Source organism: Lynx canadensis, chromosome E1 (assembly GCF_007474595.2).
Source record: "Lynx canadensis isolate LIC74 chromosome E1, mLynCan4.pri.v2, whole genome shotgun sequence".
Lineage (NCBI taxonomy): Eukaryota > Metazoa > Chordata > Mammalia > Carnivora > Felidae > Lynx > Lynx canadensis.
The window spans coordinates 30,260,854-30,320,120 of NC_044316.2; the positions used below are offsets into that span (position 1 = coordinate 30,260,854).

Sequence of the window (59,267 nt, forward strand, 5' to 3'; positions counted from 1 at the left end):
GAATTCTGGCAGCTTGGCTATAACTCCTCCCACAAAAAAGGAAAGATCCACAGTTTCCAGAATTTGCTTAAATTTCTTGATTTCACCTGTGTAGGCATCAAACCTTGTTTTCATTCTCCTGACATCCTAGCCACTAACTGTCATGGCCTAGCCACTGGTTTTAACCTGGTGTTGCCCATTAGGCCAAACCATGGTTTCATAAGTTAAGTTTTTGACTCCAATTTCCCTCCTGACTATGGTTTCCTCCAGCAGACTTTTGGGGAATCATTTCTGCAGGAGGATCCATGTCTCTGGAATCCTGTTTCCAAATACTACATCCACAGGGAGCCCCTCTCCTGAGCAGATTATGGGTAAGCTGTCATAGGCCCTGTCATGTTTCAGGGACAACAGGGAGATCAAACTCACTCCTACAATCGAGGCAGTAGGGGTAATAAAAGCTTGTTAGAGTCACACTCAATGAAGGAATTTCTATAAACACAGACCATTCAGTGGGACTGCCTCCCTCACTCCTCCCCACCTCTCTACCCCTGAGTTGTGACAATGGTTGGGAAAACCAGGGCTCCGGATTTCACAGATGGGTGGATTCTTACTTATTCCCAGAGATCTTCCCTAAAGACTCTCATGTAATTTCTACTATTGGTTTGCATGCTCATTCCAGCACTTAATTACAATGACTTTGCTTTCTGTTTAGGGTAATGCCATCTATTTGCCAGCTGGAAGGTATATTTCTAGGTAATAACAGCTTCATTGTTTTTGTTTTTATGTTTCTAAACTCTGCACTAGGTGTATACAAGGAACACACACACATACACACACACACACACACACACACACACACAATAAGAACAGCAACAAAAGCAAAAACACTCTGAGGTGCTCTGATTTTGAAAAACAAATGAAGTCAGAAGCTGTAGGTTCTAGCTCTGGCTCCACCACCTACTAGCTAAGATATCTGGGTGTATTACACAATCTTCTAAACCTCCTCCCATAACTACAATAGAGATTATGAGACTAGTTTTGCTAACCCTAAAGAGAATCCCAGTGCCAACAGATAACAGATATAAAATCATACCTACAGGACCTTTTCAAATGAAGGAAAAATAAGACTGAACTCAATCTCAATTTATAAAAGTTTGTTTTTGTTTGTTTAAGGTAAAAGAAAAAGGGCTTTTATGGGAGGAGGTGGAAACATGAAAAGGCTAGCCACTGTTTTGAGTACTAAAAGAAAGAAGAATTCTAATGTTATTTTCTTCACATCAGAATTCTATTTTCTTATTTGGAGAAAGAGTGGGCAAAAAAGGTACAGTATTATGTTGTAGTTTTTCAACCCAAGCTTGGAGGAGACTAGTGATGTAGCAGTCGGAGTTGGCTGGGTTTCTGCTTGTTTTGCATCGCCTAGATGTTTCTTGGACACCACTGCCTCACCAGGTATCAAAGGGAAATATGTTGGAGCAGTTGCCTGATATTAGATTGGCTGAAGTCCATTACTTTTAGCTGACCTCTTGGAAACTATACATTAAATGTGCAAGGGGAAAACGTACATTCCTTTGTTCTGAGGAAGTGTGAGCTTTGGCTCCTTCTGAGACTGACCTACCAGGGTTCTTTGTTTTTCCCTTCTCTTCAGACATCAACCTTTAGGACATTTTATTCCCTGTTAGTGATAGTAGGGTTAAAGTCCAGTGCAATGCTGATGAACGCTTTGGACAGACATAAAGATTGCAATTTGCTGGCTCACATGAGAAATTTGGAATAATGTGCTGATATCCAAAGTCTGTGAGCCTTGGGTTCACATGACTCTTTTTGCCACTTGCACTCCTCATAATTAGGATAGTGCATAAGGAGTCAAGTGGCCAGTGCAGAAAAATGAACCACAATTTAGTGAGTGCTTGCTTCCTGCCAGACCTTTCTAGGCCTTTTAGGTTAAGGGATTTGATTTTTGCAACAACTTCTGAGCCACATATTGTTACCTCCTTTTTATGGATGAGTAAACTCATGTTAAATGGTTTACTTAAAACCACATGGCTAATAAGCGGTAGGGAGTGCTTCTCAGAGGAAGTGAGGTTAATCCAAGTTCCCTAAAGGTGAGATGCATCACCTAAGGAGTAGGAACAGCATTCTATGTATCAGATTTGGCAATACGTGGGTGAAAGAACTTGGACCAGGAGACAAAAGACTTAAATTCCTTAATGTGTTCTAGTATTTATTGGCTGTGTAACCTTGGACAAATCACAATCTAGGTTTTAGTTCTCTACCTCATAAGATTATTGGAAAGATTAAATGATGGAATACATGTAAAGAAACTATCACAAGACCTAGTATATAAGGAAATGCTAATGAACTGCAGTTACCATCATCATCATCAAAACCATTACTCTTACCAATACTATAATTATCACTATCACTAATATCTACTTTATTTACTCTTAGTATTTTAGAAGGATGTAAGAGAGTGCTTATTAAACTACCTTGGACCAAAAACAAATTAGAAGCAATTTTTTAAAAATTAATGTTTATTTATTTTTGAGAGAGAGACAACAGACAGAGTGCGAGTTGGAGAGGGGAAGAAAGAAAGGGGGACACAGAATCTGAAGCAGGCTCCAGGCCCCGAGCTATCAGCACAGAGCCTGACACAGGGCTCAAACCCATGAACCACGAGATCATGACCTGAGCCAAAGTCGGCCACTTAACTGACTGAGCCACCCAGGAGCCCCGGGAAGCAATTTTAAAGTGTTGGAATTTATTTTAAATCTGAAGAAATTGAAAAAATATAATTTGCAAATATAATAAAGTAAATGCAAGGTAATTGCTGTGCACTTCAAAATTGTCCTGATTCTAGTCTTAGCCAGAGTCTTAACTCCTGACAATACTGAAGATTTAAAATGAAAAGCAAAAACCTTTCACCCATCTCTCCAGGCCATGACGTTTGCATTTATAAAGGTCAGCTATATATTTATTGCTCAATCATTGGCTTCATGTGGAAGCTTTAACAAGGTCAGTCAAATCTCACAGGGTATGCCATCAAAAAGGAGGGGGCATCGGTCGATGATTTACTCTCTTATAAAGACAGGGTTTTCTTAAACCTAGGAATAGGGAGCAAAATAATAATGATCCAAGGATTCTTTTTGTGGCCAGAGGAGATGGTAGGGGGAGAAGAAAGTCCATCTTCAAAAAAAGTTGTACATTTGGTTCTTTTTTTTATTTATTTGATTTTCACTATTTTTTTTAATATGAAATTTATTACCAAATTGGTTTCCATACAACACCCAGTGCTCATCCCAACAGGTGTCCTCCTCAATGCCCATCACCCACTTTCCCTTCCCTCCCACCCCCCCATCAACCCTCAGTTTATTCTCAGTTTTTAAGTCTCTTATGGTTTGGCTCCCTCCCTCTCTAACTTTTTTTTCCCTTCCCTTCCCCCATTGTCTTCTGTTAAGTTTCTCAGGATACATAAGTCAGTCTTGCCAAGCCCCATGTGAGAAAGGAATAGAAGCTAAGACACCCACAATTCTGACAACTAGTTTCTGCCAGTAGAAATCTAGTTGTATTAGTTCTATAAACACTTCTGAGAGTGCAGGCCATTAGTGAACAATTAGCAGCTGCTGTTAAACTTGGTGGTTTCTAAGTAGCAGTCATGGTGGTGATGTTGACAATAAAAAGAAAACACCATAACACATCAGCATGATTTTATTGCCTTAGGATTACACTATCATTCAGAGCTCATTTTTGTAGACTCCATCATGGACTAATTCCTTCATCAAAGGAAAATTCTGGAAATCAAGAAGAGACTGCCACCATCAAAATCACTGTCCCCCTCATAGCTGTATTTCCTCATGTTCTGATACACTTTGTTTTCCTGTAGATGTATATAAATTTCATAGAGTTGATAAACAAATTGAAAGCCATTCGTCATCTCTTCTCTACCCTTCTCTACCAGATGGTATAGAGATAGTATAAATTGTGCCACCAGAGACATATTGCTAAGGGAAATGTGATGACGTCACTTCTGTGGTTAAAAATCTGTGGAAGTCTCTTCTTGCTCACAAAATAAAGCAACATCTCACTGGTTGAGTGTATAAGGCCTTTCACAATCCAACTCTAATGGAAAAGTTCATACTTATTTCCCATTATTGACACAAATACTCTAATCTCTCATGGCAACACATCTTCCCTATTCCTGCATTCTGAAGATCTCTCATGTTTCCTTTGTTCATGCCATTATTTCTTTCTAAAATTCCCTCCCCCATTTACTATCTACTTGTATAATTCCTACTTACTCTTATTCTTTCCTAAACTTCTCTGAGAAGAATTAGTTGCTCCTTCCTCAGGATCTCCAAAACACTTTTTTTAAAACCTTTAACAAAGCATATAGCATTTTTCATTAATATACTTTTAATTGTTTACCCATATGTCTGAGAGAATCATTCCAGGTAATAACTGTGTCCTCACTCAATGCATAAGGCTTAGCAGGTGCTTAATTAATATATGTTAAAAGAATAAATACAGTAGGAAACCTTCCTTTCTTTTCGGAACATTTGCTTATTTCCCTTTAGTCATTAATTCAACAAATACATTTTAAAAAACATCTACTATGTGTTAGTCATTGAGCAACATCCACGACAGAAATCTGCAATTTCTGCCAAAGCATCACATTGTATCTAAAGCAACAGGAACCAAGTGAGAACCACTTTAAGTAGCTTTTATGCAAACATTTTAATCTGTCATGCTCCCTTCCATGGGTGAAGGAACTGTAAACGAAGTATTTGGCTCTCTGAGAGTTATGGCACAATTCTTGGCTCACTTTGATAAATATTGATCTTGTATAAATTACTCAGGAGAGGCAGTCGATGGTTCTCTGAGCAACACACACAACCCCCACTCTCCTTTATACAAAGACATAAATCATTTATGAATAGAGCCCCACATGCTCTATGAATAAGTCCCTTGGATTCCAAGATGACTGATACTCAAGTATTTTTCTCATTTGAGTGCAGACCTAAATTTAAGCAAGCAGTCAGCCTACATGAAGTTACAATGCCCTTTTGTTCACTGTAAGGTGAGAGATGCATAATAGGCTTTCAAGGGTAAACATCGTATGTTTTAAAATAAACACCATTAAATGCAACTGCACATTTGTGCCTTTATAAAGCTGATTGTGACGGGATAGCTCTTTAGAAACATCTCATGTCTTGTTCATTCAATTTTAAGTTTCAGTCACTGGTGGAAAGCGGAGGGTTAGTGCACGTATGTGTGTGGAATTGTGGAGAATTCGTTTCTTTTGACTGCTGTTGAATCAAGCCTTTGGTTTCATCTGGAAAGTTGTGAATAGCACAATAAGGGGTCTGTGTGTGGTGAGGAGTCATGAAAGTAAAGAACCAAAGGGCAGCAAACATTGGTTTTCAGAGATTCTTGTGGTAAGATTAATAATGAGAGTGTTTAACCTCTAGGGACTTCATCACTGAAGGGACAGGAGGGAGGATAAAGAGACGTACTGACAAATAGCTTCTGGGCGCTGTGCAGGAGCTGGAATTTGTCATCAGAGCTCACACAAAGGGTCAAAATGCTGAAACATCTGGGGAACAACAAAGGAATGTGACTTACGTTTTTTGGCACCTTTATCTGTGTGACTTTCTCCACCTTGAATGTTTTTTGCCCTCCAATTACAGCTTTGGCACATTCTGTGCATTTTTTGTCAGTTTCTTTCACAATTAAAACTTTTTTTTAACATTTATTTATTTTTGAGAGACAGAGAGAGACAGAGCATGAGCAGGGGAGGGGCAGAGACAGAGGGAGACAACGGAACCCAAAGCAGGCTCCAGGCTCTGAGCTATCAGCACAGAGCCCGATGCATGGCTTGAACCCACAAACCATGAGATCATGACCTGAGCTGAAGTCAGACGCTTAACCGATGAGCCACCTAGATACCCCTCTTTCACAATTTAAATTGCATATAACCCATGACACAAGGGGTCCCATTTCTTAGGAACGGATAGACAGAAAATCTTTAACAAGGACTCAGAAGAATTACTGCAGTTTTTTACAAAGGAGAAAATGGAAAACCACCTACATAAATGCCCACAATAGGAGACTGGTTAAACACACTCTGAAACATTCCTATGAAAGGATGAAATGCAGCAGTTAACAATGCAGCCCGTAAATATAAATACAACACATACCAGGTTGTCCAAGTTGTACTGAAGTCTTAAAAAAAAAAAAAAAAAAAAAAAGGAGGATGCATAACAGTATTTACAGTATAATTCCTTTTAAACAAATAAAACCACCACAGTGTATATATACACAAATATGGTTTATGATATATCTTGGGAATGTAATTAGAATAAGGAAAGATGAGCTTTCATATCTTACATTAAACACATCTGTATTACCTGAATTCATTAAAATGCCTAAGGGTCATTGTTTGATTTTGGTAATTAAAAACAAATCTTGGGGCGCCTGGGTGGCGCAGTCGGTTAGGCGTCCGACTTCGGCCAGGTCACGATCTCGCGGTCCGTGAGTTCGAGCCCCGCGTCAGGCTCTGGGCTGATGGCTCGGAGCCTGGAGCCTGTTTCCGATTCTGTGTCTCCCTCTCTCTGTGGCCCTCCCCCGTTCATGCTCTGTCTCTCTCTGTCCCAAAAATAAAAAAATAAAAATAAAAATAAAAATAAAAACAAATCTTATTCTTCTTTCAGATCCAAATTCAAACATCATCTTATCTTAGGAGTGAATTGTCCCATTTCTGCAATGCAGCAGAATTGTGTACAATCTTATAACACTTGCTGCAACATTATGGAGAGAGCACTTAACCTGATATCAGAAGGCTAGAGTTCAGATCCAATTCTGCTACTTTCTAGTGGTAGTGTAACCCTGGGAAATGATGTAACTTCTCAGCCTAAATTTTCTTTTCTGCCAAATGAGAGAAACAATATTATGTCCACAGGATCCTTAGGAGTTGCACAATGAGGGGCATTAATACATTGTTCATTCATATTGTATTAATATACAGTGATAGACATCGTACGCTTATTTTGTGCATCTTATGTCAATTTCCGTAAGAAGAGGGACTACTATTAATTCACGTCATAGATATAGGATGAGAAACTACTGTGTGTCAAGCACTACTAAAACTCTTGGGATACAACAAGGAACAAGAAAGACGATATCTCCTCCTACACGAAATTTAGTTAAGTGAAGAAATCACACAAATAATCAATCACCAAGCAGTATTGTAAGTGTTACAATAGGAGAATCGAGAAATTCTTTCTGTAGGAAGTAATATTTTCAACTGAGCTGCAGAGGATGAATAAGCTTTAGCAGTCAGAGAGGGTGGACAGGATTTGAAGAGTGTGACTAGTAAAGAAAGTAGAGAATTGAGAATATTAAACATGTCCAGAATGCTGCCACTTAAAGGGTGAGGAGAGAGAAATACATATAAGATGTGGTCTCATGCCTCCCTAACAACATGCCTCCTTGTCTTCCCTGAGTGCTGCTCAATCTCCAGAATAATCAGTGGGGGGCTCACAATATCTTAGAATTTAGAATTTAAATATCTTCCAAGAAACTAACTCAGCAGCTGCTGGAGGATAAAGGATCTGAGCCTCAAAGAACTAGCATCATCTTAGTACTTATCCAGAGACCCAGCAGGCTCCTCCAGGAGACAGGAATCCATTCAACCTCCTTCGGAGTTAGGCCACAAGATCGAAGGAATATTCTAAACTAAGTAATCTGGGAGATGGAGGGGATGGAAGGTGAAAGAGATGGGGAGGTGTATGTTTATTTGGAGTGGGAGATATGTCAGGGACTGGTTAGATATATCGACTCAATCATACCCTTGGTGCAATTAAGGGCAAAGAGTCAGAGAGAGGGGATGTATAAACATCCAAATCCCAAGTGCCTAAAAATCAAGAAGCTTCTGACTTTGAGAAATCTGGCATTAAGACAATACTTGAAATAAAAAATGGTATACTGTATGTAACATAATACAAAAGCAAAGAATCCTAGCATTTCAGTGTTCAAACAGGCTTCTGAAGTAACACGGCTATCTCTCTTGTTCCATGGAAATAAACTGAGACCCAGGGATGATGAATTCTAGTGATTCATCATCCATGCAAGCACCCATGAGTGATCTCTAACAAGTGCCTACGTGGTACTCCCAGTCCTATGTGCTGGGAATTCAAAGACGGAAGAGTTGCTTTTCTCTGCTTACCATCTAGTAGTAAGTTCTTTAAGATATTTTGAGAAATGACATGATACAGTGGAAACATCAAGAGTAAAAGACACAGTATTGAACTTGTTCTCAAAGGAAGCATGGGGATTTTGCAGGTTCGAAGGGGGAAGATACTGCAGACAGAGCAATCAGGACACACAGACAATAGCATAAACATACTAAATCAAGACAGGAATTGACAACAAAGCATATACAACATAGCAGCAATTTCAGACCACCTGGTCAGGATATGAACAGCATTTCCTTAACATCAATCCCATACCTGAAAAGGAAACTTGAAGGTGATGGATGAATTCGTATCTTTTGATACCATATTTGCTAACCCAAAGCATCCAGTAATACATTAGGGATTTCAGTTTCTAGGAATTTTATTTTTTAAAGGGTAAAACAAGAAAAGCAGCATGCATGGGGATTAATTAATTCACATTTGTTAAGGAAGGAAATAATGGTATGTATAAAGCAGACGAGTGGAGGGAGTGGTAGAAGTGGGCAGGATGCATTTTAAATATGCTAAGTGAGCATGTACACAATTTGATTTAGTTTTCACAAGAACTTGGGGTATGAACATGATTACCCCCACTTTAGGGATGAGAAAAATCAAGGCTTAGAGACATTAAATGACTTATGGGGGCACAAAGCCACTAAGTGCTGGAGTCCTACCTACTCCGTCTCCAACGCAAGTGTTCTTTCTATTACGTGATAATTTCTCCCGAGAACCCTGGGGGAAGGAGGCTGCAGTATCCTGAATTACATAAAAAGGAAAACAATGTAAAGATATTTTAAAAAAGATATGTACACTCCCATGGCTGAGCACCATTAAAAAATATATAGTTTATGAAGCACAAATTTTCCTCCAACATTTTATTATGAAAATTTTTAAATATACAGAAAAGTTGAAAGGATTGTATAGTGAACACCCATCAACCCACGACCTAGATTCTACGGTTTTTGCTTTATCAAGATTGGTCTTTTTTTTTTTAAGGTAAAATTCAGACTATGTAAACACTAGCAATTATAAGTATAATAACAAGTCTACAAATGAGTATAAAAATGTAAATAGTCTACCATAAGTTCTGTAAGGTCAAGAGCCATGTTTGTTCATTTATCTCTGTATAACCAATGCCCAGCTTGGCTCTCGGCACAGAGTTGCCCCTTGATAAATCTTTACTGAGTGAATGAATAACATAATCTCAGCGAGTAAAAATGGGCTTCAGCTTCAAATGGGCTTCAGCTAAAGAAGCTAGTATAGTATGCTCTCTGATAAATGAATAATAGAGGAGAAAACGTTATAGAGATGGAAGGAGCCACAATTCATTGGGGATCAGTATATCAAAGGAGCATCAGTTTGGTGAAGGCAAGAATAAACTGAAGCTAGTTTTTCTGCATTTCCTGAAATTTCACTACAACAGGATGTAGAGGCTAAAACTAACATGATAAAACTCAAGAGAGGTGAGTAGGAAGTCTTTCGTTTAGGTGAAATGATCAATTATACAAGTAGAGGATGGGGCAACTGTTGCTTGACAGAGTTTACACATTTAAAATTTGCAAGGAAGGTGGAAAGGGATTTGATTATTCTGAGCCAACAGTATAAATATGTGGTTAAAAAACGATCTGCCACACAGCATGAACTGGTCAGGGGGTGGGGGAGCACGGATTACAAGAAGTAATAATCCCACTGTATTCTGAGTATCCCTCTCAACATTGGGAGTTATTAAATAAAATAATGTGTCTATAGGAATAGAGGAGGTGGTTTTTTTGGTGAGAAGGGTTCAGAAAATTCTTGTAGATTAGAATCATCAAAGGAACTGCGGATGTAACATGCAGCATTAATGTCCATTGTTAACACTGCTGTATGTTATGGAGGGGGGTTGTTGCAGGAGTGGATCCTGATAGTTCTCACCCCAAGGAGAAACTTTTTTTCTCTTCTATGTATTGTATCTATGCAGGATGATGGCTGTTGGCTGAACCTGTTGTAGTAATCATTTTGCAATCTATGTAAATCAAACCATCACACTGCACACCTTAAACTTGTATGGTGATGTATGCCTATTGTTTCTCAAAAAACTGGGAGAAAAAGGATTTGAGATGTCTAGACCAAGGAGGGAGAAAATGGTGATGCTCTTCAAGTATCTGAAGGAATGATAAAAAAGGAAGGAGAGATAATGGTTTCAGATGGCAGCTAAGCCATCTGAAAAATATATACTCATATATTTATGCATATAATATACACATAGTCATATATTTTTTAAATATGCAAGATATATACACATAAATACATGCATCAGAATTAAAACAAAAAGATTGAAACATAAGAACTATTACACTCATGACCCAGAAGTAAAGAGAAAATAGAGACAAAATTGCAGAGAAACGTGGAGATCAGAGCTCACAGGAAGAAAGCAGTTGTCAAGGATGAGGACAACAGTATGATCCACATTCAGAGATGGTCTCCCTCTGGTATTTCCATGAAAGGAGGAGGACAGCCAGGCTGATTAGCCACCATCTACCCCACCCCCACTCCCTACACACACATACCCCAGAAATGGAGGAATCTGCCTTGAGATAAGAAAGGTGAATGTGAGGGCTTAAGACAGACAGATAGGACAGCTCCTAGGTGTTGCTGCTTCAGGAGACCATCCCTGGGGACCATGGGCCCTACCACTTCCACTGGAAACTGGGTGGAGAGAGGGCCATAGCTATAGCTCACACACTGCCTCTCAAGCAAGCAGAAAGCTGAATTTGCAATATCAACCTCATAAAATGAATAAAAACCAAATATCCAAGAAAAGTTTAGAGCAGAAATAAATAAAACGTATACCCGAAGACACAGAGTTAATGAAGCAATTATAACAGGGCTTGGGAAAGACTAGATATGTTCTTTATTATTTCTGACAGCAAAGCTAAGGCCAGTAGATGAAAGTAGCATAAAGTCAGACTTCAGCGCAGTGTGAAATAAGAACTTTTCAAAAAATTGTGTTCATCCAACAATGAACTTCAATAGAGCACATACAGCTCTAGCCTTGACTCCAACCTATATGGCATTTTTATCAAATGCTTAGAGGCATAGAAAGATGCATTATCAAAACAGAGTAACTTAGCTTTAAAAAAAAAAAAAAGGTTAGCCAACAGACTAAAATTAACTGGCCCAGATCCCAGAGAACAGGAATAAATAACCTATAATCACTGGGCCTGGCATATAGTAGCCTACAATAAGCATTTGTCAAATAAACTTAAGCACTATCAGGGCAAATATACGTCCACCTTCTTCAGACATGAATAAGTGCTCATATTTAGATACAGTGGGTGTTGACTAAACTTTCATTCTAGTATAAAAGCCAGCTAATAAATAAATACATAATATAAGTAGTCATAACTTCCATGAATAAAAATACAGTAAGGGTAAGGGGATAGAGAATAACGTGTGATTAATTTTGTTTGGTTTGTTTTGTTTTGCAGGCGAGAGACTACTTTAAGGAAGGAGACATCTGAGCAGAGACCTACATAAAGTGAGGCAGTGTGTTAGTTACAAATTAACCCAGAACCTACTGGCTTAAAACAAAACCTTTACTATCTCAGTGTCTCAAAGTGCCTGCAGCGGGGCATGGTTTAGCTGGTTCCAGTGTCTCTGGCTCAGCATCTCCTACAAGGCTGCAACCAAGACGTCCTCTGGAAACGCAGTCACAGGAAAGCCCAACAGGGAAGGATCTGCCTCCAGTCTCACTCAGAAGGTTGTTGGCAGGATTCTGTTCCTCCCAGGCTGTTGGACTAAGTGTCTCAGTTCTGAGTGGCTGTTGGCCGAGAGCCCGTTTTCGGTTCTTTGTCATACCAGCATCTCTAAAGGGCAGCTCACAAATGGCAACTTGCTTCATCAGAACAAGTAGGCAAGAGCCAGAGAGAATAAGCAAGAATGAAGTCAGTCTTTTATAACCTAATCTCTATGGGTCACAGTATTATAACCTAATTCCTATGTGACATCCCATCACTGTTGCTACTCTTTAAAGAAAGTCTTCTATTCTATTCTATTCTATTCTATTCTATTCTATTCTATTCTATTCTATTCTTTAGAAGCAAGTCTTTAGGTCCAGGTCACATACAGTATGTGTGGTGGGGGCGGGGGGAGGGGGGAAGTGAGGATTACACAAGGGTGTGAATATCAGGAGGTAGGGATCATTGGCAGCCATATCAGAAAGCTTCCCCATTGGCAGAGCACTATATACAGATCTGGGGGAATAGTATTCTAGATGTTGGGAACAGCAATGCAAAGACCAAGGCAAGTTTGAGGTACAGAGAGAAGTTTGAGGTACAGACACATAAGAAAAGGAGGTGGAGTTTGAAAAGTAGGCAGGGGCCAGATCCTAGGTCACATGGAACTGTTCAGGTCTTCTTAGTTTGGTTTTGATTATGAGCTATGAAGAAAATTCCTTGGAGGGATTGAACAAAAGAAGTTAAACCAAACTTTCTTTTATGTAATTATAGTGATAGTAAATGGTACATTCTATTCATTTATTTCTTTGAGTTTATTCTTAATGACCTTTCTAGGGGGGAGCCAGCAATTCCATGCCAATTGTTCTCTATATTAAAAAATTATTTTATTTTATTCATTCCTACCACCCTGAATGTGACAAGCTAGTGATCTATAAGATGATTCAGAATCATAGATTTTTTTTTTAGCAACTGAGCTCCACTGTGTTGCATTTGGGAAAGAAGGGCTCGTTAATTTGTGGTTATTATTTATTATTATTCACTGCAATCAACAGAGCTTGTCCCACCCACATCAACCTCAAGCAAAAGTCAGAGAAAACAAGGAGCGGATGAGGAGCCATACAGTGAGCATGCTCCTGGCTGTGTCTGTGGAGCCACTGAGGAAGTTCACCCCGTAGCCCATGGATATTCAGGGAATGGAGGGTCTACTTCCTCTCAGAGAATAAACACACGTAAATTGCTGATTCCTTCTCCCTAGTTATCTGGGTCACTTAATCCCAGCACAGGTCTGCCAGCTGAGCTCTTCCCTGGCCAAGCTGCTCTGCTTTGAAATTCTTCCCTAGGCTACCTCGCCCAATGATGTCAGCCGGGGTGAGCGCCTGCCAGCCCTCCCCTCTCACAAGATGATGTGCAAGGGGAAATGCACACTGTCTGTGCTCAGGAAACATCTGGTTGATCCGCCAGTCCTCAAGCGGGTCTCTGGCCGTTTTATAAGTTAGTGGAACAGAATAGGATGGGAAGACATGAGCTTCAGTGATTACCCAACCTTGACAGCAAGTTACACACTGAAATGAGATGTGAGGAAGAGGCCTCCCTGGCAGGCCCTCTCCAGGGACCCAGCACCGTCGCCACACAGTCACATTTCCTAGCTTGTAATGGAAAACAAACACTGTTTACAAGAGCTTAAAGTAGCTCAAATGGGAACATGAGCCAAGCAGTAGAATGGAGGGTGAACTTCTACATGGAAGCTTTCAGCAGTCCAGTAATTATTCAGTACCAGGCCTGAAATACAGGCTCCTGATGAGAACCATTATTCACTTTCCCTTGGAAAATGAAACACCACACTCATGACCACTTAAAAACAGATCCAGCCCCTCGTAAGCTGTTTGACATAAAACAAAAGTTGCTGTATGTCCTTCACTGAGCTCTAAGTGCCGTTTTTGTCCTGCTTGGTATCCACTGGCTTCTTCTCAGTTTCTGAACCGCTAGAGAGAAACTGGGTAAAATAGATAGAAGAAAATGGATTTGGTGTGCTGCCCCCACCCAACCTCCATACCTGTCCCCGGGGGAATACAGGTTTTCTGAATGTTCAGGATTCTGGCCTGCAAATGAAAAGTTCCTTCTCTTCTTCTGCTTTGCCGCCTGCCTCTCTCCTCTCCCCCAGTTAAACCAATAATACCTTTCCAGTGTGTGGACTTCCAGATAGTTGGCAGAAGTCCTTCAAGGGTGTTGGATCAAAATGGGTAGCAAAGAAGAATTAAAAAAAAATTTTTTAAGTAATTAAACAAAAAAATTAAAAACACACACACACACACACAATAACTGAAAAATAAAACAATTCTAGCTTTAAAAAATTTCCAAAAATTCATGTGTTCTCAAAGTCCACTCTTTGGTAAGAAGTAAGTGGAGCACAGGATTAGCTGTAAATCTGGGGGGAGTCCATCTCTCTGGCATAGCAGTCAAACTGAGATCATAGGGCTTTAGGGTTGTTGCTACCCCATGGATTCACTCATTCCTTCAGCAGACAGTCAGATATTTTTTGTGTTCTATGTATTGAGAATATAGTTGGGAACAAGACCATGCTCTCTCGGAGTCTTTGTAGGTGAACAAGGATGAAATAATTTAATGTACTCAAAGTGCTAAGTCTCTGCTTGACATTTCATAAGTGGTCAATAAATGTTGGCTGTTATTAGCTATTACCCCCAATTGCCCATAGCTGTCTCTCACTCTCCAGCCTCTGCTATGCCTCAGGCTATTCTTTTAGTCTGTGAAGAAAATCCTCCCCAAATTTTGCCAAATTTCTGTCCAAATTCAAGACTTATCATAAAAAAGTACGTCACATGATTATGTAGGCTGAAACGTCCCAAAAAGATTTGGGAAACTAATTTTAAGTAAACATATAAAACATAATCATTGTAGGAAAGCTCATTTATAAACTTCTGTCTTACTTAAATCTACTTAATTTACTTATTCTTAACCATTACATTTAGATTATTTGTGAAAATTTCATGAGATATTAAACAGCTAATCATTTAAGTTATCTTTCTTGCTGAAAAATTCTGTAACAGAAGTTGATATGAATTTAACATGAGCTTATTTGACTTTTAGTAAACTGAGGTCGAATAAAAGTACTACATTTAATACTGATAACTCTAAAATTCCGGTTTTAATCAAACCAATAAATTTAAACTAGCTTTTATTTACTGAGGACTATCCTAGATCATGTGAACTTGCAAAATATTTGGGCTAGTTTCTATATTTCTCAGAGGATATTTATATAATACGTATTTGTCTTTAAGCCAATTAAATAGAACTCTTTTCAAATTAATTTTGGCAGGTTAAAAACAGAACTACCCTACAATCCAGCAATTCTACTACTAGGTATTTACCCAAAGGGATACATGCACCCCGATGTTTACAGCAGCATTATCTACAATAGCCAAATAGTGGAAACAGCCCAAGTGTCCACTGACTGATAAATAAACAAAGAAGATGTGATACACACACACACACACACACACACACACACTCACACACATACACACAATGGAATATTACTCACCCATTAAAAAAGAATGAAGTCTTGCCATTTGCAATGCCATGGATGAGGCCACAGAGTATTATGCTAAGTGAGGTTAGTCAGAGAAAGACATACATTATGATTTCACTCTTACGTGGAATTTAAGAAACAAAACAAATGAGCAGAAGGCAGAAAATGAGAGAGAGGCAAACAAGAAGCAGACTCAACTATAGAGAACAAACTGATGGTTACCAGAGGGGAGGTGGGTAGAAGGCTGGGTTAAACAGGTGATGGGGATTAAGGCATGCACTTGTATGCAGCACTACATGATATATGGAAGTGTTGAATCACTATATTGTACACCTGAAACTAATATTACACTGTATGTTAACTAACTGGAATTTAAATTAAAACTTAAAAAAAAAACAACCTAATTTTGGCAATACCAGTCAGAAGTACAAACCCCCTCCCCATGTACCTATAACATAAATACAAAACTGCACATAAATATACAAACAGCTCAAACAGATCTTACAGATTTCATTTTAAAATTGTAGCCATGAGACAGGTATGATAATGTAAAAGTTTATAAAAGGACACTAGTTTATAAAAGGGCAGTTGGATCGAAATTGTGTTTTTGGAAGATGGAATAAGTTCCCCCTGCTCAGATAGCTTTTTATTAATGTTTGTGGAAGAGACTTTTTAAGACTTTTCACAGAACTCGTTTTCAAAATAGCCTTTTTTTTTTCCTCCCCCGATAAGAAGTCCCTTGGTTCCTGGAAAAGACTACGTAAAATACATATATCTCAACAGGCACAGAAAAAAATGCAAGTTCCGTCAAAAATGACTCTTGTTCCCCAAGTCCAGAACTTTTACAAAATCTGCAAGCCTTTCTAATGATTAGAAGAGATTTGGGGACTGGAAAAATGGATAAGTGGACTCTGAACTGTTTCCAGAACCACATTTCTGGGCTTATATTCGATTTGTAAGATAAGCATAATTGCCTTTAATTTCTCAAAGAACTGAGCTGCAACCAGAATGATATGGAGACTGTCCCACCCATCCAACTACATTATCCTCAATTTGCTTCTTTACATCAGGGAGATCTTCAACTAAGATGGAAATCAGGAGATTCCTATGTTTAGATTCAGAGCCGTGTGTCTTTGGAATGCTTTAGTAAATCCTTAGACAAGGGTGCAAGATGTTTTTCTTCTTTCTGGGTCCATAGGATCATTTAGCTTAGGGGTAAGGCCTAAAACAAATTTCTTTTCAGGCTCTAAATATCAGCTTCCACTTTGGCCAACGACTGACCACAGAACTACTTTAAAAAGAAGAAAAGTGAGAAAAAAAAAATCCTTTTGCATACCTTGTCAAACTTCAGCCTTGGACAAGCAATAAATTTTCCCATAATGAAGGAACAACCCCATAGGGACCACAGGCACAGATACTACGCTCCAAGACCCACAGCCACCCCCAGAGATAACCTAAAGAAAGATCATTCTCCTAAGAATTGGCAACAGTGGGTAGGATCCCAGCCACAAATGGAGAGCATCCCACATTTCTGTACAGCTATATTATCAGGGTCCCCAACCTGTTGCCAAGCCATATTCTCAGGACCCAAAATGAGACAAACAAGGAGACAATAGCTGTCCCTGGAGGGAAGGGTTTGACAACCAATGAGTATACAAAAGCGCGTTCACCAGTCACAATGCAAAGACCTCACTCTTAACAAATGTTTTTTGCCTGCCAATCTGAATTTAGAAGGGTAGGGACAACATGAAACTTTACCTTTTTCTCTCAGCCAGGCCCCACAGACAGAGATGGAAACGGCAAAGCTAATTTTGGTTAAGAATTCTTACCTTTCACAGGCTTCTGCCAGTTTCCTCAGGATCCCATCCGCAGGCCCTGGAGTGTGTGGCGTGTCCCAGAGGGTCACACTCTGGCCACCTGAAACTTTAGAGGAGGGAAAACAGTTTTCCCCCTACCCCTATGGTGAGTGCTTGGCTCTAGGGCACCTCCTGAATGGATGAGCTTTATGTAGAAGTTCTCCACTGCGGCCACAGTAATTCAAGATTACCTTTGGTAAGGCTAACCTGCTTGCTCAGGCTTAAAACAACATTTCATCCACCTGAGGCCACACACTGGCCCTGCTCCACCCCCACCCGGTTCGGTTTCTAAGCCGGACCAAGTCCGCCTCCCCCGGTCCGCCCCCACCCGGCCCGGTTTCTAAGTGGGACCCGATCCGCCCTCACCCGGTTCAGTTTCTAAGCGGGACCAAGTCCGCCTCCGCCCCGTCTGCCCCCACCCGGTCAGGTTTCTAAGGAGGACCCGGCCCGGTTTCTAAGTGGGACCTGATTTGCCCCCACCCGGTCCGCTTTCTAAGCGGGACCGAATCCTCCTCCGCCCGGTCCGCCCCCACCCTGTCCCGTTTCTAAGCAGGACCCAGTTTCTAAGCGGGACCCAGTCCATGGGCACCCGGTCCGGTTTCGAAGCAGGCCCCTCTACACACACACCCCCCCCCCCCACCCGCGGCCCGGTTTCCAAGCAGGACCCAGTCCGCGCACACCCGGTCCCGTTTCTAAGTGGGACCCAGTTCAGCCCCAGAGCCTTCCGGTTTCTAAGACGGAAGTAGGCCCCTTCGACCTGGTCCGCGTGCTAAGCGTGGCCCAGTCTCCTCACAGCCAGCCACCCAGGTTTCTATGTTGGACCCAGCCGGCCCCTAGTCTGTTTTAGTTTCTAAGTCATACCCATGCCCACCCTGTGCCTCGTTCAGTTTCTAAATTGGGCCCAATCTGACTCAGCCGGTGTCCGGACTCAGTCCGGAGAGAGAAATGCTCGAGTCAAATCTGAAACACCTCCCTTGAGAGCTGCAGAGCTAGCTAGCATCCAACAGGGACGTACAGCCTCCAGAGGCAGCGGGAAAGCAGAAGCTCAGGGGGTTCAGCAGGTAGGTCCTGGTGGCTCCTTGCCCCTGGGGGCTCCTGGGGGTCTCCTTTTGTTTCCTCTTCTGACCAGAGCTGGTAAAAGATCGACTGAGGCATGGTAGAACTTTTAAGAGCTTATGTGAACAAAACTCGATTCAAATCGGGCAGCATCCAGTCTAACAGATTTTAAGGAGCTCCGAGGAGCTGTACAAAATAAAAGGAAGAAGGGAGTGAGAACGCGAGAATTATGCTAGACGACAGAGCAGCGTGGTTATTGCAAGGTCACTTTCCTTTAGGGGATGGCACGGGTTTGTCAGGCAGATTACCTAACTAGGATTGATCAGGTGATTCCTGATTGACGGGTCTAAGACTCCATTTGTGGGTGAGCCATAACTGTAATTAAGTTAAATCTTCATTGGGGGAGTGGGGCTTGGTGTAAGCCATTCGATTTTGGACCTGTTGTCTTAACCGCAGTTTGCCACGAAGTCCTAAAATACTACATGTTTTCCTTCCATGTGCTGGTGATCCCATTATCATTATCATAAACTGTGCACCTATTTCAGTCCTCTCCAGACTGCTGTGTCCCCAGTGGAAGAACCTGTTCCACCTTTATGAACTCCTCTGCCTAGCATCCAACCTGGCTTATCGTGTTAATGTCACTTAGTTGTTCCGTTTTTCTGCCTTATGAAGTGGAGTACATATAATGTGTATCCACACAGACACATACAAAAACATACAAGTAGATTAGCAATATAAATAATTTTTCTGAAGCCCTCCTGTCTTGTTAGCTCTAAACTCTGAGAACCTACACAAACAATGTTTCTGTCTTCTCACGAGGAAGAGGAGTGTAGAAAAAGAAACTTTGGAGAAAGCAGACCTGCTTACCTTTTTTATGCCTTTCTGTTTGCTCTCCCACCTCCGGATCCCGACAGTTCTGCTCGTGTGGGGTGTGTGATGCACCCATTGGAGGGTGTGGGGTACACCAGCATGGACCATGAGGTTCTCTGCCTCTCTTTTTCTGGTTAGACTTCAGAGGCTGATGCTCCACTTCAGAAACTAGATTTGGGTGTGAGCCACTGTGCCTTCTACCTGACAGTAGAGAGGATTCCATGTGACAAGGCTTAAAGCACCTCGGAGAGTACCCCATTGACAGTGTTGGACGGACCGTTCCATGTGGTGCAGAAGGAACCATGGAGGGGGGAGGGAATGAGCAGCTGTTAAGAATGATTAAACTTGGGGTGCCTGCGTGGCTCGGTCGGTTGAGCATCCAACTTTGGCTTAGGTCGTGATCTCCCAAATCATGAGTTTGAGCCCCACAACGGGCTTTCTGCTGTCAGCGAAGAGCCAGCTTCCGATTCTGTGTCTCCTTCTCTCTCTGTCCTTGCCCTGCTCACGCTCTCTCTCTCTCTCAAAAATAAGTAAACATTTAAAAAAAAGAATGATTAAACTCATCAGGTCACTGCTGATTTTAGGTCAGCCTAAAATACTTCAAAGTTTATTGGTGTTCTGGGTATAGAGTCCAAAATCCTTGCCATGGCTCTCACGATCACCCACGGTGTAACTGCCTGCTTCTTCAGCCACACGTGAGATGCCTCTCCTTCCTTCCCATTGCCCCAGCCATACTGGCCTTGGTATTTCCTCAGATATGATTGGCTCTCTTGCCAGAGCAGCTTTATGTAAATGGTTCTTTCCTCGCAGATCAGTTTTCTTCTCCAGCCTACAGGCAGCCCACTACAACATGTTCTTCTCTGACCCCTCAAACTCGGTTAGTGCCCCCAGTTTTACAACCTCTGGCACCCTTTACTTGCCCTTTCTCAAAACTCATCATCTTTCAACAGCTTGTCCACGGTGTCTTCTTCACTAGACCACGAGCTCCGTGAGGGTAGACACCAAGCCTGTCTCATCCATCCCAGGATCTGCCATGTCAGTCCCCTTGCCAGGTGGACACCAGACTCAAGAAATAGCTGTTCAGTGAATGCATGTCTCAAAGCTTTTAAGTTTTAAGGATAATTCTCCGAGCCAACTGCGTGATGATACTGGAAACATAAGAACTGAACGCGCTCTTCCTGCTCTGTGTCTCCCAAATCCAGCTGGGAAGCAGGAGGTTTGAAGGACAAACATTATAGATGGGGACTCTGGGTGAAGAACCTCAGCCAGGGAGCCAGGCCAGGACTGTCACTGTGAAATAGGAACATTTTCATGGGAGGTGACCCTTTGCTGGAACCCCTCAATTCCAAAGCGGTCGATAGCTTTGGATTGTTATGCAATGTGACTAATTCGCCTGTGAAAAAAATTTAGCTCCAACAGTAGTGCTATTTTTTGTTTTTCATTAAAATCCTGATATCCTGACTAATCAACTGGACTGTGTCCAGACTGTACCATTTCTGTAACATTAAAAAATAACCTGTAACCACACCAGCAAAGCCACCCCTTAACAAATAAAGGACCAATGGGAACCGAAGGAATCTAGAGCCCCCTCACCACACACACACAAAAAAAAATGACTAGGGAAATAATTTGGCCTGAATTGTTGTTTAATGTAATCGAATTAGACCTCCATATCCGAATAGGCTTGGCCTTCTGAGTGTGTGTCATTTGGTCCATCTCTCTAAATCACTCACTTGAGTGCCTACTGTCTAGCATCCTAGGGGCTGGTAATCAAAGTGAAGTAACTCTTTCTATCCAGAGATCTTATTGTCCATTTGGAGAGACAGAATGGAAAAGAGTAAGTGAACCAAAGTGCTAGAGGAATGACAATATATAACTTTCAAATTCCAAGCAATGCATCCAGCGCTCATAGAGAGGCATACCCTGAGGAATCGGGAGCAACCCCAAGAGCACCAGTCCTACATTTTCTGCACCTCTGGCATTTACTGTTGGCTCATGGGTTCTCAGTTTTTCACATGACCTCATGTTTCAATGCTGCATAGGACTGTCTTCTCCAAATTAGCACACATAAATGCCAAAGAGTCAAAACTCAACTAATTATCCCAAACTTTGTGACCGTTTTTTGGTACTACTTTACCTAGAAACTCCATATTCGTGTTCTCAGAGTTCTTAACAAATTATTAAACACTGTTTAAAGATGGTTTGCATGACACCATTTCATGTCGATTCTCTGCTCAAAGACTATAATCGTTGTGCCTGTGTTTCAGTGACTCTATACTTAAAATTTCAACTTGGCCCTCTGTTACAAGAGACTTTTAGATTTCACTTATCTAAAATTAAATTCCAGTTATATTACTGATAATGATTTTTTTAATGGTAAACTTATGAAGCATTCACTTATTTGTATAAGCCTATCCGTATGTCCAAAATGACTGGGGAACGGACAGGCATATGGTTGAGAGAGTCATAGGATGGTGTGGGATCTACTGGAAAGAAATGCTGTCTTTTTTTGGGTCAGCAAGAGCCTGAGAAGATGTAGGCCTACCCTTTGCTGTCAGCAGCAATCATGCCACCAGACAAAGCCCAACGTCAAAGATAACCTGAAGACAAATGTAGCCAAATTCTAATGTCAGTCTTATCAACCCTAACCTGAGTCCATCCTACACCTGGCCTTGCATGTAAGTGCACCTAAAATTCTTTTTTATGCTCAAGTTCATTACTCAGGTTGGATGTGTCTTGCAAACAAACGAGGCCCAACTGGTTCATTCTCACAAAAGGAGCAAGGTACGAAGAAAACTACAAACGGGACAAATTTATGTCACGTTGTATTTATTGGTATTCAATCTGTTTTCTTCCCAGAGAGAAAACATACAGTCTGAGGTATCCCATTTTAATAAATCCTTTACTTCTGGCTTTACATCCTAAATGTCTATGACCCCTAATCAGGGTTCAGTGCCATCACACACAGTGGTTAAAATTTTTCCCTGAGATCATTAAGGCTATGCCTTGAGCCACAGAATATCTTGCTCTACCAAAATTCAGGAGAAAACAGGAAACTGGACATCTTTTAGCAGTAGAACAGGCAGACATCTTAGGTAGAATTCCTGAGAAAAAAGTTGTAGAGTCATCCAATCCACTAATTAATATTTCCCTGGTTGTGAACTCTTATCCCTTCAGAATCTCCAAACATTCTAGAAGGGAAATTCATTTTATTGCATATAAAGACACTTTATCACAGCTGTGCGCACAGTATTTTGACTTTTGCAAACCACCAGAGAGCCATCATGATGCCTCAGTTTCTGATAAAATGCAGAGCTAGTGAGGTATGGTCAGCCTCTCTCCAGTGGCATGTGGGAAGGAGAATCCCAGACATAGATGATGAGAAAACATGGCTATCACATTAAGTGTGTAATCAGGCCTGCCATGTGTTTCAACATGGTTTGAAATCAAAACAGCTCAGGATCTTCTACAAGTACAAATGGTGGAAAGACTTACTGGATCATCACCTCAGACCCCAGCCAAATCAACACACCAAAGCATCAGGCAAATGGACATCAGCACGTGTCTCCCAGTCTGATGCACCAAGAGTCCAGTCTGAAGGGGATGGCATCCCAGCAGCCCCTCCTGGGTTGCAAGAAGTCACATTCTGGGAAGGAGCCAGCTTGCCAGGATTGGTTGCCCTTGCATTTGTTGTTCCTCCACCCACCCATCCCCCTAAAATGGCACAATGGAATGATTGTGTTCCCTATTGAGGACTTCCCTTTTTAAAAATAAACAAGCAAAAGTTTCCCTAATCTGACCCACATTCAAAAGTGGAAGAAGGCAGCCAGTCCCGGGGTGGGGAGAGTGGGAAAGGAAGCCAGGCATCAGGCAAACACACTTGGGGACGATGTGTGGGACAGTGTGCAGGCCTCCGAAGATAGAATAGTGAAAGAAAAGCTGAGCATCAGTGGGCTGTGGCACTTGCAGAGACATCGTTCCATGGACACACCATTCGTTCCCTTTCTTAGGTTTTCTTGAGGTAATTCTGACAGGCTTTTGCCATGTCCTTCAAGAAGTTAGGAACGCCATTCTGCAAAGCAAAGAACACTTGTCACTTCTGTGTCTTCACAGACATTACTCCTGATTCTTTGGGATGTGGCAAAGGTAAACAAAGATGCCTTGAGAATAATAAATATGACAGTAGGCCCCTGTCCAATTTCAACAGAATGTTGCTACAGATAATGACAGAAGACCCAAGGCACAGGCGAGACTAGACAGCAGGGGACACTGTTGTATGCCTTGGCTTTCACTAGTAAAAAGCTAAGATGTTTCTGAGACACCATTTTTTGGAGAGAAAAAAACATAGGAAATGGGATTGGGTTGGGTTGTGGGATTCTTCCACAGAAATCAGAGAAAGGACTTCTTTTACAGAATTAGAAAATGGTGAGGCTGTGGGGGCAAAGGGTTAGGCTATTTTATTATTTAGTAAGTGCCGAACTTCGTACAAGATTTTCCCCAGACACTGCTTTATTTACTACTACTCTACAGGGTCGGTAGTATCCATCTCCATTTTTAAAAGGGAAGAAATTGATGGCTTCCCTAGATTACACAGAAGCAGGACCAGGATTCAAAATCACATGTATTTGACTCAAAGCCTGTGCGCTTTTCACTCTCCAGGGAATGTGCTGAGCCCTCCCACCAGGAAGTAGGTCTCCAAAGCAGACTGAATGATTCTCATCAAGCCAGGCCCCTAGGCAGTCTGCAGTGATCCAGTACCACAGCAGTTCCCTCTCCTTACAGGGAAACAAAACACAACACAACATCAGTAACAAAACTGGGGGCTTCCACGCTTGGACACATCTGGTTGTCTCTGGAGCCAGGTTAGCCTTCCAGACTCCTCCATAAGCAGGGCAGGGTCTAAAGGCCCCATTTTCTCTATAATGAGCAGGCTATTGTCAGGAGGATCCAGACAGTGATCCCAGCAGGGTGTTGCCGGCAGGGAGGGTCTGACATTCCAGCTAAGGATTCTTTGTCTTTTGTCCCAGCCTCCACATCCTGGGTGTTGGCAACCTCAGTCCTAACTGTAGTCACTCAACCAAGCTGCTTCATAAAAGAGCCTCATTAGGCCTGAGATAGGATGTCTCTTCAGCCTGACAGCTCCTTGGACTAAGTCAACATTTGTCAAAGACACTTCCCCCTCCTGCCTCCTGGGATCTCACCTTGGCGACCCAGTTAATGAGCCAGGACGGAATCTGGCCACCCGGGTTATCGACGTAATACATGAAAACTAGAGGAGAAAGAAAAGACAATTCAGGAGGAGGAAAAATGTTACAAAGACAAAAACAAACCCTGCCAACCTTCCCCTTTTAGATTCAGAAAGAGGGGAGGGAGCACAGGATTCAGGAGGACTTCTCTTCCCTGTCTCCCAGAATATTTGTATGTAAACATTTTTAAGTCACAGTCACAGGCACATTTTGCTGCTACTCATTAAATGCCTGGCAATGTTCTATACACCTGGATATAGTATCTCATTTAATTACTTCTCTCTTTATTACCTTCATGGTACAATTGGGTCGGTAAGAACAAACCCGAGCTTATAAATGATAACATGGAGGCTCAGAAAAGTTAGGTGGCATGTCCAAGGTGACATCTGAAAAGCGTCAGAACTAAGCTTCAGATTTTGCCTCACATGCAAAGCCACACTTGTTCCAGTACTGTAGGCGGCTGCGTATGCCTACTCTGCTCACAGCTTTTCTGCACGTGGGCTGGAACTCCAGAGAGGCAAGTCCTGAGTCTCTGGGTTTCTGCTGGGCAGGAGCTGCGTCCTCAGAGACAGTGCTGCCAGCCTTCTTGCCCACCCTCAGGCCCAATGTATGTATCCCGAGGACCAATCTAAAGTGAGAGTTTCTAAACCTTCTGGCTCTAATTTCATCCGGACAGTGCAAGAGTCAGTAAAGAATGGGCTGAGTCAGATCTAAATGTCCCCCATGCACTCAAGTTTCTGGGGGAGAATGGAGTCTGTCTCCAGGTGTTGTCTTCTACACATGCCCATCCTCTGAACTCGGGGAATAAGCACCATGAATTTTACGTGCCTCACAATCAGCATGGCCTTGATACAGGTGGCCCTGGTCAGTGCACCAACATGTACCCCGGCCTTACCTTTGCTTCCCTTCTTGCCATCACTCTCGATTGCGAGGCTCTGCTTGTACCGATTTACCCGGATCACACCAGGCCTCTCGGCAAACTGCGGCACGGAAGTGCTCTGGGCCAGGACCACATGGATCTTCCGCCCTTCCACGTCCAGCTCTTGCCGCTGCCGGATGTAGATGTACTGTACTGCCAGTCAAGGCATGATATCAATGCCAGCCTTACAGATGGGCAGAAGGAAACCCCACAAGCCAGAGGCAAAGGGAGAGGACTCTGTTCCTCTCACCTGGCATTTGTTCCCTTATACTGTTACTTCACTTCCTTGCCCTGTCTCTCTACCTGCACTGTAAGATTGTGTCCCATACTGTCTGATGTTCTCATCTGACAGCATGCCTTACCTACCTGTGAATGAGTCCTTGATGCTTTTAATTATATAGAGAAACCCCTCCTCCTTTCTCTAAGAAGGCACTGTGAGGTATCAGAGGATTGATCACTCATCAGTGGTGTGATTCTGCATTAGTTACTCCCTGTTTCTGAGGCTAAGTTTCCCTCTGTAGGGAAAGGGGGTTACACTGCTCAGCAGGCATGCTTGGTGGGGGCACTGGAGAAACCAGGGCAGAACAGGCACCCCATAAACTTTGTCCTTCCCTCCTCCAAAGCTCTAGTTGCTGACTTCTATGCACAGAGGATGGCCAAGCAATGTTACTTACACCTGCTGGTCATAGGAAGAAACCTAAGCACCTGAATGTTTAGTAGGTAGATGTCCTCTCTGGGTCAACATTGATTCACCAAAAATAACAAAGCCATTTCATCTCAATAAACACTTGTAGAACACTCACTATGTCTATGGCACTATTCTAGAGAAGATAATTTAATCCTAAGAAGCAGTGAGAGTTACCATTTATTCAGACATTACTATGTGCTTTACATGTAGCACCAGTTTTGATCCTGAAATGGTCCCTGTGAGTTCGGTGTAAGTATCCCCATCCTACTGATGATAAAATTGAGGCTCAGAAAAGTAAAGAAACTTGCCAAAGACCCATACCTCAACTGGAACCTGAATGGAAGCCCAGATCTGGCCCCCAAACCTTGTTAGACTTTCATAGCTAGACAGGCCTCAATAGAATTTTAGGTTTTGCACTAGAAAGAATTCAAAGACTAAACAATTTAAAAAAAAAAATCACCCTAAGTATAACACAATTATACTTACTATAACAGCAACAACCATAGCCCCATGCCACCTCAGAGTCTCTGCGGCACCCACAGTGGTCCCAGCCCTCACTCAGACAGCCTGCAGGATGGGCTGTTGCCCCCGCTCTCTGTGGACTGACGAGTAAAGTTCTTAAATGTCTTGGGGGAGAAATGAATTTGCTTTGACTCTGGCTTTCCTCCCCCAGGCCTCTTTCCTCACAGCCAAGATTGTCCTACTCTCTCCCAAAACTTGCTCAGCTCATGTGACAGATATTGCCTGACACTCCATTGAGGAAAAATCAGCTGATCTATTAAGACTTGGCAAAGGTCTTCAAAGGGTTGGGAGGTTGCTGGACCTTCCATAGAGCCTATGAACAGAGAACCACCAGGTCACTGAGGTCCAGAGAAGCGAAGGGACTTTTCCAAAATCACACAACAAATCAGGGAATAAGCTCACATTCAGTCTGGGATCTCTGGCTCAAAATGAATGTTCTTTTCCACTGTGCTATTCTCTGTTCTCAAAAATTTAACCCTTAGTGGAGAGACATATGTGCATATGAAAAACTCACTGTGGGACTGTGGGGCCTGGAAAGCCAATTAAATAGAACTTCAAGTAGCCCCAAGTGTCCACTCCTAAGACCTACCCAGCAGTGTCACAGTGAGGTCAGAGAGATGGACTCATGCCCTGGTCAAGGTCACCATCTCTGGAAAGAGCTGCACCTGGGTCCAGAACCTGCCTCTGCCACCCACTAGTTGTGTAAACCACAGCAAAGTTCTGACTTCTCTTTGCATCAGTTCCCTTGACTACAACATGAGGATGATGGAACTCACTTTGCACAGTTGTTGGTAGGATCAGAGGTAACCACATAAAACCTAAGAAGTAATCCACGATCTGTTGAAATATGTACCATGTGTGTACCAACTACCTAGCAGTATGCGGGCAAGAAATAAACCCTTAAGGGGCGCCTGGGTGGCTCAGTCGGCTAAGCGTCCGACCTCAGCTCAGGTCACGATCTCGCAGTTTGTGGGTTCGAGCCCCGCGTCGGGCTCTGTGCTGACAGCTCAGAGCCTGGAGCCTGTTTCGGATTCTGTGTCTCCCTCTCTCTCTGACCCTCCCCCGTTCATGCTCTATCTCTCTCTGTCTCAAAAATAAACAAACGTTAAAAAAAAAAAAAAAAAGGCAATAAACCCCTAAGGATTTTATAATCTGGTTGGAGCCAAGGTAAACACTTAGACGCAAACACACACACACACACACAATTTCTATAAAACACACCCGCATGCTCCTTCTCTTTCTTGTGAATAATTATTTAAGAACATACAAACTTGTATAATGTCAGAGCTAGAAATTCGGTGGCTCTCCAAACTTTTTTTAATCCACAAAACCCTTTGCTGAAAGGATCTTCTATGGAAATTCAGTGTGTAAAACACTTGACTGCTGTGATTGAAGAGGACAGTGAAGGAGTGGAAACCTCACCCCTCAGTCATCCTGCCCCCACCCTGCCTGTCCTTGAAATTCCATCCCCCATAGGAGGCTTGTCCTGAGAGGGCCTCCTAGAACCTTGTAGTGTTAGCTAAAACTCCCCACATTCCATTCAACTGCTTTAATGATAAATGAGGAAACTGGGGAAAAAACATATCCCCAGTACCCAGAGCCAGCAGTCAAGGAGGGATCGCTGTGGGGTCACTCAAACTGGAGAGGAGATGGGGAGAGCTGGAAAAGTGAGGGTGTGTGTTGCAGTCCCCACTCTGTATGTATGCCTTTGTCACTTTACCTCCCTGGGTGCTCACTTCCACCTCTAGATTGAGGGAATTTGTAAACACTAGAAGAACTTCTCTCCAGGTCCCCATTTCTGGAGCCAACAAATTCAAGCCTTAGAAAACTTTTTAGGAAAGTCTGAGCTGCCCTCCAGTGACCACAATCATAGACGCTCCACATGGTCAGGCCCAGAAATCACACTCTGAGGTCTCCAAAAGCCACACAAGAAGCAACAGCTTCAGCAGATGTTTCTGCAAGAATCAAAGGACAACACTGTCCACATTGCCATGGGCATGACACCACTGGGCAATAGCCAAGGGGCACAGAAACACTTAGGAAGTCAAGTAGTGATGTGCCTTGAGAAAGGATACATCTCGGTTGGACATGGGAAAAGGGTACTTCACTTCCCAGTAGACCACGGTTTCTCCATTGCATTCCTTTTCATAGAGTTCTAAGGAGAACAAAAGAAGTTAATGTATCTGGAAGCTTTCTGGGCTTCATTTAACAAGAAGCCTAGGTATGATTATCTCTGAGGGTAATGATAAACCACTAACTCATAAGGCACAGAATTCTAGGAGAAATAAGATTCATTAATGCTAAAAGCTTGTTGCCCAAGAGCAGAGTCTGGTAGACATTAAAACACAGTAAAAATAAAATAACCAAACGTGTCCATTGTATAGCACAAGCAAGATTCTCAAATACAATGCAATGGAACAAAATCAGGCATCCAAAAATAAACGTTCAGGTTTTAAAATCAGGGCAACCAGCAGATGTCACTAGAGTACCAGTAGTTTTGTTTTTGATTTCTCTCTCTAGATTTCTTGACCTATTACAGCTAGCCCTGAACTGAGTCACCCAGTCTAGTGCCTTCAACTGGGAAATGAAGGTTCTAGCCAGGGCAGTGTCCTTCCTAAACAGCTAGGAAGTGGCATAGCTGTGGCTAACCCTAAGTGTCTTGCTTCTCTCCTCTGTTTCTTTACACACTACCATGACTGCAATGACCAGATTCCCTTAATATTTTATCGTTCTATAGTGTGCAAATAGCAGCTAACTTGGCTGGAGAGAGCAAAAGCATTCAATGGCATGTACACCCTCTGACCCCAAGCTGTGCAGTATGCCTTCATACTAAGCATTTATTTAAAGAAGGAGGCAAGCCAAGGCTGCTGAAGTAACCATGACAGACCCTTAAGGAGATGCTGATGGGGGAAAAGTATTCTTTAATTCAGCTTTGGTAGGAAAATCTATTAGAAGACCATGGATTAAAGAGCTTGCCCATTGGTGCCACAAGAGACTAAAGACAGCCCTTGAGAGGAAGGGAAGAAGTAGACATCTGTGACCTTTGCATACTCAGCATCACCTCCCCCTTCTTGAACCAGTGATCTCCATTCTCCTTCACCCTTCCCCTCCTTGACTATGCGGTTTAAGCAGGACTGACTCAGCATTAATTTCAGGGCTGGGAAAATGAGCAAGATGTGGCCACAGTGATTCATTCAGGGATGGTGCATCTGGCCAGGGTCTTACCTTGTGGTTTAGTAAAGGCCCCCAGGGAGCTCACAGAATATCTAGAAGGACCAGAGCTGGGCTTAGAACCTCAGGATTGTTCCAGAGAAGCCAAACTACTGCTGCTACCGGACTAGACACCATAGTGTGAATGGCTGATGCCAAGTACCAAACATCAGAGGCTCTGCAACTGTTTCTCCCAGTGTCAGACACCTTAGCCCTGACCATCACCAGAAAATTGATTTTGCATGCTGCAGTTCTCTCTCACATTGAAGCTGCATGTGTGTCTTACTGGCAACATCTATATTACATCCCTGAGGAGACTGGGACAGACAACATCTGGCTTCTCCCTTGAATGGACAAGTATCACAGTTCTTCCTAGATAGAAAGGGTACTGGAAAACACTAGGAGACCACAACCATGACAAACATCCACAGGAGGCCATGAGAGCAAATTCTGGGGCTCTGGCTGCTGTGAGCAGGAAAGTGGAATGCTCCTTCCTGTTCCTGTGGGGTTATTATTTATATGGTTAGACTATAAGCCTGGATCTTCTGGTGGCCATCTTTGCCATGACATAAGAATCTGCCTGAGAATTAGGTCAACTCAGAAGAAAACTGAGTCGAGATGGAGAAGTTATTTAAGCATTAGATGCAGCTGTCCTAGAAGTCAGATACCCCTGGACTTTTCAATACCATGAAACCAATAAACTCTTTTCCATTTCTTACACTGGCATTTGTTAACTTTTTGTTGCTTGCAACCAAAAGTCCTGACTATAGCAAAGGTCTTTCAGAGTTTACATGCACCTTGGCTAGTTCTGCAGTTCTCTTCCACTGTGACTGATTTGGCAGAGGCCACTCCCACCTTTAAGTGACAGGAGGAACCCCTATTTAATGCCTTTCACAGGTGGCATTCTCCTTCAGGGCATCACCCTTCCCCTCCTCCTTGACTTTCAGGGCAAAATCTAAGAACTGGAGCCTTGGAGCTCTGGACCTTCCTCCTGCCTTAGCTCTACATTCTGCTACCCCAATAACATAATAAAACCAAACTGCTCACAGTTTCTGAACATACCATGCTGTTTCATGCCTTCCTCCCTTAATTCATGCTGTTCCCTGGGCCTCAGATGGCCTCAAGCCCCCCATCCCCTCACCTTCTCACCCTCTCACCTATATGCATTCTTCTTGTTGATAAAACTTTGATTCAACTTCCAAAACAAAGCTTGGACACCACCTCCTCCAAGAAGCTGCCTATGACTACCTAGATATGTGAGATGATGTTGAACTTACAGTGAGAACAAAGGAGCCTCCAGAGCAAACTGGAGAGTAGCAGCTAAGGGAATGCAAGGAATCACAAAGGAATCACGTTTCAGCCCAACACTTAAGACTTTCATGCCAAAATTAAAAATAAAACATAACATAGTAGAAATTGAACCTGTTGCTTTCTACTAGCTGGAATAAGTAACAATAGATTCTACTTTCTAGATTTTTTTTTCTTAATAATAGATGTTATTCACCTTTAACATATTGGTCCCACTGTTTTCTGTAGTCTAAGTCCATGTAGACATCTGCGAGTAAAGCCGGAGGGCAGTCGTCCAGAACACCAAAGACTTTATACTCATAAAGTCCCGTCTGCTGTAAAAACAGAACAGGCAAAACAATCTATTGATTTCCAAATAGACAGCCGGATGACACAGCATATGAAAAGCAGATGTTCATACAACACCAATTATTGAGTACCTCCTCTGTGGTCTTGGTAACACAATAATGAAAAAGCAGATGAGGCCCCTGCTCTAGTGGATCATACATTTATTGTAGACATTGGTGGTGGTGGTGGCGGTGGCTATAAATGCTATCTAGGTAATTTGAATAGTATATAAGGAAAGTTATGTCATCAGTGGTGCCTGTTTTGGGGGCAAGGGGTGTCCTACGTAATCAAGTAATCAGGAAAGACCTCTATGTGGGATAACCTTTATCAGAACATCTTATTCTAAATATTAGAAGGAACCAGCCATGGGAAGATAAGGAAAACCCATTCCTGGTATAGGGAAGACCTTCACGTTTATGAACCTTCATGCTCAAAAAACAGGAAGTCATAAGATCCAGAGAACTGTGGATTGGGGAGGTGGTAGGAGCTGAGGTCAGAGAGACAGTGGTGTCCAGACTCCACAGGGCTTTGTAAACCAGGGTGATGGGATAAAGATTTTGTTCTAATTACTAAGGAAAACCAATGAGTGACTTTAAACAGAGGAACACTAAATAAAAAGATGATCCTTGATGCTTGGTAGCAAATAGATCATAAGGGAGCAAGGAGATGGTTTGAAGACCAGTGCAATGGTCCAGATAAGAGATGATGGTGATTTTAACAAGGAGGTGACAACAGTGATTGAGAGAAGTCAGTGATTTAGGGTTATATTTAGAAGTAATGTTAGCAAGAAGTCCTGACAGATTGCCTGTGGAGAAGAGTAAGTAAAGAATTACTTAGAATCTCTGCTTGAACAACTAGGTAAATGAGAGAACATTTGGGAAGAGGTGATATGTGAGCTATGGGGATATCAAGAATTCTACTTTTGAGTTTAAGATGCTTATTAAACATCCAAGTGGGAGTGTCATATAGGCAGCTAATGCTCAGGGGACAGGTTACTATTTTAGATATCCATGGGGCATAATGAAACCTAACACATTGTTTTTATCAATGCCAAGAAAGAATTTGTCAACAACTTCCTTTTTATGTAAAGAACTTGTGTATAAAACATCAGCTTCAAATCACATTAGTCCTCTTTTTAAAAAAAAAAAAAGAGAGAGAGACCATTTCTAGATTCCAAAGGATGAGAGTTCCCCCCCCCCCCCCCACCTCCGGCCTTTTTTTTTTCCTTCATGCGAGACCATATCCTCCTCTGTGAGGGTTGGCCATGTTATGCATTTCACTTTCCCTACAATGGCAACTAACAATTCCTGACCCTCCCCTTGCCTAAAGGCTTTACTGTTAAGATTAAACCAAAGGCTTTTAGATTAAGTTCCATGCAAAAGCAAACAAAACAAAAATGATGCTTTTAGAATGACATGTTCTTCCATGTGCTAAAGCAATGTTATTGGCTAATCGAACATGTGAAGTCAAGAGGTAAACATGGTGAAGCTTTCTAGAGATCTTGAGGCTACAAGGGCTTCCTGGCTCAGGGGGCATAACCCAGGGCAAAACATATCCTAGTTTAAGAATCTCATCTATCTGTTAAATTAACTGGTAAGAAATGGAAGATGCAATTGAAATGGAATTCATAAAGTTCTTCCAGCTCTAAAAGTATGTGACTTTATACCAAAGGTTTCCAACCAGCAAATGACAAACTAGCAGATCTAAACACCTCACATGCTGTGAGCACAGCACGCGAGGTATTTAGATCTGCTAGTTTGTATACCCCAAAAGACAAACATCAGGAGAAACACCTCCTTCTCCTTCCTGTGCCCTCCTCTCACACAGATGGGAAAATAGTGAGGGTTTATACATACTCATACATTTATTAATCATCTCTGGAAGAGAGACAGTTCCCTGTTCAGGAATGCTGGGGCCCCATTTTCTGTACATACTGAGCAAAAAGGATAATTATACATTGAGATAATGATCTCAGCTTACATGAGTTAACTTTGGTTATCTGGATAAATTAAGACAAACTGTTTCCTTACACTGGTTCCCTTCCCCTTCTGAATTTAGTTACTGTCCTTAGTGACCTCAGTCCTATACATATCACAGAAAAGAAAAACAGAAAGCCCTCTTAGAAAGAGAAAAATAAAACGATGTGATTTACAGAAGAACGAACTATTGTTACAACTTCCTTTAAACACTCCCTTCGTGGCAGAACTGAGAAATGCCAGGACTCCAGAGGAACAAAAAGCTTGGTAACACTTCCCTCGTCTATCAATAAAATGTTCTTTTCAAGTAACAAACAGCCCACCAAAATTCTTGGATCAAGGCACCTTTTCACCTATTATTTCTTTCTGACAAGGATCTCTGCAAACATACACACGATTTTACTTTCCTTTAAAAAATAAAGTGAATTTTTTATAACTGTAGAAATAATATTCATTATAGGAAAATTGGAAAATGCAAGAAACTGAATAAGGAAAATATAAATGACATGTAACCCCATAATCCACAAAGATCTATTGGTAATATTTGACATATTTCTTTTAAGTACATAAATACTTCTATATGTTACAAAATCGGAATAATATGGTTTAAACAACTTGTATTCTCTTTGGAGAGATCAGACCTAATTTAATTATTCTCATTCAGTCCTTCGTTTCTAATATTTTTACAAATGTAAATATTGCTGGAATAATTATTATTTCAAATGGACCAACTTGGTCCATAATTCTAATTTTTTTCATTCTTCCTTAGAGATAGATTTTAGTAAAGGTTCTATATGTTTTTTTATAAGTTGAAGGTTCTTCATGCTTTTTGTAAAGCTTTAAGAATTTATACCAATGTATACTCTTGCCAATAGCACAGGAACATCTCATCAGGATTGGGTACCATTGTTTGTGCAAATAGTTAGATAGGAAAGGGAATAAAGCTTGGCTTGATTTGGGCAAAGTTTTTATTACTGATGTGTAAGATCTCCTTAAAATTAGACATATAAACTTTCTTCATTATGTGTAAGATTCAGTAGATGATTCAATAAATGATTCCAAATAAGTTTACTCAAGAGATTCTTGGTTTTCCTGAAGCTCCTCCAGAAAATCATTTATAAGAATGTCTCCATTTATTTATCATGCTGTAAAACTTGGTGTATATTTTTCTAATTTTCCATGTATGAATAAAATTGAAAAAAAATTATTCGGTGGTAGAGAATCAGTAAATACCTTGTGTAGAATACAGTGACCAGAAGAAACAGAAGATTTACCGTAGCACAGAGTGCCTTCTTTCTGCTAAAAGAACCTCTGTGGCAATGTACACAACTAATGACTTTGCCAGTCTCCTACAGTGGTTTGACTATGGCTATTTGGAGCTACAGCAGCTATTTTGTAATGAAGAGGTACCAAACATGAGGAGGAAGACTAAAAAGACTCATTGTTTTACTGGCATCATTGATCAGCTAAACCAGTGCCATCAACTACTGACCCCTGCTCTACTTGTTAAATGAGAAAAATAAACCCCTCTTTGAGTCACTGTTTGTACAGTTTCCTGTTACTTGCAGCTAAAAGCAATTTTAATTGATAAAAATGATCCTTTCCAACAATGAATTTTACAGGAGTCCTGTGATTTGCGGGAACAGTGAAGGTTAAGAAACTCCCCTCTCCTTTGTGTTCCAGAAAAGAGCTTGTTGCAAAGAACCATCATTCCCCATAGGACTTAGATAAGACTCCCAGATGCTGCCCTTGTTTACCTGTGACAAGGCCAGACACAGGCGCTCTGAATTCCCTTGCATTGCCTCATAAATGATTAGCTGAACTGCTTGTCCCCACTGATCCGATCAGAACAAAATGCTTGTGAACCAGACTGGTTAAGTTTCTCTCATTCTTCCCCTAAATGTTGGCCCACCCTCAGGCTGAGCCAGCATACAGCCCCTCCTGAGAACAGATTAGCCTCAGGGCAAAATATTCTCTGATCTACTATCCAGGCATGCCACCTTTTATCTCACTTCCTCACACTGGTTTCTCACCTTGTTTACTCATCTCTATAAAAGAAAAACTCTTTTTGCCTCATTCTTGAGACATTCACAGATCTTATGGTCAAAGCGTTCTCCCTATTACAATAATCTCTCTCCCCACTTTGCAATAATCCTTTTGGATAAAAGTCTCTCCTTGTGAGTCCAGGTTTGTTTTTACTTGGCAGTATTACTCTAAAGTAGAAAAGCAGACGGCCAAAATAGTGCTGATAAGACTTAGATGCATTTACAAGGAAAAACTATTATGTATAAATCCATTAAAACAGTACAGAAGTACATAAGCATTGCTACAATGCATTGTCAGGGAAGAGAGGGAAGAGATCATGGCCAGTGTTAATCAACATTAAGTATATTTAATTTTGCATATCTGAAACTCCACACACTGTTATAGAAAGTGCCACCTCCTTCCACTAGGTCAGAAAAAAGTATAATTACAAAAAATTAACATAAATTTTATTATAAAATTACAAACTTGCTAGGACCTACTGTGTCCTTGGCCCTGGGAAGAAATCGGGCATACACATATTCTTGGCTTTTGAGCTTGGAACATACTTCCTCCTGGTGATGTCAGTAGTCATGCAATAGCCATGCATTCTGTATTTGAAGTTTTCTGGTCACTTGACCTGCTATAAATTATTTTACTAATACTAGTAATTGTTCGGTTTTCAGTTTTATATTCATTACCTCATGTAATCTTTAACAGAGCTCTGTGATAGAGATGGGGATGTTAGTGTTATCTCCATCTTTATGTAAAGAAATTATCTCAGACAGGCTAAATTACTTGCTTGAGTCCCACAGCTAGTACTTGGGACAGCCAGAAAGAAGGTGACATAGGCCCTTCTACTTCCTTCAGTGTCTCCTGTTTAGCCCTACTGTCTGCACATTTCCTTCAAACCATTGTTCCAAACCACAATCTAATGATTAAGATAAAGAAGACCCATCACATAGCATCTTAGAGCCAGAAGGGGCCTTAGACCTTTATGTAAAAGAGGTCAGTGACTTGCCAAGGGTCCCACTGATGAAGCTGTTGGTTGCAAAGCCTGGACGGGAACCTGTTCCTTCTGGTCCCCAAGCCAGTGCTCTTGCTCCTTCCCTGGACCACCCAGAATGGACCGCCCACTGAGATGCTCCCCTGAGGCCTTAAGCCTGGTGTGTTTGTCTAACAGGCCTCCAAGCAGCCAGAGGAATATTTTTTAGATGCCTCTTCTGTAGAGATTCAGATCCAGAGCAGGAGAAAGGCAGGAATGGGAAAGGATGAATAATAGAACTTTCAACGGACTAGTGCTTTGCTATCTTTACGTGTATTATTCCAGGGTCATCTCAAAAACCAGAAAATACCCCATGGTGGTTACCGCATGGGCTCAGAGTCACAACCCAGTAGGGTCAAAGCTCTTCTACCCACTAGCCTTGCTTTCCTCAGCTGCAAAGTGGGTCTAATGAATTTGTACTTAAGGGGATGATTATGAGGATTGTGAGCTAATCCATCTAAAATTCTTACCATTGTGCCTCACACATAAGTACTTAGCAGATATTAGATGTCATTGTCATTCATAAGGTGGGTACAATGATTCCCTTTTCCGTATTAAATAACTGAGGATTCAGAACTGTAACATAATGCACATTTTTTAGAGAAACTAACATCTATGGAGTATGAAGCCAGGCACTGTGCTTGGTGATTAATATATAAAATAATCCTGTGAGGTAAGCATATTGTTATCTCCACTTTATAAATGAAGAAATGGTGGAGGTGTGGGGACAGGGTTTGGCGATTTGCTACTGATCTCACTAATCAGTAATTTTTAAGATACTCTGTTATTCTGGGGCACTTGTCTAGACATCAGATTGTTATATTTCTTAGTGCTGATTCAAATGCATAAAAGAACTGGACATTTTATTTTCAACTGCATTTATAAGGTTAACATATTTTAAGAAACACTACTGCCAACAGCACACTTATTTGTCCTGAGCAGGATAAATTCTGTAAGAGCTCATGTGTTTACATATGAGAAATGCCAAAATGTCACAATGTTTGCATTTGACATTTGCAGCTCCCTCAGAGGACTAATCTGTTAGACCTCCTTTACCTCTCCCCCACCTGATCCAGAAAGGTGTCACCCCATCTCTGTAAATTATGATGTTCATCTGCATTGACCTCACTGACTGTGACACAGTCTTGATAAATCACATTTGTCTAATCCTGAAAATGCACCTCTGAGTGTGTGCTGAATTTTCTTAACCTCTCAAAGAAGAGCTCATTCCCATTCCTCAGGAGGGGACAAGATCTCAACTTTGACTGTGGAAGCTGACCAACTCCAGCCACTCTGTGGCAAGTAAACAGGCTCTGAAGTTACGAAAAGTAAGCATTTTTCACCAAAGAGCATCAATTCTTTTTTTTTTTTTTAATTTTTTTTTCAACGTTTTTATTTATTTTTGGGACAGAGAGAGACAGAGCATGAACGGGCGAGGGGCAGAGAGAGAGGGAGACACAGAATCGGAAACAGGCTCCAGGCTCTGAGCCATCAGCCCAGAGCCCGACGCGGGGCTCGAACTCACAGACCGCGAGATCGTGACCTGGCTGAAGTCGGACGCTCAACCGACTGCGCCACCCAGGCGCCCCCAAAGAGCATCAATTCTAATGACAGGAATCAAGCTATAGCTGCCACTTGGAAGGGTGTATCAAGATAAAAAAAAAAGGCAGTTGTGGGGCGCCTGGGTGGCTCAGTCAGTTAAGCGTCCGACTTCGGCTCAGGTCATGATCTCACAGTTTGTGGGTTCAAGCCCCACATTGGGCTCTGTGCTGACAGCTCAGAGCCTGTATCCTGCTTCAGCTTCTGTGTCTCCTACTCTCTCTGCTCCTCCCCCACTCATGCTTTGTCTCTCTCTCTCCCCTTGAAAAACAAATAAAAACATTTAAAAAAAAAAAAAGGCAGTTGAGTAAATCTGGTTTAATATTTTAGATCTCTCTACGAAAACATGGCAGGTTTAATCCCTAAGGATTGCACGTAGCTAGGTAAGATAATAATGATGGCTAACATTCACTGAGTGCTTACTGAATACCGGACACTGGACTGATGTCGGATTATCTCACTTAATCCACACAATGATAATATGAAGTGTGGCTCATTGGGAAACCCATTTTTCAGACAAGGAAACTGAGGCTAAAGGAGTTCGGAGAAATTTCTGGAAAAGGCAAGTCTACAGAGACAGGAAGCAGATTGGTGGCTGTCTGGACTGGGAATGATAACAACCACAAGAAGTGTCTTTTGGGGATATCACAAATGTTCTAAAATTAGACTGTGATGAAGGCTGCATAACTCCATAAATTTACAAAAATTCATTGAACTGTACACTTAAACTGAGTAAATTTTATGGTATACAAATGATACCTCATTAGAGCTGTAAAAAAAAAAAAAAAAAAGTCTGTGAAACTCACCTAAAGTCACTCAAATAATGACCGTAGAACCTGGCCTTGCAGCCAGTGATCGGACAGCTGAGGTCATGGTCTGTGATACTGCCTCTGGATTGTCACTGACCTCTCCAAACATACCATTGGATAAATAAGAAAGCTGTTGAAGTGCATATAGTTATAGCGAGGATGACCGTATTATTTATCATTCCAACCAGCATACTTTTGAGAGTGAAAGGGATGTGGTAAAAATATCATCAGGACAACAGGTATAAACCAGGCCTCTGGGGAGTATATTGGGTAGGACGTATACACTTAGCTATGGCTCACAACAAAAACCATTTAATTTACTGTGTGTTTCAAAATGTATCTTCTCATTGGATCCCCATACAAATTTGGCAGAACAGGAATTATTTCCACTTTACAGATGAGGAAACTGAGAACCCAGCTAGAGTCTCAGGCTCATAAATCCTAAAATGACAGAGCAATCAGGCATCAGAAACATATTTTAGCCAGGTGATGCCAAATCTGTCCTGTTGGTTATTTTTGAACCGTCCACAAGCTAAGGATTGTTTCTGCATTTCTAGGTGGTTATATAAGCACCTACATAATATCTTCCATTTTGCCTCTTGGCCCACAAAGCCTCCAATATTTACTCGCTGGCCCTTTAGAGGAAAAGTCTGGTGATCCCTGCTCGAGACCATTGCTACCACCACTTCCAAAACATACAACTCCGGAAAACTCTGAACTGCCAATGAGTCGTACTGCAATTACACATGTAAGAGAGGAAACTTTGTGTCGTAGTCATATTTACGTTTTATTTTGAATCACATGGGTGTTTACTGTGCAGGCTCAGACCACCCTTCAAAGTAAATCTGCCCATCTTGAGCACGCCATGTGGGACAAATACAAATACAAAAAAAAAAAAAAAAAAACTTAAATATACCCTATTTATTTTTTTTAATTAACTTATTTTTAATTTACATCCAAGTTAGTTAGCAAAATCTATCCTATTTAAATTCAGAAAAGAAAAAGAAAATCTTGACCTATAGAGGAACATAGACGCAGGTTACACCAGACATCTTGTCAGAAACCATCCATGTAAAACGAGAGTGGAATAAAATATATAGTGTATTAAAAGAGAAAATCCACCAACCTAGAATGCTATATCCAGTGAAACTGTCCTTCAAAAGTGAAGGAGAGGGGCTCCTGAGTGGCTCAGTCAGTTAAGCGACATACTCTTGATTTCAGCTCAGGTCATGATCTCTTGGTTCGTGAGATTGAGCCCCACGTTGGGCTCTGTGCTGACAATGCTCTGATTCTCTCTCTCCCTCTGTCTCTGCCCCTCCCCTGCTCACCCTTGTTCTCTCTCAAAATAAATAAGTGAAGGAGAAATAAAAAGTTTTTCAAACAAATAAAAACTGCAGGAATTCAGCAGCAGCAGACCTACTCTGGAAGAAATGTTAAAAGATGTTCCAAGAGAGAAAAAAAAAGATAAAGTCAGAAACTCAGATCTATATAACATATAAAGTGCTTGTTTTATTGTCTTAAAGCTTCTTGAAGGTATGGACTTTGTCTTATTCATCAGGTATCACCGGGATTTAGCATATGCCGGGCACACAATAGGTCCTAAAGACTGCTTAAACGAGCACATGAACAAATATTTTGGAGTTTTCATTCACCCAAAGGTAGCTATGAAGAGGTATCTATCCTAAACTAAATGGCAAAATAAGGTGGTTAAGTCTATCTCTAAGTTTTTCTGGGTCTTTTTTTTTTTTTTTTTTAATTTTTTAGTGTTTATTTACTTTTGACAGAGAGGGAGAGAGAGAGAGCTGGGAAGGGACAGAGAGAGAGACAAGATCCAAAGCAGGCTCTGCCGTGAGAGCAGAGAGCCCAATGTGGGGCTCAAACTCACAAACTGTGAGATCATAACCTGAGCCAAAGCCAGACACTTAACTGATTGAGCCACCCAGGCACCCCATCTAAGCTTTTCTGGGTCGTAAAAACACATTAAAGGGGCACCTCTTGATTTTACCTCTCAGGTCATTATCCCAGGGTCATGAGATCAAGCCCAGCGTGGGTCTCTGCACTGAGTATGCAGCCTGCTTAGGATTCTGTCTCTGTCTCCCGCTCTGCCTCTCTCCCTGGCTCATTCATATTTTCTCTCTCTCTCTATCTCTCCCTCTCTCCCCCACTAAAAAACGAAACACATTAAAAGTCCCAGACTAAAATTCAAAGGTTCGTATTTGCATGGATGCTCCCTTACATGAATACATTCATTTACATAATTTCCCTGATGGATAAAATAGCCTCACAAAATTATGTCCAGGGACTGTGAGCTTGCGAAGTAACAAACTATTCCCACTGAAGGGCCCCCTAGAATTCTCCTTCCACCCATAGGTGGTGACTCTGATGTCAACAGCAGGTTGGAAGACCCAGCAAGAACCATATTGCACTTGACACTGCTCCAATTCAGCCCCTGCTTCAATTGGTATGGTATTGCGTCCAAGGATCCAGAATGTCCGAATCTTTGCTGACAAGTCACTTCTGCTCTCAGAGTCCCGAAGGCCCAATGAAAATCAGAGTTTTGCTTTATTAATAGTCACCTCCTGTGATCCCCATGGAGGAATTTGGTGAAAGACAGGGTGAGGGTATGAAGCCTGGCTTATAGCAAGACAGGAGTGGGAGGTCCTACTCAGCCCTCTCCTCTCAGTCCCCTCAACTTAAACCTTGGGACCAGCATTCTCACACAGTCTCACACCACATGCTCATCAGGAGAGAGAGGTGAGGAGGGGAAGACCTGAGGCTCTGATATATCCATCCAGCTGCTTGCTCAGGAATATGGAAAAAGGGAAAGACAGAGACACACACAGAGGGAGAGAGAGCGAGCATGAGCAAGAGAGCACAAGAGCTGGCCTCAGTCTGTGGCAGGTAGAAGAATGCCACACATGGGTGCTCCTCATTCAGACATGGTGGCCCTGCCCACTAGTAAAATGTGGCTCCATAAGTGTCCCAGGTCCAATAATCATTAGGTCACTCATGCCGGTAGCTACTCCTCCCTTAGCAGAGAGGTAAAAGGGTGAGAGAAGGGGGCAGAACAGTCCTGTAATCTGGAAGTGAAGACACTCCTGACGATTATGATCTCACCTGTGGGGTGCTAGTGGAAACTTCTCAGCCATTGAAGTAAACCTGTTCTTGTGGGAGTTAAATCTGTGCTTCCCACCTAAAGGCCAAACTTTCCCTTAGCCCAGCCTGGCTAAACACCATTTTCCTAGGAATGCCAGGCTTTTTGTATCTTAGTAGGTACACAGCATAGAAAAGAACAGTCCCTGGAAAAGAGCTGTCAGCTCCTGAGCAAACTTCTTGATTAGAAGGCCCATTAAAAGACAAAGGCACACTGCAGGCAATCCCTTCTCACAGTGCCAGACATTCAGATTTAAAAATGTTAAGAAGTCAAGCCATTAACCCCATCAGCTCAGACCACTACTTACTGGTCTAAATTGAGGGTGCAAAGCTCTGCCTGCTGATTTCACACTCTCTGTAAGCATGTCACAGTGTCAACTGGCATGATGATGTGGCCCAGAGCTCCAAGGAGACCTGACTGCAGATCACTGGGAACGCTTTTGTAAGTGACCTGTGGCCCTTCTCTACCAGGGAGACTTCTTGGCACAGCTCAGAAGTCAACATTCACTCCCCCAGGTGGCCACTAACTTAAAAATCAGGAGAGTGAGTCTTCAAATGGTGTTGCTTTTGTCTTAAGATATTCTTCTTTCTCCCTCTTACCTTTCAGTTTCCACTGCTTCTCTAGGACTCTCCACCCCCCCCAGCACCATTCTAGATGGTCCCCATACATTGGTGGTACTCAGGGTATAGTCCCTGGACTGGTAGCTTCAGCATCACTTGGCAACTGGTTAGAAATAAAACACAAAAAGAAGAAAAAAAAGAAATACCATTGTGCCACATACCATTTCATTTGATGACTGTTGAGAGGTCAGTAATTCTGAAAGGTAAATATTATCCTTGTTTTGAAAATGAGGAAGCTGGGATTTCAAAATGAAAAGATAACTGAATAACATCACCCAGCTAGTAAGTGGGGCCTGGCCCCTGGCTACTCTCCAACCATAGATTCACCCCAGTCCTGTATCCTTTTGGCTCTTCCTGGAAAACAAGGCAAGCTTAGCCTGACTCAGGGACTTAGCACTCAGTGTTCCCCCTACTACAGTGATTTAAAACCCAGCAAGTCCATTTGAATCTCCTGGGAAGTTTTAACATTGAAAAGAAAAACAACCACCAGCTTATTATGAAGCATTTCAAACACACACAAAAGTAGAGACAACAGAATGATCAACCCCTGTAACGAAAGGGGAGTTTTTCAAAGGACTACCCAGGCCACACCCCAGATCAATTAATTCCAGGATTCTAGAGTAGGGCTTGGTCATGTCTTAATAGCTCCCAGGGTGATCCTAATGTGCTTGCACTTTGAAAAACACTCTCTGGTACATTTCTCCTCCAGATATTTGCATGATGCAATCTCTCGCTTCATTTCTGTCCCCACTCAAATGTTACCTCGGCAGAAGGGTTCTCCAGATTCCCTCATCTAAAACACATCACATCATCCCTGGCCACCACTGTGATACCATCTCTCTATCCCTTTACCCCACTTTACTGTCTTCATAGCATTTTTCACCCAATGTATCATTACATGCTATGGGTTTATTCTCATCAGTGAATGTAGTTCATTGTTCAAGAACTCATTCATTGGAACAGTGGCACATCTTCCCATTCATTGTTTATCCCCAGTGACTGTGAGGGCAATAGCACATGGGAGGCACTTTGATGAATCTTCTCTGAATGAAAAAAAATGAATGACAGTGGGCAGAATGGAGATTTTAACCCAGGATTGTCTGCCTCTAAAACCCATGTTCTTCCCATGATACCATGTGGCAGTTCGGGGCTAGTTTTGCTTATCCTCCAGAAAGAGAAAGTAATTCTTGCCTTGAAGCAAGCTGTATATTTGGTGCTAAGCTTATCAAAGTAGGCTGGTTCATGTCTAGTTACTAGTAATTAGGTCCTGTGTGGCTCACTTAACAAATGGGTATTATTTCCATCTGTAAAATAGGAAAATAGGCCTGTCCCTACCTATCGTCCAGATTTGTTTACAGGGATAAAGGAAACTTACACGTGACAGCATTTTGTAAATTAAATCACTATGTAATGGTAAGTTATTGACATTACAACCTGGGAGGAAAAAAGAGAAGAGAGGAAGGAAACAAAAGGCAAAGGAAGTAGAAAAAAGAAGTGAATGAAAAAGATGATGGCATTGAACAGAATGGTTTCAAAGAAACTTTCAAAGTCAAAAACCTGTGATTTAATAGAAAAAGAGAAAATGAAAAAGTATCAAAATACTGTATATCAAAAGTGACCATCTATGGGGCGCCTGGGTGGCTCAGTCAATTAAGCTTCCAACTTCGACTCAGGGCATGATCTCGTGGTTTGTGAGTTCAAGCCCCGCGTCGGGCTCTGTGCTGACAGCTACTCAGAGCCTGGAGCCTGTCTTCAGATTCTGTGTCTCCCTCTCTCTCTGTCCCTCCCCTGCTTGTGCACTCTGGCTCTCTCTCTCTCTCTCAAAAATAAATAAAAAACATAAACAGAAAAAGCTACAACCTTTTTTTTAATTTAATATAATTTATTTTTTACACCAGATAACTAAAATGCCCCTACACTTCAGTCTTTTCAAAACATGCAATAATAGATCATCGTCACAGTTCATGGTGGATTAACATAAATGTCTATACATGATCCAGATACATAGTAGGTTGTTCCCAAGGGAACAGTCAACCTGGTGGAATGGATAAAAGCCACTGCAAAATCTGTTTGCACTGAGAAGGGTGGCTGCCCAATTCTTCCTATCATAAAAATTCCTAGTGTTACCTGCTTTTCCCTAACCCACCCCATGAGGCCACTAATATGCTTTATATGCAAGTCATGTTGGACTGGCTTTATCATGATGGAGATATTCATCTATTAAATATGCTTTTTAGCCAAATCATGGTAAATACTTTGATAGAGGAGGTCCCCTTTGCATGGGTACTATGTGTAACCTTACTGCTGCAAAATTCGAGCAATCCAAGAAGACTTACCAGATCACCTATCTCAGTATCCTTTATATGGGTCTTGAAAGATGCCAAGAAAAATTAGACTAACAAGAAAATGGGGAAAGAGAGGGGAGAATCAGAGCACTCATCTCAATAGAGTGGAAATCTTTAGATGGTTATTAAGAAACAGGATGAATGAAGTAAATGTTGATGGGGTTGAGGCAAAAGTAGCACTACCTAAAGTTAGATGGACCAGTCGTACCCCCTGTTGGCCCTTCAACATTAAAGGGCTCCAAACAAGTCCACTCTGTTTACCCCAGTTGTTGGAATTTAAAAAGCCAGAAAGCAAAGACTGAAATACCTAACCTCACCTGGACTCACCTATAGCAATAGTCAAGTAGATTAATCAAGATGAAGACTAACAGAAGGACCAAGGTCTTCTGGTCTGAGCCCCCAGTTGGGGACCTGAGGACCCAAGGCCATATACACTCATGTGTGTAAAATGGTTTGGGTTGGTGGAAGAAAAGACACATAATGGTAACATGCAGGGTGGATTAAACACCACTGGCCCACAAGACAGAAAAGGGCTTTGGGGCAGATAGGTGCAGGTCTATGCAGAATATGGGACAAGTGAATTCACTTTTGATAAGGTATGGTATTCGGATGGAAAGATTTACTAACTGGAAATTAGAGGGAATTCTCTTCCGGGAAGAAGGCAAAACATGGAGTCAAACTGGAAAGAAAATGAGGCTTTAGCAAAGTGGGCCAGGCAGCAAATAATGCTGGAAAATGCTAGAACCCAGGAAGGGTTCTAGGAAAGGGCTTATACCCTAACTCAGTAGGGCCTCCTGTCATTTTAATACAGATGGAGAACAAAGTGGCCATGGAGCAATGGCCCTCTGTCCTAGCTGCTGAGGCTCAGGGCACACCTACTGGAATCCCATGCCCTTTAAACTTAAAGAAGTTACTTGGGAACACCTGTAATTTACATCAGTGTACCATGACTGCCCTTTTCCCTCAACAGGTTGAAATAAGACATACGGTATTGTTAGTAGGGATAGGAACTATTCTGAATACCACTCATGTCCTCCCCACAGGAGGGAGGCAGGCCCTGCGATGTAACAATACACAATGGAAACAAGACACAATAGAAAGCCAGGCACTGTCTCAGCTCACAAGCACAAAAGCAAGAAAGCACAGGCTCACTGGAGTAAAGGGTAGAGTGCTCTGGGCTGGCTGGAGGACAAGGGGTGTGCAGATGAGTCATGGGAGATAAAGCTGGAAATGTAAGTTGGGACCAAACTAGTTCACTCATCTCAATAGAGTGGAAATCTTTAGATGGTATTAACAAACAGGAAGTATGAGGGGCGTCTGGGTGGCTCAGGTCATGATTACACAATCCTGAATTCGAGCCCCTAGTCAAGCTCTGTGCTAACAGCCCAGAGCCTAGAGCCTGTTTAGGATTCTGTGTCTCCTTCTCTCTCTGCCCCTCCCCACTCGGTCTCTCTCTCTCTCTCTCTCTCTCTGTCTCAAAAATAAACAAACATTGGGGCACCTGCATGGCTCAGTCAGTTAAGTGGATGACTTTGACTCAGGTCATGATCTCGCAGTCAGTGAGTTCAAGTCCCGTGTCAGGCTCTGTACTGACAGCTCAGAGCCTAGAGCCTGGAGCCTGCTTGGGATTCTGTGTGTGGGTGTCTCTCTCTCTGCCCTTCCCCATTCATACTCTGTCTCTGTCTCTCTCTCTCTCAAAAGTACACATTAAAAAAAATTTTTTAATAATAAAATAAATAAACATTAAAAAATAAAAAGAAACAGGATAAAATAAAAAGCCTTAATGCAATTCAATACAGTCAACAACTTGACAGGATAACTTATAATTTTTGACTTTACAAATGCACAAGAGCAACGTGCATTCAGTAGAAACAGTACTTTGAATTTTGAATTGTTATCTTTCCCTGGGCTAGTGATACGTGACATAGTACCTTCTGATGCTGGGCAGGGGCAGTGAACCACTACACTTACAACTATTCTGCACCCCATACAATCATCCTGTTTTCACTTTCAGTACACTCTTCAAAAAATTACATGATATTCAACACTTTAGTATAAAATAGGCCTTGTGTTAGATGATTTTGCCCAACAATAGGCTAATGACAGCATTCTGAGCACAGTTAAGATCAGCTAGGCTAACTGTGATGCTCAGTAGGTGAGGTGTATTAAATGCATTTTCAGCTTATGATATTTTCAGCTTATGATGGGTTTATCAGGATGTAAACCCATCATAAGTTGAGAAAGATCTGTATAGTCTACCCAGCAGCATTTGACTTCTCTCAGAGAGGCAATGCCTGCTCATGGCACAGGTCTGGAAGTAGACAGGTGAGTTCTGATCCCAGTTCAGACCTTGAGCAATCACCTTAACCTTTGCACACATTCATTTCCATATAGGTAAAAAGGTGATAATTACAGTGCCTTACATTAAGACTCACATGAGGATTCAGTAAGTCAATACCTGTGAAGCACTTAAACAGTGCCTGGAACATAAGACAGCATGCAGTGTGTGAGCTATTATAATAGTATTAATTCTGGAATCAACAGTGCCACTGAAAGGGGAGTGGTAAGACCACAGCCTCTCCTTCAGGTGCCTGATCAGGCTGTAATGTGTAGGATGGAAGGGATCAGAGAGGAAGGAGGAAGGCCAGAAGTCTTCTGCAACTCTAGGTGAAAGGTACCATCCAAAGTGCCAACCACAAAGGAATGAAAAGGGAAAGGAAGGGGGCCAGATATCAGGCTTGCCTGAGCAGCTGAATTGACAAAACTTGGCAAATGCCTGGATATGGCTGGTAAGGAAAATGGAATGGTCAGAAGAATAAAAGATTTTGTCTGAAAACATGTCCACTTTGGCACCAAGGCACCTAATGAAATTACACTCAAATTAATTCCACCTGCGCTGGACTGTGAGCTTCTTGTTCATTTTGTCACACCCCGTGGCCCTGCTACACACACGTTCAGAGTGCCTCCCTACTCTATACTACTCTGGTTCTCTGCCAGTAAACCTTGATTTCACTTCACTTGCCTAAAAGTGATTTATTATCCCTTGTGCCTTCAGCTACTATCACTCACTGTAACTGATGAAAGGTCTCAGGTACAACGCAATCGTTCCACCTGGAAAAGCTACCTGATTCCAAAGGCCTCCGGGAGTGCCTGGAGAATTGCTTAATAACCAACTCTATTCCTCCTACCCTTTAAGTTAATCTTCTCCCTAAAGCTTCAGACTAAATTTTTTAAGTGCCCCTTACAAGAAAGGGGCAGCTGCCGAAATGAAATGACTAAAATGACTGAGATGATATTAGCTCCCTTCTCAGCCACACTGCTCTGCACACACACTATCACCCTGCACATCCAGTCAGTTTCTGAAAAGTCTGGTCTCCTTTCCACCTGTATGCAAACCCTAAGGTTCCCTCCACCCCACCAACATACACACATCAGTGGCACCCACCCGGGAGGAGGATCCACGTCCCTTGCAGCCAAGTGCATGGGGCTCAGACTCTGCAGTCCTGCATTTTAACCCTATCATTAGCTTCCAACAAACCACTCCCGTCCTGGGCCTCAGACTTAGGCTGAATTCGGATGACCTCCCAACTGCAGGGGCAAAGTCAGTTGCCAGCACTGCCCCTGCGCTCGCTCCTCCCTGCTCCGCGTGACCAACTCCGGCCCTGACTTCCTAGGCCGCTGCCCCGCGCTTCCCCTGGGGAGGCTGGCCCCGACAAGCGACTGCCTGGGATCCTCCAGCTGGCCGGCCGCTACCTGGTCCAGCAGCCCGTAGATGCTGAAGCCCAGGGTCTCCACCAGCAGCTCCCAGTTGGCCCCTGCCGGCGCGCGCTGCTGGATCTCCGCGCAGGCCTCCCGGAACTGCTCCTCGGAGAAGCCGCCGGCCGCACCACACTCCATCTTTTGGCAGCCCCAGCTTCTCCGCCTCCCGGGCGAAGCCGCGGACCCGCCGGGTGTGCGCTCTGGGGCGGGCCGAGAGGGTGGTCCAGCGTGATTGGCAGGGACCAGAGGCGCGATGGGGCGCTCGAGGGATTTAAGGGGAGGGAGGGGCCTAGGGGCGTGGCCACGGAAGGGCGGGCTTAGGGAGGTGGGCGGGGCTGGGCCTGAGATCCTGAAGATGGAAGAGAAGTAAAGCCAGAAAAGCACTGGACTTGATCTCGGGCAAGATGCAGGGGCTAGGGGAGTGAGGAGGCTTGTAGACAGAAGGGAAAAAGAAGAAACTAACGCCATCTCAGAAACCTCTCCTTAGCCCATCTCATCCTCCTCCCCACCCCGTAAAACCTGCTCGGGTGTCCTTCCTTTACCTTCCCTGAAGAAGGCAGGGAAAGTCTCTGAGGGGATTGGTACACTTGGGAGGTGAGAGGGTCAGAGCAGAAATGCTTGAAAATCTCCGGGATCAGATGCTAGAACTGAATACTGTTCCAATCTCATTTCTATTCCTTCTGTTATGCATTTAAAAACATTATGCCAAGAAGGGGTGCATGGGATTCACCAGGAGGCCAAAGGGGTCCATGGCACAAAAAGGATTAAATAACCTAATCCATAATGGGTCTACCAGGTAATTTGCCACCCTGGAGGGTGAAAGATAATCTAAAAGGCATCATGGTGTCCACCGAGGATTTCTGCTGCTTGCATAATTCAGATCTTCGTGCAACTCAAAGATCTTTTTGCTCCCTCAGCTCCTTTGGGTGTTAGTATATGTCCTACCGGCACCCTGTAATTGGCTTTGAGTAAGTAGTTGAAACAATGTCACACCACAATGTCAATACGCTCTGAAAATCCATGTTTCCCAATCTGTAAAATGGGGTAAGAATTGTGTAACCAGTGAGAACTGAGGAGGTGACTACATAAAATAAACACAGAACATGTTTGCACATTGCCTGTCAAAGTAAATACATGTTCAATAAAAATGTCCATGTATTTTGCATTCCTATATTGAAATGTTTCTCCTTCTAAACTTAAAGCCTTGAAATTAAGGCAAACTCTATGTTCATGCAAATTTCCAAGAAGAGAAATAAGATCAGATCTGGCAGCACAGATAAGCTACTGTTTTGTTCAATTATGAGCTGGTTCGGTTTTGTTCTATGAGGATGGTTCTAGACAAAATGCACAAGAGATTAGAGATCTATTTTCCTACTGTTTTTGTAACGCCTCTTAAATTCTCTCTTCTTTATACAAACTGTATTATATATATGTATATATATGATTTTTTTAATGCTTATTTATTTTTGAGAGAGCACGAGCAGGGGAGGGGCAGAGAGAGAGGGAGACAGAATCTGAAGCAGGCTCCAGGCTCTGAGCTGTCAGCACGGAGTCTGAAGCAGGGCTCGAACTCAGGAACCGCGAGATCATGACCTGAGCCAAAGTCAGAGGCTTAACCGGCAGTCACCTAGGCGCCCCAAAACTGTATTATATTTAAACTGAAATTAAACTGCTTGAAAAAAGAAATTTCATCAAAACCCATTACCTAGGAAGTATTTTCAAACACCTTCAAGGAATCCCATTATAAAGGTGTGCTTTGATGAAGCTGCAATGCTTCAATGTTTCAATGCTATGTAAATGGCTACGTAAATGTTATGTAAATGGCATTTTGTGAAATAGGAGATACACGGCCAGAAATTCAAATTGCACGTACTGCCTACGTTTAAAAGTGTGTTTATCTACTAAACTCGGAAGGTAAGCACACATACTTGGCTATGTTGAGGTTTATGCACATGTTTACTTTATTACGGTTTATGAAGGAAAGAAGCAAATAGCTTTTATTTTGTGCAGCCTCAGAGAAACCTAGAAAAGGCTTGGAGAAAGGTCTAAAACGGCCTGTTCTCCTTCAGGACTTGCCTATTTTAATAGGCCATCCTGTTTCCTTTGTGAAAACACTCTCTAGAGAACTTCCAACAACATGACAGCTGAAGCTCCTGGCCTCAAACATGGGAATTCTGGGCAAAATACACCAAAATAGTCTTAAATATAGAGTTTAGCTGAAAATAAAGGAAGAGTATGCACCAGATTTCAGAAAGGGAAGATAGAATGAAAGCCAGAGACGCAAGCACAAGGGATATCTTTAGAAGGGATTGACTCCCCCCCCCCCCCCCCCCAACACTCCCCCATGCCGTGTTTCTCTGTGGAGGAACTTCCCTCCTTTAGAGTAATCCTCCTGGCCTCACTCATTCACACACTCCTTCTCAGGAGATGTGTGATTTAAATGGCTGATGAGTTTGAGAACAGGAACTATTAGATATGCCCAGATCAACCCCTTCTGGCTCCTCCTACTTGTAGAAAATACACATTTTTATCTGCCCTAGTTTATGTAGTAAACTCCAGAGTGTGGGCTGTGGGACTGGAATTGAGACTTTTCACTGCTGCCTGTGCCTGGAGGGCAAGTTTGGTTTCAGGCAGTGGTGTAATTCTTTAGTTGCCTCTGCTTCATTGTAATAAAGGGGAAATGCTAATTTCCATTGTCAGACTTCAGCATGTATCTAAATGGATTTGGAGCTCAGAGCTCATGGATTCAGAGCACTGGTGGGGAAGAGAGGAATAATATATTTGGAGCTTCCTGAAATCCAAACAGACTGACGCCCCAGGGGCTGGGGCTGGGGTTCTAATACTCACACAAGGACTGAAGACTTGGTATTGGGCCATAGTTGGTGGGAGGTTGGACAGGGGACACCCTCATAAAGCCTGGATCCCTCCAGATCTGCCCCTTCCATTCCAAGTAAACCAGAAAAATCTCCAGGCTGTAGACCATGGGGCCCTCAAGGAAGCTCATGCTTTTCCTGAAGCCTTAAGTAGAAAGAAATAAAAAGACAGCTGGGAGAAACCAAACTCCGAGTGTATGCCAGAGATGTGACCTAAATTTATGTCATCTGCCCTGTATGGGAGCCACAAAGAGAGAAATTAGCACCAGATCTGATTCAGGACCACTGAAACCCCTGAGATCCTGCCAGAATTAGAGACAGGGACGCTTTCACAAGAAGGACACATGGTATTACCCAGGAGAATTACCGAGGTGTGGGACAACACCCACAGAAGATACATATACAATAAATGTGTTACGAAGATCTGAGGAGACAACTCTCCATGTGAGAGAGTTAGCAGATGTGCAAACAGGATTACCGGAACCAAAAAACTACAGATAACAACAGGCCAATATGAGTAATTTTCAATATGCATTTATGACAACTAAATAAAAGAAGGTCTAGAAAAGGAACACTAAGAAAAAAAATAAATCTGAAAGAGAAGCTTCTGCAAATGAAAAATACAATAGTCACTAAAATTAGAACAGGTAAAATTGTTCAAGAGAAATAAAGGGATAGATAAAAAGGCGGCTATGAGGCAATTCTCCAGAAAGCAACACAGAGATAGAAAGAAATGGAAAAGGTCAAGATTAAGTAAGAGACATGAAGGATACACTGAAAAGTTAAAACATTTCTGACTGGAGTTCCAAAAGAAGAGAAGGGAGAGGTTAGAGATGGGATGGACAGGTGGGGAAGAAATAGACAAATGGACAAATAAAACAAAGTGGAACTCAAATCCCAAAGAGCAAAAACCTAAAACAGGGAGGATGAGTTCAGAGTTTTATTTATAGGAGGTAAACAAGAGATATTGATTAGTTTTAGTCTATTGCGCATGTTAAAATTTAATGGAATGAATTCTCAAAACACAAACCAATAAAGTAGGCAAAAGGTTTAAACCAACAGCTCACCAAAGAAGATATATCAGTGGCAAATGGGAACATGAAAAGATATTCATCATCATCTGTCAGTAGGGTAATTTAATTTAAAATAAGAGCATGGGACTCTTGATTTTGGGGTCATGAGCTCGAGACCCACCCTGGGTGTAGAGATTACCTAAATAAATGAAAACTTTAAAATAAAATAAAATCACAGTGAGGTACCACTATACACTTATCAGAATGGCTAAAACTAAAAAGATTGATCAAAGCAAGTGCTGGCAAGGATGTGGAAGCAATAGAACACTCATACCCTGCTGGCAGAATGGAAATGATACAAGCACTTTGGAAAACTGACAATTTCTTTAATACACCTACCATAGAATCCAGGCATTCCACTTCCTAGGTATATATATACCCAAGAGAAAAAAAATAGCACTGTCCGTATATAGACTTGTACACATATGTTCACAGCAGCTTGATTTGTGGTAGCCCAAAACTGGAAAACAAAAAACAAAAAAACCCACAAATGTCCTTCAAGAGGTGAATTGATTTTATCACAACACATTGTGATATACCCATCAATGAATTACTCAGCAATAAAATGTTAAATGATTAAAATGTGTATATATGAGTGTGTGTGCTTATGCGTTTGTAATATTGTGTATATATTTATATAATGGAATGCACGCAATTTAGCATAAATAATTTTAGAGTAAGGTATCACGATACCTGTGATTTACATTCAAAGAGTTCAATAAAAATAATTGTGCAATATTTATGATGTGATAAACTGGGTAATTGTAAGAAAGAGAAGCAAAAGCGACAAAATATAAACAACTAATGAATTTAGGGGAAAGATAAACATTTTTTTTGTTGTTCTATTCCTTCAGCTTTTCTGCACATTTAAAATTATTCAAAATAGAAACTTTGAGAAAACCCAGCTATATATGTGTTTACAGGAGAAATAACTAAAATATAATGACACAGAAAATGAGACGTATGAAAGGTATGGAAAACATACACAAGAAAACCCTAAACAAAAAGGAGTTTGTATGGCTCTAAAAATATCAAACAAAATAGAATTTAAGGCAAGGAAAAAAAAATAGGATTTCATGGGATAATGATAAAGGACAGAACTCTTCAGGAATTCTGAATGCTTAAATTTATATTTATTTCACAACATAATCTCAAATATGTAAAGCAAAAAATGTCATCAGTACAAGGAGAAATCAGCAAATTCACAATCACAGTGTAACATTTTAAGGCTCTTTTCTAGGAAATTGATTGGTCAAGCAGACAAAAAATTGGCAAAGAGATGGAACACTAGCATATAATTCATATGCTTGATCTAAAGGACATTTATAGAACCCCATACCCAATAGCCAGAACACCCGTATAATTTGCAAACTCTCATTAAACATTCATTAAAATTGATGATCCTGTAAGCCACAGAAGATATTTTCAACAAACACTAAAGAATATATATCATTCTCTGATGACAATGCAAAACCAAAAGAAAAAAAGGAAGAAAAAATAGCCAATCCCTGCCCTCACATATTTGAAAAATAAAAAAACAAAACAAATACATACTTATTCTAGGAGCTTAGCCAGCAGTTAATCCCCCACATCAAATTCCTTTCTGCCTAAAACACCTAGAGAAGAGTTGTTTTCTGTAATTATTCCTGGGTGACATCTTACTCATAGATTAGGATATTTAATTTTTTTAAGAAGAGCATTTCCATTGTTACGGAACCAGGCTGGAACACTGGTGGAAAAACCAAGTGGCACTCGGAGATCTTGGTGGATCGATTTATTTAACACCAGCAGGCTCAGAGGAGACCGTTTCTCCAAAGATCCGAGCTCTGAATGAAGGGGGGGGAAGGGTAATTTATAGTTGTCAGCTTCCACATCTGTGGTGGGTTTTTGCACGCGGGGCAAACAGGGCAAGAAGAACCCAGAAGAGGGGTCTCCAAGCTAGAGACCAGAGCTTGTTTTAGTCCCCTCGGCCATCTTATGGTGTAAAACTTTATTTTCCCAACACTATCAATTCAAACTATAAATCCAATGAAATTTAAGCAAAAATCCATTAAGAGTGTTCAAAGAACTTAACACACCTATTCTAAACTTCACAAGAAAGGTATCTGTTAGGATGTCCCTGGAACGACAGTGGAGGGGACGGCCATCTTGTCAGCGCAACCCAACGGAAAGCCCCAAGCGGTGGGCCAGAACAAACTGAAGGTCAACCAATCACCAGCGACAGCACGACCTGGCGCGAAAAAAGGCCCACCCAGACCTGAACCCTGAACAGCTGCAGCTTAAAAACCCTACCCCACCACACCGGGGGGTGACTTCCTTGACTCTCACTCCCTGAGTCATGGAACCTCGTCCGGAACCTTAGTTCCCAATAAAGCGTTTGACTGCTAAAATTTCTTTAGCCTCTAACTCCTATCTTTACCGTGCCCAACGGCTGACCCTAACAGTATCAAGCAGTTTGAAAAAGTAGGAAAGTACCTTTCTGAGGTAGGGGGGGAGAAAACTTGCCTTATCAGATATTAGGATCAATAATAAAGAAAATACTGTTATACTGACTCAGGTCTAGGAAATATAAATAATTGAACAGCTTTCCTTCTAGAAACAAATCCATGTGCATACTGAACCCTAGCATGTGAGAGAGAATGGATAATTTAAAAATATAGTATTGGAAGCATTACATGGTGACAGATGGTAGCTACACTTGTGAGCAGAGCATTATGAAAAGACTTGTCAAACCACTATGTTGTACCCTTGAAACTAATGTAATGTTGTTTGTCAACTATACTACAATAGTGAAATATGGTAAAGAAAAAATGGTATTGGAACAGGGGACTATCCTTATACAAAAATGAATTTCCATTATCATGTCACATAAAAATGTAAACTCCAGATTTATAAAGACTTAACTGAATAAGGCAAAATGTTGAAATTTGCAGAAGACAATATAAAAGTAAATAAACCTTTATGACCCAAGAGTTAAGAAAAGGTTTCTTAAAGACATAAAACAGCAGAAACCATAAAATAACATTTCAATTAGAAAGCAAAAACCCTTGTTCAATTATACACTATAGATAAATCAAAACCCAACACACAGATTGGTAGAAGGCATTTGGTACATTGACAACAAAAAATCAATATTGGTGATATACATGGAACTCCTATATATCAATAAGAAAAACCCAGATAATGCAGCTGAAAATATGAACAGAGAAAAAAACCCAAATGGCATATAAACACATGAAAAGTTAACTTCCATAGTAAGTGGGGAGATGCAAAATAAATCACACCATTTCATAGCTATTAGATTGTCAAGAACTTAAAAATTAGAAGTTGGTAGGGTATCTGGGTGGCTCAGTCGATTGAGTGACCAACTTCGGCTCAGGTCATGATCTCACAGTTTGTGAGTTCCAGCTCCACATAGGGTGAGCTGCTGTCAGCACAGAGTCTGCTTGGATCCTCTGTCCCAATCTCTCTCTGCCCATCCCCTGCTCATGCACTCTCTTTCTCTCAAAAATAAACATTAAAAATTTTTCTTTTAATTAGAAGTTGGTAAATATACAAGGAAATGAAAACTCTGTCATAAAATGTTCTAGGTAAAATATAAATGATAGTTTGAAAAACAACCTGGAAAGATCTATTAAAATTGACTATCTACATGCTACTTGGCTCAGCAGTCCATTTCGATGGGTATACCTGAGGGAACCGCTAATAATTATGTAAATAGGCACAGTGTTCCAGTAGCAAAAAATTGGAAACAACACAAAATATTCTCCAAACACAGAATAAATAAAGTGTGGTATATCCATTATATAGCTTTTGAAACAAACAAACAAAAATCTACTTGGGGGCACCTGGGTGACTCAGCAGGTTAAGGGTCCGACTCTTGATTTCAGCTCAGATCATGATCTCATGGTTCAGAGGATCGAGCCCCACATTGGGCTCTGCACTGACAGCATGGAGCCTGCTTGGGATTCTCTCTCCACCCCCCTTCTCTGCCCCTCCCCTGCTGGCTTGCACCTGCATGTGCATGCTCTCTCTCTCTCTCTCTCTCTCTCTCAGTAAATAAACATTTAATAAAAAGAATCTACTTGTCTGTGGTAGACAAATCTTGAAAACACTCTTGAATGAAGAAGACAAGTTGCAGAAGGATGTACAGAATAAGATATTTTATATTTATAGCATTTAGTAGTGTTTAGTCTAAACATCAAAATGTAACTGGGAAGGATTCATGTTAACATCAAGAGTAGCTGTTCCTCAAGAGCAGCTGTTCCATTTTATTTCTTTAAAAAATTATGATGCAAATAAGGCACGATATTAGTGTATATGCTGGGTAGTGGGTTCATGAATGTTATATTATTCTCTGCACTTTCCTATATATTTGAAATTTGTGTAATGTAAACAAATTAAAGAAATAATTCTAGAGGTACCTGGGTGGCTCATTCAGTTAAGTGTCTGGCTTCAGCTTAGGTCATGATCTCACGGTTTGTGAGTTCAAGCCCCACATCAGTCTCTGTGCTGACAGCTCAGAGCGTGGAGATTGCGTCGGATTCTGTGGCTCCCTTTCTCTCTGCCCCTCCCCCACTCTCTCTCAAAAATAAGATATTTAAAAAATAATAAAAAAGAAATAATTCCAATAAATACATAATACTATAGTTCCCATTAAAAATAGCAGAAGGAAAAGAAAAACACTATTCTGGAATACCATGTAAAATGAGTGAATGAATAATGAATGTTCACAAATGCCTAACTTTGCACAGAGAACAACTATAGATTACCTGTTGTGATTGATCAGTGTTGTTTATGTGTGTTTTTTTAATTGGGGGACTAAAAGTATACCTGTCCTTAGTAACTAGTAAGCAACTGAGGAAAGAACGAACTATATGGCATCATGGTTAAAACATCTGGGTAAAGATCAGATTCCCACAGTAATATTTTTCACAGCATAGAACTAATTTGGTTTGTGGATTCCCAAGATAGAGTCATGGTCACAAAAGCTAGCTTTGGAGTCAAAAGATCAGGGTTCTAGTCACTTTAGGAATTGGGGAGATCATTTTAATTTTTTAAACCTACTTACTCAACAGTAATATAAAAATAATACCTATCTCAAGGATTTGCTGAGAGGATTATACAAATAATATAAATGAAAGCACTCTGTAATATGAAAGTGAACCCTTATGGAATGTATTCCCTCAATAGTTATTGCTCAATTCTATAGCTGAGTTGAATTTAATCCGTCTCAATGGCTGTCCAAATCAGTTTACTTCTATTTGACTTGTACTGTTGAACGTTTGCTCTTATTAAAATGCTTAAGAGTTTTGCCTTGCTAGGGCAGTGGAGAAAATAAAGAGGGTGATGACGCTGTTACTGGGCTCCAAAGCTTATAAAATAATAACCTGTAAGTCAGTTAATAATAGCCTAAGCCTGCTGAGTACTCATTATGAGCCAGAAACTATGCTAAGTGTTTTCATTTAATCCTTCCAATACTGCTCTGAAATCAGTTCCATTATAATCTCCAGGTTTTAAATGAAGAAACTAATGTTTAGAGAAATGAAGGAACTTTCCCATGGTCACATGGGTAGGTCAAAGGCAGAGCTGAGGCTTGGAGTCAGTCCTATTGGGTTCTAGAGCCTACTTTCTCATACCTACATCTTCTATTACCAATATAGGATCGATAGACACAAAACAATGAATGTAGCTGCTAACTCAATTATATCCATGAAGGTCTTCACTCCTAAAAGACTTTTTATGAACCATTCTAGCCATAAAACTGTAACATTTAGTACCGGAAAAGGATTTAGATATTGCCTTTAATTTGTTCTCGCTTATGTATTCATGTACTCAGATGTTTGATAAATACTTATCATTGGTAAATATTTATCAGACAAGTGAGTACATTAATAGATAAAAGGATAAGTTGAAGACAATATCTGCATCCTCCTTAAGTGTGATCTTTTATGTTTTTATGGCCGTAACAGCAATTGGGGGGTACAAAGTTGTGAGATGCCATCCTCATGAACACATGAACAATTAGTTTGAGAAATTATTTTATGTATGTGATATATATCTATATCTATCTACATCTGTATCTATATTCCAGCACTTTAATTTTAGGGTACCAGTACCAGAATGTCTTGATAACCACAACTTTGTAATAAAACTTTGAAGTCTGGAATTGTGATGCCTCCAGGTTTGTTTTTCTTTTTCAAGATTGCTTTGGTTATTCAGGGTCTTTTGTGGCACCATTTTTATTTTATGAGAGAGAATTAGAATAAGAGAATTAAGGCACACAGAGATAATACTTTGGATAACAACTTGGTGATTCAGTTAGTCAAACCATATTGTCACAGATCCATACAGACTGAAGGTCCCTAGTCTATATACTCTGCTAAAAAAATAAGACATACAAACCCGATGTTAGGGAAGATGAGTTTATAATTTTACCTAATGGGACATATACTTTATGTCAACTTTCTTAAAATTGACTGTTCAGAAAACCAGGTGTTTAAATCCTGGAAGGGGG

At 41.6% G+C, this 59,267-nt stretch overlaps 1 protein-coding gene across 1 annotated transcript; it reads right to left on the reverse strand.

Moving 5' to 3' along the window:
* Positions 1–22,067: 22,067 nt before the first annotated feature.
* LOC115501313 (phosphatidylcholine transfer protein) lies at positions 22,068–49,044 on the reverse strand. Its single transcript, XM_030296329.1, has 6 exons — positions 48,799–49,044; positions 31,345–31,462; positions 28,706–28,785; positions 25,397–25,568; positions 24,457–24,524; positions 22,068–23,327 (listed from the first exon to the last, which is right to left on the reverse strand). The coding sequence occupies exons 1-6, from the start codon at positions 48,940–48,942 to the stop codon at positions 23,262–23,264; spliced, it is 648 nt and encodes a 215-aa protein (XP_030152189.1). The 5' UTR covers positions 48,943–49,044; the 3' UTR covers positions 22,068–23,261.
* Positions 49,045–59,267: the final 10,223 nt, after the last annotated feature.

Excerpts from the sequence above, each read along its gene's own strand:
- LOC115501313 (XM_030296329.1), bottom strand. The coding sequence starts at position 48,942 with ATGGAGTGTGGTGCGGCCGGCGGCTTCTCCGAGGAGCAGTTCCGGGAG. Across the intron at positions 25,569-28,705 it reads TTCCCATGTCCAACCGAGAT|TACATCTACATCCGGCAGCG; the intron begins GTATCCTTTCTC and ends CTGGCAGTACAG. Across the intron at positions 24,525-25,396 it reads TGGCAAGAAGGGAAGCAAAG|TTTTCATGTATTACGTCGAT; the intron begins GTAAGGCCGGGG and ends TTTCTCCTCTAG.